Genomic DNA, 72,089 nt, shown 5'->3' on the forward strand with positions numbered 1-72,089 from the left:
TCTGGGCAATCTGACACTCCACGTCCGAGCTGCAAATACGTCTGATACGCAGCATCTCATCATAGGGGATGCTGCATATCAGATGCTGCGGATGGGGACTCGACGCATGGAGCACAGTATTGCCCGCTGCAGGCTTCCTATACAATCTTGTTGCTAGGGAGTTGTTATCAATGTATACCTCCACATCTAAAAAGCAGACAGCTTGTGTATCAATAGTTGATGTAAAATGCAAGTTAAGGCAGTTGATGATGAGCATTTCTACAAATTGGGAGGCACTCTGCTCTGTACCTTTCCAAATGGACGTTACTTCATTATACACCAGCATATTCCATCAAGATGGACTTAAAGCTACTCAACATTTTCTTGGGAAGAGAGAGGGCTGCTTCCAGGAACTTTCGAAAATGTTGTTAGATATGATCTCCATATGTCTAGATAATAATGTCTTCCTATTTGCCAAGCAACTATTTTTACAGACCAGGGGTGTGGCAATGGGGGCCTGCTTCTCTCCCAGTTACGCCTGTTTGCACATGGGGTACTGGGAGGAGCAGGTCCTCATGACGGAGCATGCCGCCACAATGAACACCAAAGTGAAACTCTGGTTAAGGTATATTGATGATTTGTTCCTTGTATGGGATGGTACTGAGATTGAAGTGAGCGAGTTTATAAAAGAACTGAATGTCAACAATCTCAATATTCAGTTCACTAGTAGCTTCAGCACTCAGTCCATTGTGTTCCTGGATGTGGAAATCTTTGTCCGGGACGGTAGCCTTCACACCAAGCTGTATCGAAAGCCCACAGCGGGCAACACACTGCTGCATGCTGGTAGTCATCATCCAGCACACCTGATACGGAGTATCCCCTATGGGGAGATGCTCCGTGTCAGGAGAATTTGCAGCAGTGAAGAGGAATGCCGGTTGGCACAATCCCACTGTAGGGCCCGATTCCTTCAAAGGGGTTACAAATCAGAAATTATAGATAGTGCTACACAGAGAGCCAACAAAATGGACAGGTCAGCACTCCTGGGCTCAGGAGTTGAACAACTGCAGTCTCCCGCTAATAGACCTTGTGAGGAGACCAGGTTGATTATTGGATTCAGTAATCAACATAAAAGCATCCATAAAATCATCAAGGATAACTGGTCCTTAATATCCAGTGACCCTGTCATTGGCCCTGTTATGCCCAAATACCCCAGCATTACCTATCGTAAGGCCCGGTCAATGCAAGACAGTTTGGTTTCGAGCAGCCCAGAGGTGCTCATGGGATCCTGGCTAGATGATATCAAGGGATTCTTGAAATGTTTTACTTGTAAAGCATGTAAACATGGCATCAGCCAGTCGGAGGTTAGCACACCACTTTCCCCGTTTCCTATTAAAATCAAGCAAAAACTAAACTGCAAATCTGAATTTGCAGTTTATGTTTTAGAATGCCCGTGTGGGCTTAGATATGTGGGTAGTACAAGGCCACAAGTCCACAAGCGAATCCTACAGCATCTGCGAGCTATCACTAATGCAGATCCGGTATATCCAGTAGCCAGGCATTTTGAGAAGACTCATGGGAAAGATGCTTCCTTGCTGAAATACTATGTGATAGATTGTGTTCCTCGCCAGAGGAGGGGAGGTGACAGAGAGTCCCTGTTGCGCAAGCTAGAGACCCGATATATCATATCACTTGATACCAAGTCACCGCAAGGGCTTAATATTGGGGAGGACTGCCACACCTATCTATAGTATTCTGCTCATCCTGCTGTATGCACATTGCACTTTCTTCTCAGCACTGTGATTGTTCTGCAATTTAGAATTTAGACTAGTGAATTGATATTTTAACATGCATTCTCGACCCCTCCTGACCTTTTGTTTTGTAATTGACTTCTTAAGATCTATTGATTTAACAAATTTGCACTTTTCTCTGGTAGCACTTTATTGCCATCAGTGTTTTGCACTAATTACGCGTATTTGCACATATCAAACTGTATCTTTTACCTCAGTGCCAGTGTACAGCCCACATGGGCATCATTTCTTCTGAACTTACTTGAATGCATGACAATAGGGTAAGTATGAGCTCAAAATCCGTTCCGCTTGCGGATTTTGCGAATTTTCGGTAAATTTGCGATCCGCGAACTCCCGCGAATTTACTGAGAATACGCAAATCCGCGAGCTGCGGATCCGGGGGCAAAAGTTGAAGCCTGGCCTGTTGTAACTATTTTACGATGGCGCCGGCAAGCTGCCAGCGCCATCCTAAAATAGTTACTAAGTTAGCTTCAACAGGAAGCTCTAATAGATAAAATAAAGCAGGTGCTCGATTTTATCTATTAGAGCTTCCTGTTGAAGCAAATTTAGTAACTATTTTAGGATGTCGCTGGCAGCTTGCCGGCGCCATCGTAAAATAGTTACAACAGGCCAGGCTGGTGTAATTTCCTTTCCCAAATCTACCGTGGAACATCAGCTGTGATGCTGGATAGAGGCCTTTGCATCCTTGACTTTCACGAGCACAATACCCGTGCTGTTCTTGTGACCAGGGGCTTCTTTCTCTTCATCTGCTGAACTGATCTTTCTCAGACCTTTTAAACACACAAGAGGCATGTGCACTCGCATGGAAGCCCCGCCCCAAATCCGCGGATCCGCAAATCCGCAAAATCCACCGATTTTGCGGATCCACGATCCGTAAATCCGCAAAATCCGCGGATCGTGGATCAGCAAAATCCGCCCATGCTTACAATAGGGACTATTAGTTATCCTCCTGCACTTTATCCACTGTTGCCTCTCTCAATATATGTATGGCACCGTGTCTTGATGGATTTTAATGGCAAATAATTATTTATAATTATTTATTAGGCTTTTAACTTTTTTTTATAAGTTTTTTTAGCCGTTGCCATGAATTCTTACACTGACATTTGTTCACTGAGGTTTTAAAGTTGGGTTTGTAATATGTATTTTACAGGTATTTCAAACACTTGCTACCGACTTGTATACTATATGTGCAATACCGGCATTTAAGCTGTAACTTAATTATGTGATACTGTGGAAACAATCATATTTTTTCGTTTTCCATGACATGTGATGGCACTCTTGCACTTTAAATGGGTGGTCAGCCCCCATGACGTTGTCATGTGATCAAGGCTATCTCTAGCCGAAACGCGTCATGGCGGACTGGTGCTGGGTTGAAAATTAAATAAAGAAAACTTGCACCTTCCTGGGTCTCGCTGGTTCCTGTTTGTTCGTGTGGCTGTACGTGCTGTGCTTGTGGGCTTTGGAACTTCACATACCTCATATATATATATATATATATATATATATATATATATATATATATATATATATATATATATATATATATATATATATATATATACATACACAAAAATGTGTGTGTATATATATGTATAGCCAACCGCTGGCAACTCAGTACTACATGCAGGTAGTTTCCCCACCCAGCACTTGATTCAGAGTATCCCCTATGGGGAGATGTTACGACTTAAACAAATTTGCTGCTGTGAGGATGATCTACTAATAGCTCAACAAGCCTGCACCACCAGATTTTTTAGAAAGGGGCTATTCAAATAAATGCATTAATCAGGCCATCAAGAAAAGCAATGTGCAAAGCATAAGTGAGAGTCTAATTAACAAAAGCACTAAGATTGAGGGAAGCCAGATACAAACATTCCCCACCTTTAGATTTATCCTAAGATACAGCAAACAGGATAATGCCATTAGAAAAATCATTAGAAAAAACTGTCCCTCTCCCTAGATGATTCCATTATAGGTCCTATCCTCCCAAAAAATGCTGCCATTCCATACACAAGAGCAACATCTATGAAGGACGTCTTAGTTCAGAATGACCCCTTCGAACAAACTAAAAGCACATGGTTGTCCCAAAGAAAGGGATTTCATCGCTGCAAAATAGGGAGTGGGTAGCGAACTACTTTCTCCTACTGGTTTGAAGACTCGGGGATTAAACCGTGAGCCTAAATCGTGAGCTCATTGCTGCAAAGTGATGTGTTTTGGGCGGTGTAGCATACCTGTGGAAGTAGTGATAGTTTGTGTTTATACAATATAGGGAGTGGGAAGCGAACTACTCACCCCTACCTGTCTCAAGACTCCTGGATGAAACCATGAACTCATTGCTGTAAAGTCCTGTGCTCTGTGTATTATTCCAATGTAAGTCATAGTAGAATGTTAGTATGTAATTCTACTAGAATGTGAGTATGTAATGTTAGAATGTAGGGCTGTCATGAGGGGAATCTTGCGGAGTTTGTACACGGTGCTGGAGAAGACGGTTGCCTTGCTGTATGCTCCTGTTGGTGGGTGTTTAAGGTGTCTTGTATTCCTGCAAAAAATCTACTTATCGGATCCTCTGCTGTCTGCCTCTTCACTACATTAATTTGGCGACGAGCAGGAGATGGTCAAAAGAAGGCAGCACTCACCAATATTTCAAAGTTGATTGCGTTGTGCTGAAGACCCGTCTTCTTCGTGTAGCTGTTTCTACTCATCACAGGGTCGTCGGCTCATTGAACTATGTCATCCAACCTCTGGTAGGATTTATATTTTTAGATTATGCGCTTCCTCTGCCTCTTCACTACACTCTGGTCGCTGTACAACACATGTGTAAGTAGTGTTAGTATGCGTTTATACTAACCAAAGCATCATGGTCCCAGGGAGCTCGACCTCCCAGGCGCAGCTCATACAATGTCCCGGGGTGTGCATCCGTGGGACATTTATGTTTGCTATTAGAGGGTGGGTGCTTGGCTTCCACCCTGTGATAGCAAATCCTTGTTTGAATAGTTGAAGCGGAGGAGGAAAACCTCGTATCGCTTTAATAGATCGAATCTGAATGGTAAAAATGAAGTAAAAAAAAAAGGCGGGGTCCCACCCATTATTTAAATGAGGCCCCTGGTGGGTAATGTTCCGTGGCCAATCCTATTATTTAATTGCGGGTTCTCCGTAGGACTGGGGATCTTAATGTCACAAGTACATTAGGCCCGGGAGGGCACAGAGGCGTTTTGAAGCCTAGGGGATCGCCACCTTCCCGGGTATTGTTTACTAATTGTTCGGGGGCTTCGAGGCCAACTGTAGTCCGGGGATCGCAACCCTCCGGGGCTTTACTTAAGTATGCAGGGTGGGCCTCGGCAATCCCTGAAGTTTTGGTGGTCCTAGGCAGTGTCTTTTTGGTTCTGTAATCACACGGGCAGTACTCATGGTGTTATAAAGTGATACACTCATTTAACCCTTGCAATTGTAGAATTACCCATGCTTCACTTGTGTAAAAGTCTGTTGGTATATATTTGGTAGGTTCACTGCAAAATTACAAATGTTTTCCCTCATAACCTCCTATAAACAGACGATTTTCACAATAAACTACAGACAAGTGTTGTCAGAAAAAGAAGACCCATACACTCACTTATTTATTGGTAAAAAAAATAACCTTTATTAAAACAGCACAAATAAATGGAAACACAATTTTATTCGAACAAACAACAGTATTACATGAAATAAGTGGGTGGGACTCCTCCGGAAGCAGCGTACAAAACCTGCAAGACAAAAATGAATCATAAGTATGTGTGCCATGTGGAAGAGGAAAAGAAAGGTAGTCCAAATGAAAGGAAGATAGTGAGAATGGGATGGAGAGGGAGTGGGTGGAAGGGAGAAGGGGAAGGAGAGTCAAAAGAACCGAGGGAGGAGGAGATAGAGCATCTGCCTACTGCACCCAGCCCTCAGTGTTTACATCCCGTCACCCGTTTGTCTAGGACACTGGGATCCGCGAGAGAGAGTGTGGTCCAGCAAGTCCTTTAAATGAAACATATGAATTAGGTCACAGATTACATTATTAGCTACAGGAACATCGCTTGCCTGCACCTGTGCACCTAGGCTGCTGCACCCCAGCCCCTTTCCTCGCACTGTTCTCAATTGTAGGTCCTTTGCACCGAGGCCTCACTACTCACCTGCCACCATTGGTGTGTCCAAGGACGTGTTGGTGCAAGCTCCGAATCCGGGGTACCTTTGTAGGGTGGGAGAGCAGGTCTTCGGTCAGGGATGGTGTTTTGATACCACAACGGAAGGCTTCAGAATGCCCAGGGCATCATGACTAGGTGAGCACCCGTTCTGCCCATTTTGGGTCAATTAATTCAGTGTCTGAAAAGGGAGAATTAATTTAATGGTGGAAACGTATGGAGATAAATGAAGGTTTATTTCAAGCTTAATAGAAAACACCAATTGAGTGCATCCTTCGTTTTTGAAGTACGATCTACCACTGTTAGTGGCAATCGTGGTTCAAAGAGGAGTTGGAGTGCACGAGAATACACAATGTTAAATAATAATATGTTATACCAACGTTCACATACAAAGGAACAGAGCGCATGCTAGAAGCATGATGTGCATGTGTAATGCAGTGGCGGAAGCGTGTGCGCATGTACTAGCAATGAGCTCACTACAGTGCGCTAAAAGAAAAACGCCACGTGACTGTAGGGCAGCACTGCCCGCTGGCTCAGGCCTACAGTACAGTCCAGTATGTCCATAAAATGAGACAGACATGTGACTGAATGAGGTCAGAGATCACATCATTACTCACCCCAACATCGCTTGTTCGCACCTGCGCAGCCAGGCTGATTCACCCTACCCCTCCCGCTCAACACATGTCTGTAGGGCAGCGTTGCCCCCTGGTTGAGGCCTACAGTACAGTCCAGCAGGTCCTTAAATGAGACAGATATGTGACTGAATGAGGTCAGAGATCACATCATTACGCATGGCAACATAGCTTGTTTGCACCTGCCCACTCAGGCTGATGCACCCCACCCCTTCCGCAGCACTGTGCTCAACACGTGTCCATAGGGCAACGCTGCCCGCTGGCTCAGGCCTACAGTACGGTCCAGCACGGACACGCATGTCAATGGTGTGCGGTATTATTGAAAGTGTTGCTATCGCGAAGCGTACACATGTGAATGTGCTTGGATGGAGGGAGGATCAGCAGTGAAGCTTCGTTATACATAGTGATAATGCTCATTACAGTCAAATAATGCATGTCAAACATGATTCTGAAAGTCTCACATATAACACACTACTATATTGGTAAAGCCTGACAACAGAGCATACAGCAATACAAATCTACACATTACTGTTTACTGTTTGTCACATGTGATCTAGGATGTGCACTCTGCCCGTGGCTGATGATACACCTTCGAGCCAACAATACCCAGGCTGAAAGGCAGCACAATACTGTGCACACACACACACACACACCAGAGGCATTGTGTAACACACATTTTATTTTTAAACATCTTTTTATTGATTTTAATAAACAGACAAACAGTCGGTAAATCAGCAATCGTTGAGATTTGGCATGACTATACACTTTTTTTCACAGGGGATACAGAACGGATACAATAAGCAATATTTGTGATGGATCAGATATTCAAGGTGACAGGGCTACATTGTCAAGGGGAGCAGTTGGTGCAACACAAATCTCTCCCCGATAGGCATTTCACTTCGCCCAGACTCGAGACCATTTTTGGGGGCACCCTCTAGTGACATAGACCATTTTCTCACGGAACATGCAGCAGTCAATGTTTCTCTTCCATGTTACAACTGTAGGGGGTACCAGTCCTCCCCATAATTGCGCTAAGTCTCTTTTGGCCACCGCAGGTCCTAGTGTGACCCATAGCTTCTCCGCCCCTCCCGGATCAGTGGGTTCCCAGACGTTTAGGAGACATTGTTGAGCCTCGGGACGGATAATTTTTTGCAAAACCTCACTCATGATCCCATGTATCCCCCTCCAATACCGTTGAATTTTCTCGCACTCAAAAGGAATGTGCATAAATGTGGCCACTTGCCCAAAGCCTCGCCTGCAGTGTGTGCCGTCGCCCCGCCCCATGTGAACCATCTACAGTCTCATGATGTATACCCGTTGAAGGATTTTCAGCTGTACCAAATGCAGTCGTGCAGAGATTGCGACTTCTCGGGGGAGGCCACTGCTTCCCTAAATTCCTCTTCATCCAACAGGACACCATCCGCCTCCCACGACTCCCACAGCTTGACCAGGGTATCCGGCATGTTGTTCACCAATTTTTTGTAGGTCAGTGAGATTGCCTTCTTTGGCAACAGACTATCCAATAGCTTATCCTCCAGGGGGGAAGAGTCAGGGAGGGGGAAGTCCCCAGTGATTTTGGTGGTTAACGTATGTCAGATTTGTAAGTATCGGAAAAATTCTGAGTCTGCTAGTTCGTATTGCTGTTTCAACTGGCTGAAAGTGAGAATTTTACCATTTACCCAGAGGTTGCCCACCCGGGAAATACCTATGAGGTCCCATTTATCAAATCCCTTGGAGCTATGTAGACTGCCAAGTGGCTCCAAGCCCGACAGGGGTGTTGCTAGGGTAAGTTTCTGACCCAGGCTCTTGTTGACTGTGTGCCACACTTGGACTGAATGGGAGGTGGGCCCAGTAAGGAGCAGTTTCCTAGGATTAGCATACAAGGCTCTATTGTACGTCCATGCATTTGTTTTTTGATGTAACCTTTGAGGTGCATGGCCATCACACATGGAAGGCTAATGTACAGACCATCAAGATGATCGTTGCATATTGTGTGTAGTATAAGATATGTGTATACAGCAAAAATCTTTTCAAAAAAGCTCTCTAAGCAAAAGAGGTGTCTCTCATCAAACGCTGTAGAGAGAATGACTAAAATGGGTGGGGTCGTCCAATTGTTAATATGGGAAATGTTATGAAGCAATCAAATGCTTTTTTTAAAGGTCACATGGAAATCGCGCACTTAGCGTGCAAGGAGGCCGCACCTTACGCGTTATGGAGAAAATATATTTATCATAATATAAGTTTATTACAGATAGAAATATATAAATGTTTAAAATATTTTAGATTATCGCTTGCTCTCATATACTGTTTAAAGTTATTTAGATATACTTTTGAGACAAAAAAAAAGAGGGAATGGTGTACCCGGCGTGACACCATATGCCTGTGACGTAACGCAGGGCCTGGCGGCGTGCACTCGTCGCATACGCAATGCACAGCGGGCGCGACCCCACACGTACATGACGTAACACTTGGCTTGGTACTGCGTACCCGTCAGATACCAAAGTAGCAGTTGGGATGGCTTCATGCGTATATAATGTTACACGGAACGCGGTGCCACAAACCCGTCGGGTACGAAATGCGCATCATTTACGAGTTTAGCAATATGGTGGATCGGATTTATGTGGTGATGGAGTTTGGTACGCAACCGGTATGGGAGTGCAGTTTTTTCAACAACAAAAAAAGAGATACATATTTATTGGGGACGATATAAAGCATTAAGAGGAGTATAATAGAGTTCCAAAATATTTAAAAATATAATAGAAACAATATAGGTTTTATAAACATTAAAATATGAAATTAACATTTAAAGAACCATTGAAATTCACTGAAAAAAACATAGGTTTTTACAGATGTTATAGTTAGGAATTAGCATTTAAAAAACTTGAGGAATTAAAAAAAATACATAGGTTTCAGGGACGTTATAATTAGTTGAACATTTGACTCATATAAAACCAGAGAAATTCACCTGTTATAGTTAGTTGAGCGAACAATAAATCGCGTGCCCGCAATGCACTGGTGATGACGTCACATATTCCATCACTCATGACATGGTCAGTGACATCACTGATGACAGCACTGATGACATCTCAAATGACATCACTGATAACATCATCCAATTCTATGCATTGCAATGTCTGTGAAACCCAGTTGAAGGCGTCAGCCAAAATACGTCGGTCATTTCATTGTCTTGTTTTGTGTCATGGAAATATATGGTGTTTACAAAATAAAATAGAAATTGATAAAATACCTCTTGGAGGCTGAGAATCTCTTTGGTTGGTGGTTAGGGAAGAGAACTCCTTGAAGAAATCTATACTACTATTATAAAGAGAGAACAGAAACCTTTTGGCAAGGTAAAATCAGGAACCACAGGGCCAATCCACACACCTAATACATTGTTGTAATCCTCAAGGTGTGTAGATGGACATAGGCTGCAAAAAATTTAGAAAAACGTAAAATAAAAAAATTAAACTTTAAAAACAAAGTAGTCCCCTAAAAGTAGCGCAGGCCGCGACGTAGAGCTAGCCGCTAGCAATGTCTGCAACGTGCGTGATGACGACAGGCGGGGAGGAGCGGTGACGAGCAGTGAGGAGTGGCGGTGAAGTCCGGAGCAAGGGGAAGTGCAGCAGCTCAGGTAAGGCAAAGGCAAGGCGAGGCGGGAGGCGGCCGGGAGGCGGGAGGCGGTCTGGGCAATGTCGGGGCAGGCGTGTTAGGCAAAGGCAAAGGCGAGGCGGGAGGCAGGCGGGAGGCAGGCGGGAGGCGGGAGGCGGGAGGCAGGCGGGCGGGAGGCGGGCTGGAGGCGGGAGGCGGTCTGGGAAGGTTACATGAAGAAACGGAAACGTTGGGTATTTTGAATTACCACAGCAATATTTCAGGCGGGAGGCGGTCTGGGAAGGTTACATGAAGAAACGGAAACGTTGGGTATTTTGAATTACCACAGCAATATTTCACTGAATATATTGCCTTTATTTATTTATTTATTTATTTATTTATTTATGCATTTTTATATAGCGCGGACTTTACCCGAAGGCGTCAGAGCGCTTCACATTCGGAACAGAAATGAAACATAATGAGAAACATTACAAAAGAGCAGATTACTAAAACATACGTTACTTACATAAGGTAATAGTGACAATTGTGAGCAAACAAAGTACATGAGGTAGTAAAAATTGTGAGCAACCAAAAATACATGAGGTAGTAAGGGTAATAATGACAATTGTGAGCAAACAAAATACTTGAGGTAGTAAAAATTGTGAGCAACCAAAAATACATGAGGTAGTAAAGGTAATAGTGACAATTGTGAGCAAACAAAATACTTGAGGTAGTAAAAAATGATGAACAACCAAAAATACATGAGATAGTCAAAAGTGCACAAGAGGAAAAGTGACAAGTGTGCAGTTATAAGAGAAAACAGAGTATAATTTGAGGTATAATACTGCAATAAGTGCTCGGCACAAGAACAGGCGTTACGTAGGCAAGGTGGCACTTGTGCAAGTATCAGAGGTAAAAACATGTGAGAGGTAGCAACCGTGTGTTACAAGGGCAAAGTGTTGTGTGCATGTTACAAAAGGGCACCGAACACAAGTACATGGAGAATACTGCAAAAAGGCAGACACTCCCATCACAGGAGAACACTGGGAAGGCACTCCCATGGTCATGGAAAGTAGTAAATATCAGTGGTGGGAAGCCTTCCTCCAAATAGCAAGAGGACGTGAATTACTATTGGAGGTGTCTCTGGAGGAGGAGAACTTTGAGGTCCCTTTTGAAGGCCTGGGAGGAGGTGGTGGTCCGGAGCTCAGGCGGAAACGAGTTCCAGATTCTCACTGCGTTGCCTGAAAAGGATTGGGCCATTGTTCTTTCCTTCTTGAAAGTGGGAGGTTCAAGCAGTAGATTCTCGGCATTGCGTGAAGGTCTAGAGCCTCCAGAGAGTTTCAGTTTATTCGCCAGGTAGCGGGGAGAGGAGGAGTGCAAGGCTTTGTGAGTGATACAAGCGGTCTTGTAGATAGCTCTAGCCTCGAAGGGAAGCCAGCAGAGGGTGGATAACATCGGTGTGATGTGATCGCTTCTTTTGGCCCCATAGATGAAACGAGCTGCTGAATGGAAGACAGACTTAAGTGGGGACAGGTGAGATTTGGGGAGGCCAGTAAGAAGAGAATTGCAGTAGTCTAGTCTGGAGAGGACCAGCGCTTGCACCAGGGTTATAAGGTCCTGCTCCGGGAAGAAGCAACGGATTCCCCAAAGAAGGCGCAGTTGGTAGCGAGCAGATTTTGCAATAGAATTGATGTGGGGAGTTAGATTGAGTTTTTTGTCTAGAATGACACCAAGAGATTTTGCGCTGTCGACAATGATGGGTTTGTTGTTTAGTAGATTCATCTGATCCATCCATGATTGAACCGGGGGAGGAGAGAGTGAGGAGGAGAAGAGGAGGAATTCAGTTTTGGAGGGATTCAGAATCAATTGATGAGATGACATCCAGTTTTGAATGGAGTCAAGAGTAGATCTTAGGATGGAGAGATCATGAGTGGAGGCAACCTTGAGGTAGAGTTGAGTGTCATCTGCATAGAGATGATAGTGAATCCCGGATTTGCTTAGGAGGTTTCCCAGTGGTTCTAAGTAGAGATTGAACAGTGTGGGTGCAAGTATAGAGCCTTGGGGAACACCTTGACCCACCGCCACAGGAGAAGAAAGACTGTTCGCTATTTTGATCATTTGAGATCTGTCAGAGAGGAAGGATGCAAACCATTTAAGCACAGTGCCCTCCATGCCCATTCTCTGTTGAAGAATATTGAGGAGGGTGTTGTGATTAACAGTGTCGAAGGCTGCGGAGAGGTCAAGGAGAATTAGCAGACAGGACCCCCCTGAGTCGAGTATCCTCAGCGCATCATCAACCACTTGCAGTAGGGCTGTTTCAGTGCTGCAGTTTTGGATGAAGCCGGACTGACAATTGTCAAGAAGATCATTGTCCTTGATATGACGAGAGAGTTGTTTGGCTACACATCTTTCCGTGATCTTTGCAAGAAAGGGAAGGTTAGTAATGGGGCGGAAGTTGTTGAGGTCATTCGCATCAGCAGTGGGCTTTTTCAGCAGAGGGGTGACCTGCCCAGTTTTGAAGGGGACAGGAAGGGAGCCTTGCCAGAGGGAGAGGTTGATCAGAGTGGTCCAATAGGAGAGGGAATGGGTATAGAAGTCAAAGGCAATGGCACTGGGGATAGGGTCAAGAGAATGGTTGGAGGGCTTTGTTTCGCGTATGCACTTGAGAAGGGCATCTTCAGATATGGGGTCAAAGCTCTGCCAAATGGCTAAGGATTTGCGCTCCTCTGGAGGTGTAGGATGAGCAACCTGATCCACAAGTGATTTCACCTTTCCATCGAAGAAAGTAGCGAAATCCGCTGCTCTCTTTGTAGAATCCTCCACCTTGGAAGTTGGGGGAGAGCAGCTCGGAGTCTTGATGAGATCGAATAGTTTTTTGGGTCTATTTTTGGCGGAATCAAGGAGGGTTTTGAAGTGCGTCGCTTTCTCAAGGAAGATGTGCTTGTGGTATTTGGATCTTGCTGTGCGAAGCAAGGCTAAATTGTCAGTGGAAGGCAATTGCCTCCATTGCTTCTCCAGGAATCTTAGCTGCTTCCTTTCCTCATAAAGGGATTTGTTGAACCAAGGTGCTGAGGGAGTGGGCCTTATCCTTTTGCTTTTGAGTGGAGCAACGTTTTTAATTTCAGCTGCAAGAACTGTGAGGCATTGGGAGGTGAGATCGTCAACAGCTATATTCGGGTCTAGCCTTGGAAGTGAAAGCAAAGCTGATTCACAGAGGGGACCGACATCAATGTTTTTGGCATCACGGAACCAGGAGATGGCCCTTTTTGGTTGGCCAAGAGTTATAGAGTGTGAAAGTTGTAGAGAGAATGGGATGAGGTGGTGGTCAGACCAATCTACATGAATAGGGGTAGTAGTAGAAAGCATGCCTGCTTTAGAAATAACAAGGTCCAGGATTGCGCCCTTAGAGTGGGTTGGTTCAGTGCAGTGTTGGATAAGATCATTTGCCGAGAGGAAGGTGGCCAGTGAGTTCGCAGAGGAGTCTTGCGGTGCACCCCAGTGGAGATTGAAGTCACTCACGATGGTCTGATTGTCACTTTGAGAGTATTGGTCGCTGATGAAGTCTTTGAGATCTTCTATAAACGAAGAGCTACTACTACGAGGCGGGCGGTAAATGATATGGAATCTGAGCGGTGAACGGTGCTGCAATTGATGCTCAAGAGAAAGGCATTCAAAGGTGAGGGAGGAGCTGCTAGGAGACGCCTTCTCATGTGTAAGCCTACGGTCTCATGTGTAAGACTACGTGTAGAAATAAATAGTATGTAAGTGCTTGGGGCAGCATTTCCGGATTGCGGCAGCGTTTCCCGGGGCAGAAGGGGGCTGGGGGCAACATTTCAGGCGTGGGTGCACTCCCGCCCCGAAATGCTGCCCCCAGCCCCCTTCTGGCACAGGCAACGCTGGGGCAGGCTGCTAGTATATGTATAAATATATATATATATTATATATTTTTACTTGTGTGCATGTTTGTCATTTCCATCATTACATGATTAAATGATTGTCTGTTTTGACTGAGGAAGACTGGGTGGCGGCCTCCAAGGTGCTGCAGCGAGGAGCGTGTGAGCAAGGCTGTACTCCTGCCCACATTCTCTGCTCTCAGCTGACACCTATCAGCAGCATAGCCAACTTTTCCTGGGTGCTGAATTACACCTGATAAATTTGGGTGAGGTGTTTCTGGACCCAAGATTACCTGCCTTGTTTTAGCATATAAGAAAACACCAACCCTCTTGGAATTGGGCTTAGTGGTACCTCACTGGAGATGCACTCTGCCTGACTCACAAGCCCCTTAAGTGGTCCTTTAGAGTTTGGCATAGCTGGAATACTATCATAAATCAACAGTGCTCACGCCTCGCCAAACGTGTGGTTGCAGAGCCACATTTAGATGGGAGCAAACTGCAGAGTTTTTGACATGGGGCCTCTGCTGACTTTGCTTTCGGAAACCTCTAACTTGATGACCGATCTGCCACAAGATCATCATTCATTAAATTTCCCTGCCCGGGATCTCCATGTAAGACATGACAGTACCCTACAGGGAAACCAGACAATGAGTCCAGCATGAAAAGTGTAAAGTCCCTGCATATCAGGAACATTGTTATTCTGGGAAATTGTTTCTTGAAAACAAAACACCTTTGCCAAGAAAACACAACAAACATAGCTCTGACTGTGGAAAGGTCAGTGGCTTCAGTATGGCAACCGCATTGGTGGCTCCAGTAAAGGCAGAGAGATCCCCACCTGCCTGGTAAGGATATCTAAACTTGGCAGGCAGCACTCCGTCAAAAACCCTCACGTTAAAGACTTCATTTATTTTCAGATGGTTAATAGCACGTGAAACCGCATATTTTGAATTGCTTCTCATGCCTCAGATATGCTATTCCAAGCCTTTTTCTGGGCATGCCACAAAACACGAAAATACATCTTCAGAAGTGAATCAAAATACCCAATGCATTTCGAGCTCTAATGGGCTCTTCTTAAGGGTTTCACTACGAATAAAAAAAGCGTATCCATAAATTACAATGTGCGATTAACCATCTGAAAATAAATTAAGTATTTACTACTCAATATTTTGGAGTACATGGATTAATTTCTTGACATCTGAATATTATGATTAAATGAACGAACATGCTGTGCGCCCATGCAAGGAATGCAAAGGCATTCCTAATTCTCAAGTTGTTTAAAGCAAACGTGAATCAGGGCGGATCATGTATTCGGGCTGCACGCGCAGCAGTGCTCAAAACAATTACAGTTTACGAAGAAAAAGACAAACAATGGTGTGCACAGTAACTCTATGATGGAAATTATGATGCTTCTCTAGGCCAGAGACTGGCACCCCCTTTGAGGTCACTTAAGGCCTCTTCAACCTAAGGCGTCGACCTTAGTTTGAATCGAGACCCCATTAAGGTGAGGTGGCCCCTGCACCGCTAGGGCTGCTGGAACCTGTTTTACATCCCTGTATTCCGTCAAGACTGTGAACATCTCATTCCTCTGCATCAAAAAATGACAATAAGACCATGAGACCTCAGTAAATACCTATTCTGAAATTGAAAATAATGAAATATTAGGGGCCCTACCAAGAACACGGTGCTGGCTATGTGCAGAGATAGATTCCTGCTTTTTGTTTGAGTTTGCACGTTGTAAAATACATGCATTTCTCTGAGTTAATGCATGAACTGCAGACAACAGAAGTCAGAAAAAGCAAGCAGTAAATATTTCTCTGTGTTCACAAGGTGGGCTACCTGCAGTCCATGCATTAACCGGACGAAATGTAAGAACGTTATACACTGCATATGTATAAAAACAGGTGCTGGGCTCAGTGCTGAGCCAGCACAGCTGTTCATAATGAAATTTCTAACCTAGGTATTTAAATGAGTAGAATTTTACCAATATCGAAGGAAGAGGGAATTCAACCAGATTCTCATATTCCTTCCCAAACACAACTTTATATTTAAACAAAAGAATAACAGCCTGGCGGAAAGTATAGTAAAGCCTAATGTATTTTTACACACATGATGTCAGCACAGTAGATCACGCCTCCCACAGTAGTGGTAAACCCTCACACAGAGTGTGGTTTCTTTATCATAGAGCTCTCCAATCTAGTAACAGGGAAACAAATTATGGGAAGTGGGTGTCTTTGCCTTATGTTAGCCCTCCATTTATTGAGGGGGAAAGGTATGTTTCCTGCTTGCCAAAATAATGTGCTTGTGTTGTTGTATAGTCCAGAGAGAATTGCCTAAGAAGACAAAACTCTCTGTTGAACTGAGTGTAGTTCTGACAGACCTAACTAGAGATTCGAAATCTATGAGGGGGGCTTCAATAACTTGATTCATGACTCCCCACCACATGATTTAAGGTTTGAGATTCACTGTGTTTGACCTTTCATGAATAAGGGGCCAATAACGATTCCGAAGGAAACGGCTTCTACCCTCGGTCGGAGCGTTCCTACAGCATCGCCATCTCCTGTTTGGATTCATTTTCGATCGACCCATTTCGATGGAGTCGGTTGGAAATGAATCCAAACAGGATTTCCACATGGCTTACGATAGGCTCGGAGAGCCCGTCTGCCATTCAGAAAGCCTCCTGTAATTCCAAGGGCAGATCTTTCCGCTGAGGGATTACAATGTCTGATTCCGTAAGCCTTTCTGTGCTGGCCTTTCTGACTCAGAAAGGCTGTGGGAAGTCGACATTGAGGGTCCCCAGCAGTGCCCCCACGAGTGCAAGGCCACCGGATGGCGGCCGAGGAGCACCTATGGTGCCCCCCTCATTGATCCCTGCACCCCGTGGCAGGCACGGGGTGCAGGGATGAACTGCACCTTAGCTCTTTACTTTGAGAGCATGAATTCTGGTCAGAATGCATGCTCCCATTGGAAAGTGTAGGAGTGCCACCAAGCAGTGTTCGGACGAATCTGCTGGTTTGGGACCACCGACAGGAGGTTTGTTGGTTCCAGTTCCAGATTGATGTCAGACAGACTCAGGTCTGTCTGGCAACGAAATTGGCCCCTTAGGAAACATGTTTCTGCACCCATTATGATCTGGTGCACAATGTTTGGTTTTTGCCTAATTCCGGTTCTTCCTTAATTATAAATGTAACAACCTTTCCATGTCAACCCTTTATTAAATAAAACATTTTGAAAGTCCAAATCTACAATTACTCAAATGCTTGTCAGGTGATTATTTTTAGTAGGTAGCGCATGGAATTGGGATACCCAAAAAGATCTAGCAAAGGTGATATGCAATGTAGTTTAAGCTTCAGGTCTTATGGTTTTGTATCATTGTGGCAGTCGCTGTGTGACATAAGACACTTTTTAAGACACATAATTAACAGATTGAATTGCCGATTTGACCTGAAGCTATAGATCTAAATGGACAGTAGGATGTGATTTAGATAATATTGTCATGTCTCAGCTGCCGACAGAAGCACTGCAGTGACACAAACAGATACTAATGTTTGACTAATGCCTCTTTATTGGGTACTCCTGCAGTGAAAGCGTTTTATGTGGTGACCTAACCGGTTCTCCGTGACAGACTGTAACTTATAAGTATAACTGACAACTTTGTCACGGAAGCCTTTTAATAAATGTGTTCTCAATTTCGATTTGCTAGAGTTTTGATGTTCAAGGATTTTATCTATTATTGTATGTAAATGATAATCACGAAAGCTGAAACAACAAAAAGATGAATCAATACATAAACGTCAAATTTTTTTATTTTTAACTGTAAGCGAAGTAAGTAGATGCAATTCTGCACCTCTGTGTGAAGCTGTGAGGAAGGAGCGGGACAAGACCTCTACAACCGGAATCTCCAGTTGCAGCTTTTCCATGATGAGGCCTTCTACAAACGCAATCTTACCCACTCCTGCAATCAAGGTCCTACTCTTGGAGTAGGAGTCTTTATATTTTACAGTGGGATCACGTCAACCGGAACATGGCTGGTGCCCTACAAATATTCAATCAAGATGCAGAGTAACTTCTGACAATGCGCTTTATAAATACAATGTACCATGAACACTTTGTACCAGCCTATCATTCTCCTAAAATGGCGCTGGCACTCCTGATGTACAACATCAGCCTCATTCTCAGGTTTGTCGGTGCCCTGGAAAGCAAGTCAGCAGTAGAAGGCAGTATCTTTCAGCTCATCATAGTCCAGGTGGTGTGCAATGCCACAGACAGAAAAATGTACATAAAATTCAAATACGCAGTGGAAGCTCCGTCGCAGCGTTACATTCTGCAATTCCTGATGTCATGTATATCTGACGAATTATGTGTGTACAGTACAAGTCTTTTATCACAAAAGCAAATCTGTAAACAATATAGGATAATTCACATCCATGTAGCAAGTGTATTGGGTTAAATGTGTGTTTTCTGATACAAAATATAAGGAAACCATAGATAAGGTATTACTGTGCACCACCACCATATTAGTGGCCCTGCTCCGCCCACCAGGCAATCGTTACGATTGCCACTGGCGGAAAAGTGGTGGACGAACTTTGCGCCCGCCGCGATACCCACCGCCATCCTGATATGGCAGTGGATAAATCTCATTGTGATGGTGGAACGATTGCCAGAGCTGGCCCGGCGGTGGCGATCATTCTGTCAACATTTATTTGGCAAGCATAGTCAAGAAAAGGAAAATAATGAAGCTTCATGCACCATATTCAGTGGTAGTAATCTTTTGCTATTTTGTCATGTAAACACATAGCTATATTGCCTTGGTGAAGGATACCCATCTTTACTATTAGTTTAGCACCTGCATGCATCTGTCGGCAACTCAAAGGTGACCAGTTAACCTTACGACTGCACTACGTGTGGTGCCAATTCCAGTATCATGTGATCCGTCTGAACAAGAAAGAACATTGTCTGTTGCAATCAGCACATTATACAGTCAATGTAGCAAGTGTGGCAAATATCGATTTTCTTTCCACTAACAGCTTGGAAAATCGCAATTATCCTCCATGAAAGTTTATTCTAGATACACACTATTTAGTTACAAAACTCCAGCCAAAATGCTTTGCTCAATGAGGAATAGTTAGACGCAATGACCAGAGGAGTGTATCTCTACACGGTCAGTGGAGAAGACCAATAAAAGAGGCAGAACATTTGCAGATTCAACCATCTCGTTCTCCAGAAAACATTACAAAGCAGTACGTTTGAGGGTAAATCTAGAAACATTAATGGTGACACCCTGTGAATAAATATGTTCATGAGAAGACTAAGGAAAAAAAACTATTTTTAAAGCATCATCTTACTTCAGCAAGAGTGTGTAAGCATGGTTATTGGTGTTGATTTCATGGTCTGTTTTTGTTTTGACTCCTATTCACCCAATACACATAACAATTGTGAAGCAAATGGACGGATCCTTACATTATCACAATGTCAAAGTCTATACAGAGAACAGCAGCCAGTGAAGGGCAATACGTCGTTTAAACAAATATTAAAAAGACACACAGAGCTGACTTTATTTAAAGTAAGATGAACAAAAGATTGAAGGCAGGCCGTGCCAATTGTCATTTGTACATATTTGTCATTTTATAATTGTATATTCAATGGTTTCCAGTTTATGTGTACATCAGTAGGCCTGTGTTATATGTAGTGCCAAGCCAGTGGTAAAGGCTAGAGGCATTTTCTGTTCAATGGTGTTTTGTGGCGTTTAGAGCTCTGAGTGAATTTTCCCGATTCATGCCCTTATATAGGTACTATTCACATTGCCCTTATATGGGCATAGAAATCAATCCCTTATTTAGACATAGCCCTTGTAGACCAAATGCAGACATGGCTACTTCCAACTGTACCAAACGTCACAACGATTTCTTGGAAAATCGGCTTCAGCAGTTAGGGAACTTCCCCTTGCTTGAATATTGAACTTGTCCAAGAACTCATGTACTTTGCAAAGAACAGCTATTCCCTAGGGGTTCTTTCCTGACTTTGATATGCCCGACTTTACGTCAATCTATGGCATTCCTAAACACCTTCAAGGTATAAATATACCTTCACTTCCTATAGCAAATTACAGTGGTTCGGAGCAGTTCGACTATATACTTACCCGATGCAGCTCGCTACAGCAAGTACCGAAGGAAGCCGACTCTCCAGCTGACGCCCTGATCAAGAGGCTGTCCTTCTCTCGCCGATAATCTAGCTCTGGTGTTTCCAAGCTCCCCTTGCGGGGTGTTGAGAAATCGAGTCCTGAGACAGAGATACCAGACCTCCTTCATTCTAAACCAAGGTATGGAGCTGATTAGAACCAAGAGAAACCTTTGGTAGATTCTTGGCAAAAACAACTAAACCTAAGCTACACAATACTTACTTCTTTCCGCGTACTAGACTTAGGTTAGGTACATTGGGGTAGGGTTATTTAGAAGCACCAGTTGAGTATTTTTAGTCAATGTTATTTATGTATGTATTTGTATATGGCTTAGAAACCATACAATGCTTTTACAGTATTATTTTATAATCCTATTCTCGCTGTACGCATTATACTTTGCAGTCTGCTTAACGATTGTAGCAGTTCACTTCTCTTGCATGAGAAAGAAAACTGTTCAATAAACCTTTTTATTGAAAACGCCCATCCCTCTATTTCTATACATGCTCTGTTGAAACGAAACATACACGATTGACTGAGTGAAATACTATTCATTGTTTCTGTGACTCTAGAGATATATTTCTTATTCTTCGGAAACAAAGTTAATGGGGCCGATTCACAGAACGCACTTAAGACAAAATCCTAAACTTACTACTTTTGGTATTCACAGAGTTTAGGATTTTGTCTTAAGTCTGTCTTAAGACAAACTTAAGACAGACTTAAGACAGACATAAGTTAAGAGTTTGTCTTAAGTCTGTAGGATATATTATTCCAATGCGCAGAGCCTATTGGGAATATAGGAACTACACTACACTGGGTACAGTTAGGAGTGATCTGTTATAAATGAGAAATTATGACAAAGCAAGTAGGCCTTACTATTAGTCTGTAGGCAGGTATTTTGTTACATAGAATCCCACAGATTACCATAATAGGCAGGGGTTTTGGTGTTGGTGACCCACCCAAACAAACTTTGGGGACAGATGATTTGCTCTGTGGTAATTGATAATTATTATTAAGTTCAATATAAGGGATTTTATATTGTTTTGTAAAAAGTTTGGAATGCTATTATTTTATACCTGATTGCTGGCTTTTGAGAAAGCTATGACTAACACAGTAGGTCTGAGTCCCTTATGATGGCAAGCCAATGATGAAGGTTACAGTACTGATTTTTCATATTAAAAAGTTATAGCAGTAGGCATAACATATGGATTTTGAAAAGCATATGTAAAAGTCAATCAGATTTTAAGTGTAGATTGTTATTACTCTGTATTGAAGCCTACAGATAGGTATTTTGTCACATTGTGGTAGTATAGGGTTTTGCGGGTGACTAGAGTATGCACCTAAGCAAGGCAGAACCCACCACTCTAGTCAGGGTAAGGGACCCAAGAGAACACATGTTCACCCCATTGGTAGCTTGGCTTAAGCACTCAGACTTAACCCAGAGTCAATGTGTTGTAACTTCCCCTTTTAATTGAATGTTCTCTTTGAAGAATGTTACCATGTCATCATTGGAATGCTCTGATCTCAGAAGATCAGTGTCAGCTGTAGCGTCTGTCTGCTGTCACTGACTGTCTGGTGGGTGTATAAATAAAAACTACAAGAAGTTACATGATGATCACTTCGTTTTATTACTGGTGACGAGAATGGGATGCTTACATTGCTATTACACATTTCCTTTACCCAGTGGGAAGTATGTTCTATGCTTTCTACGATGGTGATTGCCTCTTTGAGGTTGGGGTTCTTAGACAACAGTTTCTCTTGGACCTTGGGATAATTTGTGAATCGCACCAGTTCATCTTGAATGAGAGAATCGGATAACTGTTCAAATTCACGTCTGTGCCAGGGACTTTAAAGCAGCCACATAGTTGCCCACTCTTTCACCCTTAGCATGAGTGCGCATGAAGAATTTGTGCCTCTCCATCACAACATTGAGTCAAGGCCCAAAGTGTGTTTGTAATTGTAGCACAGTCATTTCATATACATCATTTGGTTCACCTGCTTCTCTGCCTATTGGTATGGGATCAAGGCTATCATAAATGTTCCTCCCTTCAATCCAAAGATTGTGGAGTAACACAGCTTGTTTCCTGGCAGCAGAGAATCTTTTACCACTGATGACTATAAGATAGGAGTCGAAAAGAGGTTTCCATTTTTTCCAAGGTTGAATTGGTTCATCCCGTTCACATAAGAACGGAGGTGGCAGGTCCATAACACTAGATGTTGACATCCTGAAAGGAAAAGTAATGTAACAAACAAACAAAACAGGCTAATATAATAACTAAAAACAATATTTTAAAATAACAAGCGAAAATAATAAGCTAAACTAATGCTTCAGATGCTTCTTTGTTAAGTCTTTTTTTTTAATGAGTTGAAGAATAACTAGGTAGTCACTGTTGGAAAGGAATGAAAAGAAACTAAAATAATTAACTTATCTGTGTAGGAAGTCCTTTCGTTTCACAGCGTGAACAGCAGCTGTCTTCGTTGTCCAAATAATAGAGTCGCTTGAAGCTGGCAGTGTTTTTCTGAAGTTCACATCGCACTGAGGCTGTCTGTGCGCACACTGGAAGGAATGCTGAAGACAATGCGCAGCGTCACACAAAGAAATAGAGATTCCAAATTGCCAGTCTAGTCTTCCTTTGACGTGGGCGCGTCACAAGGTACACGCGTATAGTCTTGAGCTCAGATTCGTCACAATGCAGTTCTGTGACATGCAGAGATTATATGCAGCAGGAACATGTCAAAGTGAGTTGTTCATTTTTAAAAATTCAGCTTGAGCGCTTAACGGTTGGCAAATACGCTGCTACAAATCCAGTAAGAGTTTAAAAATTACAATGTCAGCACAATGTCTTCAAACTCTTAACTGCGCTGCATTTACTTCAATAAAGTTCACACTAATATCAGCGCTCGGAAAAACAAAAGGGGGAAACAGACCAACCTTACAAGCGCAATTCAAACTATAGCTTGAGAGGGTGACACTACCAGAAGTTACATGATGATCCCTTTGTTTTATTACAATGTGTAAAGCATTTGTGCAACACACTCAAACCAGTGCCACAATAAATACACCACAAATGAGACTCCTCAAAATATTATATAAAAGTTTGTTCTGTATTGCATATATAACATCAGAACATAAAATGCAGCATATGATGGCTAACATATGAGTCACCAAACACTGGTACCACCATATAACAACATCAACACCAAGGACACAGCACCCTGCACTCATATTAGTGACACTGCAGTAGTGGTCATACAAGTGTGGGTCCCAGAGCACCTGAGACCCTTTTAGAGACAATATGGTAATTCAGGCCACTGGCCATGACAAACAAGGCCTCTGTCGAGGACTCCTTCTTGTCCAGCTAGTGAAGGCCAAAAATGTCCCCAAGGTATGTGTCATACGAGGCGTGCACCCAAACCTCCCACATCGGCGGGTAAACCTCAGTAGGTCCCCTGCATGTGAATGAATCCAAAGGCAGCAGTTAACACCAGGGCGGCCGCCTCTGCAAACCTAGACACACGCATAAAGGAACCGCTGATCGGCTGTTAATCTTCTCCGGGTCACCACCCTCTTAATGGCAGACAACTCAAGACTCAGGTCTCGGTCATCACCGCCCCTCGACTCTGGCCCTGCCTCACAAGCGGTTCAGGAGCAAAACACTTCAGCAGCCTTTTCTTTTCACTCTGCCCAGCTTCCCTGCAGCAAGGAGTCCACATTTTAAGGTGTGCATCCAAAGTCAGTAATCAGACCGTGGCTCACAATACACAATTCGAATCACGATGGGAACAAGCTGCGAATTCCCTCACGCTAGTCAGAAAGCTCTCCACACGCGCTTTCAGTCCAAAGAAGGTAGCGCCCATCACGTGCTGAAAGAACAGGTGAAGAGTGGCTGGACTCAAGAGTCCCACTGGCAGTGGTGGGCAATGCTAGGGCTTCCTCCAGAAAGAAACTCCCATGAGGACAGTTGGAAGGGGGAGGCGAGCCCAAGAGACCCTGGGGAGCACTGGGGGTGCACAAAAGAGCAGGAAAGCAGGCAGGCAGGCAGGCCAGCACAGCAAAGCAGTCAGTCCCAATGGCAGTTTCTCCTGGTAGCACAGCAGTTTCTTCTGACAATAAGCAGAATGTAGAGTCAGCAGCGTCTGGTTAAAAGTCCAAAGCAGTGTCTAAAAACATGTGGACAGAGCCCCTGCACTTATGTCTTTGATGTGGAGGTAACTTCAAAAGAAGTTTAGAAGTGCATAACACCCCCATTCAGTCCCAGCACTGCTACAGACATCAGTAGGGGGTAAACAAGCCCTTTGTGTGAGGGGTACACAAACAGAGTATTGAGAAAAAAATTATAGAAGAAAAATACGGGAGGAAAAAAATCTTAAAAAATAAAAACAATTTAATTTAAAAAAAATAGAAAACACGTCATTGTTTTAATGTAATTATAAATAATTTACAAACAACAAAAATATTAACATTTTAAAATATTTTATTATAATAAATCAAACACATAATTATCTAAATAACAACATAAAATAAATTATTAAATATTAAAATAAATACATATACGTTTCTCACGACATTAAAAAAACATTTTTATACCAGATAAATATAAAAATAAGTACTACCACCTAACGCAACGCAGAAATGAAAACATTCTTAACATCACACAAAAAGAAGATTTACTACTCTAACTACAATAAATATAAAAATGATTAAAATATGACATTGGAAAATATTACAATTTACTATTTGCAGTACAAATAACACAACAATAAATATTATAATTAACAAAAAGCAAATTAATATTTCCACTCCAGTCAGTGCAACAGTAGGGAAAGTGTTGATTTACCACAGGGCAAAATTTACTATTTCCACTCCAATCAGTGCAAAAGTAGGGACAGTGCGTGGATTGCGGAGAGGGGAAATTTAATATTCCCACTCCAGTCAGTGCAACTGTAGGGAAAGTGTTGGATTGCGTATGGGAAAAATTTAATATTCCCAATCCAGTCAGTGAAACTGTAGGGAAAGAGTTGGATTATGGAGGGCTAACATTTACTATTTGCGCTCCAGTCAGTGCAATAGCAGGAAAAGTGTTGGATTGAGGAGGGCTAAAATTTACTATCTCCACTTCAGTTAGTCGCGCGGCGCCGCTATGCTTGTGACGGAACCACTCCGTCACGAGCCACAGGCGCGCTGTGTTCATGACGGGGTGGTTCCGTCACGGCCCGCCCGCTCATTAATTCAGCTGCGCAGGTGTGGAATTGATACAGCATGGGCGAAGCAGCTGCGGCGTGACGAAACCATTCAGTCATGAGCACAGCGCGCCCGTGGCTCATGACGGAGTGGTTCCGACATTAGCACGGAACGGGTTAATGACTTCTATATTTTTTAAATCGATATTAGTTACCTTCAAATCAATATTCTTGACAACGATATTCTTGAACACAATATTTCAATTCCACAATATTTTTCACTCGATATTATGGTAGTTTTAATTTTGTTCCTCGATATTCTGTCTCTTTACTATGTGAGGATTGTGCCCAGCCTATATAAATGTAAGTGCGCCCCACCTCCCTCTCTCCCAGTTCAGGAAGACCATTCAGCATGCAGTTGAATGCAGATGCAACCCTGTTACACCCAACCCCTCCGGTGTGATGGCTGTCTGGAAAGTATGCACAAGCCGAGCTGTCACTCTACCCTAGCTGTCAATTGGAGTCACTCTACAAAGCACAGAGTCATAAGTACATAGAATACCCATTTTCTAACAGGGGCATTTCTAAAATAGTAATAATAAATCCACTTTCACCAAGAAGCAGGATTTATCACCACTATTCCAAACATACCAAACATGGCATACTCCTTCCAGATCAGAAATCATCACTGAAAACATATCAGGGAATTCCCAATGCACAAATATGAGAGGAGCAGGCCTCGCAGAAGTGAGAACCCAAATAGGCTGTTTGTCACTACCAGGACACACTATAACGGCACACGTCCTACCTTTTACCTACATAGCACCCTGCCTTTAGGGCTCCCTGGGCTTGCTAAGGTGCTATTGCCGGTAGACCCAAGGCAGCGGTGCGAGATGGGGCAATGCGTCAAGAGGGATCCACAGGTTGCGGTAATAGCAGCGGGGTCAGTTGACAATCTGGAGTCGATAGCGCTGTCATGGGTAGCCAAGACTGTGGTGTGGGATGGGCTGTGCGTTGTGTAACCTGTGAGCGGTGCTTCCAAAACACAGTGCAGGCAGAGGTGTTGCTGTTAGCTTGTAGCCGCCTTGTCGATGAGACCAGTGCCACGAGTGGTGTCCACAGATCACGGTGCATGCAGCGGCGTCGGTGATGGCATTGCAGCATCGTCAGGGATACCAAGGCGGTGTTGTGAAGCTAGGCACTGCGCAATGTGGTTTCCATAGGTCACAGTGCAAACAGCGGTTCTTGGCAGCATAGAACGTCATCGTTGGTGAGACTAGGGTTGCAGTGCAAAATGCGGCGGCGCCTTTATCGATGTCTTCAGGTCACGGAGTCACAGAATGCAGTAAGAACAGTCCATTCCTTTCCCTGCCCAAGACAGAAGCAGCAACTGCTGGGCAACTCAGCAAAGCGCACAGCAAAGTGGTAGTCTCTCCTCACAGCTCTTACAGCTCTTGTTCCTGGCAGGTCCCTTAGTTCAATCAGTAATCTAAAGTTCTGGGAAAATGTGTTATAAATGCAGGGGCCCTATCGCCGGAACTTTAGATTACTGATTGAACTAAAGGACCTGCCAGGAACAAGCTGGAAAAGCTTATATACAATCCTATCACACCAACTTTAGGTATTTTACAGGAAAATGTCACATATTTCAATTCACAGAATTAATACAAATTGAGTTGTATATATGATTCATTTAATCTTTAAGGCTTTCTCCAAGTCCAGCCAACACGTGCTTCGTCGAATGAGCAGGAACCCACGACTTCATCAGGGCTGGGAAAGAAAATACAATACAAACAATATTGTAATTTCGAGATACATTGTCTCATGATCATAATTTGTACATGTTATTAATATTTGAGTATTCTAGATTACATGTCAGGCAAGTGAGATTGTTTGAGTTGTGGGATATATAGCATTTCCGGTACATATATATTGTTTATCTCTTATCATTAAATGAGGAAAACTTGCTAGGAAAAAGAGGTGGGAGAGAGTAGATATTTCCCATAGAAAAGGGTGAAGATTGTCTCATTCAAAGAGACATTAGTATGCCCCACAGTCTGTGAAGTTATTCACTTCATAGGTTGTGCATATTCCAATCTCTTACCGGCGGTGTGCTGAGTATGTTTTACCGCTTACGTGCCTTATTAAGTGAATTGTGTAAGTGCCCGTGCCGAGTCTAGTTCTTCGCAAGTGTTGATGTGTATTTTTCAACTGTTGAGGTGCCTACAATAGATGTAGAGGCTGAGTATTTGTACCCAGGCTTACCTGATATTCGTTAATTGTACACTTTTATGCCTGTAAATTATCCAAAGTATAACGTATTGTTGAGTTTCATATTAAGTTTCATAGTCAACATTTTAGTACAGGAATAATAATGAAATTAAGTAAACCAGCTCAGAGACATACCTTCTGGCTGGTTATACTTCCGACCCAGCCTCACGTGGCATGGGTTAATAATCTCCTTAGACCCCAATCTTTTTATCCTATATTTCGAGCTGTATAAAGACATATAAAAAGTATATATTGTGTATTATCCAGGTGGAATGCTATTACTTTTAAAGAACAGCTAATATATCCCTCTGTTAGGTACAAATCATTTGCGAGGTGACGAGCTTACCTTCTAATTAATGGTAAATCTATAATCTCCGTTGTGATCAAGATATTTTTGAAGTTCCGATTCAATCCTTGGAAGGATCGATGTTCATCTTAATTATTTGTTAAGAAATCATTCTCACCCCAGCTGTCGATTATGTAAAAGAGAGAGGAAATCATATATACGGAAATTAGTTAATGTTCCGTAATTCAGTTGATCTCTAATTTATCGGATGATTATTTGTTCCGGTCCAATATCTTACCTTCCAACAGGGAATTGGTTTTGCGACGCAGAGAAGCGTCATGGATATTAACTATGCGAGCGGTAGAATATGGGATGAACTCAGACCAGGAACTGCATTATTATCTAGGTGACTGAGACACAGTCTTATATCATACGGCTCATCTAGATATGAATTCATGTACTAAGCTTAAACTTGCAATGGAATGAATTAACAACTGCAATACAAGCGAATGTGCCCTCAAGCTTATTTATAATAACAACTTGATAAGCAATGTGTTTTACAATTTAAATTATACAGTATAATGCTTGCCTCACAGTACTCCATACAATTGTAATTAGATGAATGATAGGTAACATGACAAAAAATGTCATTGCGGTAATCTGATTAATGATATATTAATAAGACATGACTGTCAATGCGGTATACTACAAATGTCTGTCTATTCTATTAATCTACATGTACTTGGCCCCATGGTTTGGATGTCGGACATCACTAGGTGACGAGCACATATTAAATAAATATGGATACACCTTAAATGGTACAAAACGCAATTCGTGAACGGCACGTAACACTTCGCCCCACACTGGATTATATTCGAATCACGAGCACCAACTTTGAATAACTTTTAATATTACAGTGTATTTATATAACAGACACCGTTTCAATATGGCTAACAGAAACGACTCGAATGGTAATACAAAGTTTCTAGTACTCGTACGCAGGAAGGGGAACCCGAGGGTTATATACTTCCGGGTTATAGACGCGGGCTTTCCAAAATACGGAAGAAGCTACTCGATACGGAGCCAAAATACTGCCTCAGGACTTCTAAATAGGAAGGTAAGATATTGGACCGAACAAATAATCATCCGATAAGTTAGAGATCAACTGAATTACGGAACATTAACTAATTTCCGTATATATGATTTCCTCTCTCTTTTTCATAATCGACAGCTGGGGTGAGAATGATTTCTTAACAAATAATTAAGATGAACATCAATCCTTCCAAGGATTGAATTGGAACTTCAAAAATATCTTGATCACGACGGAGATTATAGACTTACCATTAATTAGAAGGTAAGCTCGTCACCTCGCAAATGATTTGTACCTAACAGAGGGATATATTAGCTGTTCTTTAAACGTAATAGCATTCCACCTGGATAATACACAATATATACTTTTTATGTGTCTTTATACAGCTCGAAATATAGGATAAAAAGATTGAGGTCTAAGGAGATTATTAACCCATGCCACGTGAGGCTGGGTCAGAAGTATAATCAGCCAGAAGGTATGTCTCTGAGCTGGTTTACTTAATTTCATTATTATTCCTGTACTAAAATGTTGACTATGATACTTAATATGAAACTCAACAATACGTTATACTTTGGATAATTTACAGGCATAAAAGTGTACAATTAACGAATATCAGGTAAGCCTGGGTACAAATACTCAGCCTCTACATCTATTGTAGGCACCTCACCAGTTGAAAAATACACATCAACACTTGCGAAGAACTAGACTCGGCACGGGCACTTACACAATTCACTTAATAAGGCATGTAAGCGGTAAAACATACTCAGCACACCGCCGGTGAGAGATTGGAATATGCACAACCTATGAAGTGAATAACTTCACAGACTGTGGGGCATACTAATGTCTCTTTGAATGAGACAATCTTCACCCTTTTCTATGGGAAATATCTACTCTCCCCCACCTCTTTTTCCTAGCAAGTTTTCCTCACTTAATGATAAGAGATAAACAATATATATGTACGGGAAATGCTATATATCCCACAACTCAAACAATCTCACTTGCCTGACATGTAATCTAGAATCCTCAAATATTAATAACATGTACAAATTATGATCATGAGACAATGTATCTCGAAATTCCAATATTGTTTGTATTGTATTTTCTTTCCCAGCCCTGATAAAGTCGTGGGTTCCTGCCCATTCGACGAAACACGTGTTGGCTGGATTTTGGAGAAAGCCTTAAAGATTAAATGAATCATATATACAACTCAATTTATATTAATTCTGTGAATTGAAATATTGTGACATTTTCCTGTAAAATACCTAAAGTTGGTGTGATAGGATTGTATTATACTTGAATCTACGGATTATTGGTGGGTAAGGATGACAACCCATACCTAGGCACCCAACAACCAAAAAGTATAGTGAATCTGGGATTGTCTGCCTATATAGTGTTAAGCGCCAAAACCACCTAGAACTGTCATCTTTCTATTCCTTATAAGCTGGAAAAGCTGTGAGGAGAGACTACCATTTTGCAGGGTTGGCCAGCAGTTGCTGTTTCTGAGTTGGACAGGGTAAGGACTGGACTGTTCTTTCTGCATTCTATGGCTCCGTGACCTGAAGGCATCGATGAAGGCGCCGCCGCACTTCGCACTGCAACCCTAGTCTCACCAACGACTCCGTGATATGCTGCCACGAGCCACTGCTTGGACTGTGACCTGCGGAAACCACATTGCGCACTGCCTAGCTTCACACTGCCTGCACCGTGGCCTGTGGACACCGCTCGTGGGCCTGGTCTCACCGACAATGCGGCTTCAAGCTCACAGTGACACCTCTGCCTGCACTGTGGTTTGGGGGCACGGCTCGTAGGTTACACAATGCACAGCCAGTCCCATACCGCAGCCTTGGCTACCCATGCCAGCGCTATCAACTCCAGATCGTCAACTGACCCCGCTGCTATCACCGTAACCTGTAGGTCCCACAAAAAGCATTGCCCCATCTCGGACCGCTGCCTTGGGTCTACCGACAACAGCACTGCAGCAATGATGAGGACGCTGCTTTTACCATGACCTGTCAGCACCGCAACAAGCACCACCCGCACTTTGCACAGTAGCCCCAGTCTCCCTGGTACAGCTGGACAACCATCACTGAGCCGCTGCCTGCAGACATTGCATTCCCCACTGCTCTGTTTTTCACCCCAACCCTGATGACTGCCGATGCCGACATCAAATTCACGGAGTTTGACCTGCAACGCATGTGACTTCAAGGCCCGAGACTCCTGCACCGTCTTCCGGAACTGACGTCTGCCGAAGCTCACCATAAGGTCCGACGCCCTGCATATCCAGAGGTACGGTTTTCGGGTCTCCCCGACACTGTAGCTTGCCCGCGATGCTGCAACTGGCCAGAACTGTTGGATTTGTTTGTTGACGATGCCATGATAGAACCGGATGGAGCTATCGACTTCAAGGAACTGTATATAAAGTCTATTTTTCATTTATTCGTATTTTGATCACTGTATGATGGATTTTTATCATTTTGATCTTATTTAACACAGATAAAAAATGGCTATTTTTCTAAAACTGATGTGGTGTAATTTTGTAGTGTTTTCACTATATAACTGGTGGCTATGTGCAAGTGCTTTACACACTGCTTCTGAGATAAGCCTGACTGCTCATGCCAAGCCACCAATGGGGTAAGCAGGGGTTATTTTAGACATGTAATCCCCTCATCCTAACTAGGGTGGTGGAATCTGACTGGCTTAGGTACATATCGCAGCCAACCAGAAAACTCATTTCTAATTCCATGTCTCTGTGGCAGTAAACTGCACATGCAGGCTCTGCAGTGGCAGGCCTTGAGATAGGTTTGAAAGGCAACTTCTGTGGGTGGCGAAAGCAGTGCTGCTTGCCTACTAGTAGCATTTAATTTAGAAGCCCTGGCTATATGGGATACCATGGTAGAAGGGACTTCAGTCAGTCAGTCAGAAATACTTTATTCGGTTCATAACAAAAACCACAAAAGTATACAAAAATACCAAGAAAAGAGGGACCGAGGTACCAAATTACAATATGGTAAACAAACAGCAAGACATATGTTAAAAAGATTTAAAAAACTTTACAAGATAGAAACCAAGTTCATAAGTGAATTTAAAAAACATACACAGATAATCCGATTATAAATTCATTATTAACAGACTTCTAAAAATAGACCTTGGAAAGATGTTATCTCAGACTAGCTAGTTTTTTCCTTAGTCTCATGTCTATGGTTAAAAATGTAGCAACATTAACGATTTCCCATGTATTGGACAGCAATTGAAGATATAATAGGGCCAGTTTCACTTTTCTAAACCCTTTATCCTTTAGTAGGGGTACAATGAATTTTTTCTGGATATCCGTAAAATAACCACAAATGAACATAAAGTGAGCAGTGTCCATTATTGAAAATCCATCACAGGTGCACAATTCTAATTCTGATATCTTAGTCCAACATGGGCGCCCAGAGAGAAGGAGGTGAAATTTATTCAACCTAAACTTGGTTAGTAAATATCTGTGATTGGCATTATTAACAACCTTCAGATATGGTTCTAAATCATGGTCTGTTGTTACAACTAACTGATGAGCTCTCACAGTTGGCTTAGTCAGCTCATGGCCTTCTCTATCCATCTCTTTATGTAGCCTATATGCGGTCTTGACCCATTTCATGTCTCCCTTAACCAGATTAGAAGGCTCATCAAATAGTTCTGGGCGGCCTAAAGAGACTGCAAGTTTTTTGACGTATTTTAGCCATGGGATGGATTCCCAATGTTCTAAAGTAAGACAGTCCCTCAGGATCTCATGGTTCACCTCCAATTCCGGATTCATCCAAACCGCAATCCACTTTAATAGGGGTGCGATGGCAATCCGGTCTTCTAGGTATTCCACCCCACATTCTTGATGAACTATGACACCTGAGGTCGATTGTGGTACTGATAAAATGGACTTCAAAAACTTATCCTCTGCCACCTGCAACAACTTAGCATTTTTAAAACCACATAGATCTGCGCCATACATGGCTATGGAAACACATTTGGCGGTATAGACCTTTAACACTGCCTGTAGCGGTTTTACCCCCAGTTTACGGGAAAAACCCGAGAACTGCAAAAATGGACCGGACAAAAGCATTTCTTTTCTCAGACAGTTGTGGGAGCTAGGTAGAACTTTCATCAAAAACCACCCCCAGATATGGGAATCTAGTTACCCTCGATAACTTATTCCCATTACAGTGGAGTGTCATCAGCTTCCTGCGCCTACCCTTTGTACCCACGGCCATGACATGAGATTTAGTGTAATTAACGCTACGATTCAAGGAGGACATGAACTCATAAAAGGAATTTAAAAGACTTTGTAGCCCTACTGACGTGCGCGCTAAAAGAGCAGCATCATCTGCATATAATAATGCGGGGAGGGGAAACTTGCCTGCCCTCGGGATGTCCTTACAAGCTGCTCCTAGCACACTGGCCAGCTCATTGATATATAAGGTGAATAATAGGGGGGCTAAAATACAGCCTTGCCTGACCCCGTTGGTTATACCTATCTTGCCCGTACAATTCCCCTTACGATCATATTTCACTGTAGCTGTGATGTCCCTATGGAGATCGGCTAAAAAGTATACTATGTTTACATCCATGTCCATCTTTAAGAGCAAACCCCATAGCTTGGACCTGTTCACTAGGTCAAAGGCCGAGGACAGGTCCATAAATGCTTTATATAAGCAACCTTGCTTCGATATGCTATACTTTCCAATCAGCAATTGGAGGTTGAGGCTCTGATCTATCGTACTGCGCCCCTTTCTAAACTCATACTGTAATGCTGACAAAGAATTCGTTTCCTCAAGCCAATCAGTTAATTTGCACAGAACCACTATGCCTAGGACCTTCACTGCAGAATCTATAAGGGAAATTGGGCGGTAATTACCCGGGTCTCCTCTATTCCCCTTTTTAAAAATAGGTACAATGACCGATTGCGACCAGGTCATTGGGATACCGAATTTACAAATTCTATTGAATACATTAGATAAAACTTTAGACCATATTGCTATGTTGGATTTAAAAAGATCGGCTGGTACGCCATCAGGGCCGGGGGCCTTATTGCTTTTCATTTTACTGATGGCTTCAGCCACCTCGCCCTCATTCACCACTAAAGTATATGGATGACTAGTCAACGAGGTTGAACCATCAACCCCTATAGTCACCTGTTCATAAACTGACTTAAAATGGGTGAGCCACTTGTCTTCCTGGATGCCACAGTCTAGAACATTGTTACTTGAGTCAACAAAGTACGGTTGGTTGACCACTGCCCAGAATTTGGCACTGTTTTTTATCACGTCTATGGAAGTCAATTCTGCCCAGGCATCTTCCCTGATCTCCCGTCTCCTCTGTTCTACTGCTGCTTTATATGCTTTCCTTAAGAGGGCGACACGTTGTCTGTCAACTGGCTTGCTTTTTAAAGCCTCTTTCAGTTTACGATTGGCTACTGAACAGTTATGATCAAACCAGCCGATTGTCCCTGAGTCTTTAACTTTGCCAGAACACATTAAATCAGACATAACCTGGTGACAGACTTTTTGATATGCTTCCACTACCTCTATGTCCCCAGCTTCCTCATCCATACATATCCGCAACTCCTGCCCTCTAATATTGGAGACTTGGTTACTTAAGAAATCCTCAGGTACAATGTTACACCATTTAATCCTTCGTGCCTGGTCTGTTGCCCGGATATCTTGTTTATCAACCCTGTTCAGTGAGCTCTCAGATGTACTAAGGATGCCTCTAGCACATAGAAAGACAGGGTTATGATCACTAAAGTGAGACCAAACAGGAGAATAGGCTACTATGTTAGTCCCCAGGGTTAAACTTATAAAAATAAAGTCTATAGTGGACCCACTACCATTTCCCTTAAAAGTGGGTATATCCACCTCATCCCCCGTGGGTAACATCAAACCATTTTCAGCCAGGGTATTTTCTAATAGGATCCCCTGATCCGTATGCTCAAAATGAATATCACCTTGTTCAATAGGGGCAAATAGATCATTGGACATACATTTATCTGGACATCAATGAATATTAAAGTCCCCCAGTAATATTAAAAAGCATTGAGACTCCGTCAGCTCCTTATATTCTGCTAAGAAGGAATTTAACGCTGTCAGGTTGCTGGTTGAGGTGGCTCTATCAAAAGAGTTATAAAAATGTACAATTAGAACATTATATGCCCCTTTACAGGCGATTTGGACTGCCAAATAGTAGGGTGAACCTGATGCAATCACCGTGTGTGTTCCAAGAATGTTAGCGGCCACTAGGGTACCAACCCGCCCCTGGCTCTTCCTCTAGTGGTAGTAACTGCTGGGAGAGAATAGGTGATATAGCCATCCAGGGTAAGTATGTTCTTTGTGTCCCAAGTCTCCTGTAGGCCAATGATGTCTGCAGTACCTACAAATTCCCTCCAGATAGGATCATCAACTTTGTTCCTTAGCCCAGCAATATTCCAGGTTACCACCTTTATATCTCAGTTGCCTCTAGTGGCTTCCTTGCCTGCTAATTGACTATTTGCAGTAATTACTAGATCCCTGCCCTTGCCAAGCTCCTGGGCGACCGGAGCTGATACCCTGGTATCCACACTCGGGACCCCATTCTCCAGGGCCACTTTTGCAGGTGAAACGAGTGTAATCCTGTTTCCTTTATCATTTCCCGGCACTGTGCTCACCTGTTGTCCATCCACCCAACCTAAGTCGGACAGGCATTCATACTGGTTCGTCATTGGGATGTTGCAGAGGTAATCTAGTGCATGAGGAGCTTGAGTATGGTTATTTAGGTGACCAACAATCATACCATTACCCCTAAAACTATCTGCATGATGTCTATTGCCATAGTTATGCCTTCCTCCTCTTCTCTGAACTAGATTCCACCCCTCCTCCCCGCCCCCACCCCAACTATAGGGATTCATGTCCCTGGGCACCTCTTGCCTCCTCACTCCTCTGTGATAATTGGGGTCTTTTAGCCAACTCCATCTATTGTCCCGTCGCTCAGTAGGCATGTAAAAATAGGACAAAGGCTTAGCCGTCACTAGGGTACCATTGTTACGAGATTCCCTTGGTATATGTATTCCACAATACGGTAATCTTCAAAAGTCACTACTATACAGCCCCCCTGTATTCTTTTCCTATTATGTCCCACCCAGGGCGTTCTCTCAACCATTAGAATATTGCCACAGAGATTTGAAGGTAGGGGATAATTATTAGCTAACCAGTGGCATACCTTATTTTTAAGCGCCTGGAAAGTTTCTGAATTTGAAGGGGTTAGTTTCGTAACCCCTGTCAAAATGATCACATGGGGGCAGGCATCCGGTGGTAGATGGATGTTACGCCGAGTCATAATTTTATCAGGGGGTTGGGGTAAAGGTGACAGGGCCTTTTGGATTACCTTGGTCAGTGGGCTTATTTAATGTAGGGGTTTGAGTACTCTCTTTGTTACTCACAGGGTTGGGGCGATTCAACACCTGGTTCTTGGGTGTGTTGTTTTTAACCACTACTGAGCTTTTACCCGCAGACCGGGGTTTGTTAGCTAGAGCGGTAGCATTAGTTGCCCTGTTGGCATAAAGGCTATCCTGAAACCTTATATCCTTGTGTATATCATGAAGCAGTTTTTCAATACCATGAAGCCTGGCTTATAAGGGAGCAAGTAGGGTTTTAACAATTTTTGTTATAGTACAGCCTATGGGCTCCTCCTCCCCATCTGTAACTTCTATTCTGTCGACTCCCGACCTATCAATTATAATGCTGTCTTCAAGGATATCGGCCAGAGTGTTATCCAACATGGTATCGTCAAGGATATTCAAGGGTAATCTTGCGGTCTCAGATTGAACTAATTCCGTCCCGGATTTCTGCCCAACAGATTCCCTACCGGGTTCCCTCAACTCTGCTATTCTACCCCTCTCATTAGCATCATTACTAGTGTTCCCGGCTATTATAGCACTAACTTTCTTAGCTCCAGGGAGGTTAGTGTTTGGATGCTTACGTTAGGGAATGGCCCCCTCCCGCTTCCCCCTCTTCTGGTCGTGTGGGGTCGCTACCTGAGAGTCTGCCTGAAGATCTACCAAGTTAGACTCCGAACTAGTCTCAGTAAGATTGGGAGCCTGTGCCTGAGGGTTAGGTGGTGGAGAGTCTCGTAAGCCAGGCTGGACGCAGTTAACATTATGAACATCAACAAGAGTCTGCACAGGGTTAGGTATTCGTAACGAAGTATCAGGGGTGCGTGCAGAACCAATGAGACCCAAAGACGATCTTTTGGCTAATGCGAGTTCCTGGGAAACCCTTCTTTCCATAAGGACAATACCTTGATCAATCAAAGAATTGGTACGAAAAATAAAATCATCTAATGTTCCTGTCAGCTTTTTACCACCCGCCGCCGCCATACTTCTAGTTTCGCGGCATTCCATCGCCCTCACCGAGAACAAAGAGAGGGAATAGGGAAAACCGCGAACACTAGACTCTCATAGAGTGTACAAATGAGTGACAGCTGATCAGATAAAAGTGCCCCAACCACTACAATAAGAACAAAGGCAGACGGGGTAGGCTTACAATACAAATGAGTGCACCCGAATCTCGGGTGCCCAGTCCAGTCTCTTCTGGCCTCTGATGGCCGCAGACGGCCCCGCCCTTGTCCCGGGCTTCTCCCGGGGCGCTCCCGCGCAGCGGTATAATCTGCCTGATATAAAGGGAGGGAAAGTGGTTAGGGGTGGGGCGGGCAGGCAGGGAGAGCGGACCAGGTGGTGATAGAAGGTCGTGCAGGGACTCCTGGGAAACGGAGTCCCTGTGTTAACGCTCGCAGCCCTGTCGCCGTTACAACCCTCACCTTCCCCAAGCACAGCGCTTCAGCGCTAGTCCAGGAGCAAATGATGACAGAGTCCTCAGATGGCGAAGCGGGACCCGGGAAGCGGGTCCGGCAAGCAGTGGGCAAATCCTTGGCCAGGAATACTCCGATTCAGCTACACCTCCTCACAAATCACCAACAGCAACAAGGAGAGTCCCACAGGCTCACGAAAAGAGGCAGGTTTAAATCCTTCGTGGTCAGGGGGCGGGGCGGGCAGGCAGGGAGAGCGGACCAGGTGGTGATAGAAGGTCGTGCAGGGACTCCTGGGAAACGGAGTCCCTGTGTTATCGCTCGCAGCCCTGTCGCCGTTACAACCCTCACCTTCCCCAAGCACAGCGCTTCAGCGCTAGTCCAGGAGCAAATGATGACAGAGTCCTCAGATGGCAAAGCGGGACCCGCGAAGCGGGTCCGGCAAGCAGTGGGCAAATCCTTGGCCAGGAATACTCCGATTCAGCTACACCTCCTCACAAATCACCAACAGCAACAAGGAGAGTCTCACAGGCTCACGAAAAGAGGCAGGTTTAAATCCTTCGTGGTCAGGGGGCGGGGCGGGCAGGCAGGGAGAGCGGACCAGGTGGTGATAGAAGGTCGTGCAGGGACTCCTGGGAAACGGAGTCCCTGTGTTACCGCTTGCAGCCCTGTCACTGTTACAACCCTCACCTTCCCCAAGCACAGCTCTTCAGCGCTAGTCCAGGAGCAAATAATGACAGAGTCCTCAGATGGCGAAGCGGGACCCGCGAAACGGGTCCGGCAAGCAGTGGGCAAATCCTTGGCCAGGAATACTCCGATTCAGCTACACCTCCTCACAAATCACCAACAGCAACAAGGAGAGTCCTAGAAGGGACTTACAGGTAAATTAAATATGCCAAAGAGGTGTAAGCTAATCATACAATGTTCAAAGGAGAGAGCACATGTACTTTAGCACTGAATAGCAGTGGTAAACTGCCATGAGTCCTAAAACCAACAATAACAGGTCATACAAAATACAGAAGGAAGGCAAAAAGTCTGGGAACAACCCTGCAAAAAGGGATTGGTCCAATACATAGAATCTCAAAGATTACTGTAGTAGGCAATATTTTTGGTGCTGGTTTCCCACTCTGACAATCCATGGGTAAAGGAGATTCGCGCTGTCATATTTCCTTGTTAGGCCCTTTAAACCTGGTTTAGCTGAATTGTGTTTGGTCTCAGAATTATGAAGCATTAATTTTAATTCCTGGCTTGCCGTAGGGACGCGCAAACGTGCGGCACCACGCGCTTTTTCTCTCTTTTTCTCTCTGTCATCCCCTAACCTACTATCCTCCCATGTGAAAGTCATGGGAGCACTCTGAATGCGATGACTAGGCTGCATTCTTTAAAAGTGTAACTGTTTTCCCCTGATAAATTACTTTCCCGTCAAGCATTTCCCATGCAGTGAAAAGACTGTTGCGATGGTGTAAAGGTAATCACCACAGCAACACTTTCTGACTAACACTGGGTTGAAAAGAAAAGGCTTCTCTTCTGCAAATAATAATGGGAAGTGTTGCAATCCGAAAACAGCAACAGGGAGGGGAGGCATGAGAGGCCCGGTGCGCGAGCGCCTGAGTACACTCCAACAAACACACAGGCAGTGTAAGCAAATGGAAATAATGAACAGCAAACAAAAACAGCAGGAGGATTTTCTACTGATTCATGTTTGGTCTGCCTTTTATGAAAACATATGGAGGCGTCGCATTTCCGACACATAAACACAGCAAAGTATGAAATATAGTGTTGGGCAAAAGAAATGCCAACTCCTTGCAAAGGTTGCACACGGTCTGGTCACGGAGCTTGTCACCACCATACTTAATCGACTATGTATCCGGAAAACACCCTCCGACTAGGGGGTATTGCTGAATAACAAGGAGGTAGAAAGATTATAAAGTGGAGGAAAGGCACAAAAATAATTCAAGAGACTGTCATGGATATGAGCATTAGCGGCTTGGCTATCAATCTTACACCAAGAGCAGTGGCACCCGGGTCCAGAAATGAGGGCCCAACTGAACCCGGATTATTGTTCTGTTTTACTACCTCATGGCAATTGGGAGGGGGGAGTATTTTTTTCTTGCTTGCACTCAGGCCCACGTCACTCTTGATACGTAACTGAAGAGAGCTAATTGTGGAGAGGGGAAGAGGTGGAGACAACCCCTTTCGTCCCAGAAGCTCTCCCTGGCTTGCCGCAGCACTTTCCAGGTGTACCTTGGGTAAAACAAACTTCGACCTATGTTTTGCTAGCAGTGGCGGCTCCTCCTTTAAGGCGAAGGAGTGTCACCCCACTGCTTCAGCTGCAAGCTGAATGCAAAGAATAACGTAATAATAACTTTAGTTATTATCATTTTGTTTTTTGTATTCAGCTTGCAGCTGAAGACAGGTGGGCGGGGCAGGTCTCCCTGTGTGTCACAGGGGTAGGAGTGGGGCCCACCTAAAGTGCTTATGACGCTTTGGCCTGCTGTCTCAGGCCGACCAAAGCACTATGCGCACTTTGCATGTGAACATGCACAGCCTGCCAGCCCCTATCTGAGCGTCGAACCATGGCGCTCAGACAAATCACAATGCTGCAAATGCAGTGTTGTGATTGGCCAGTGGATTCTGGGAGTCTGTGTGCTTCCTTCTGTGCAGAGAGGAGGATGGAGAAAGAAGAGGCGGTCTGTGGTAAAATGGTAAGTCCTTCCACCCTGCCCCATCACCCCTGGTTGGCAGCAGCATCTACTGCTCTTCCATCCTTCTGAGATCGGCAAAAAAGGTGTCATTAAAATGGCTACTAGTGACATCAGGGGCTGTCTCACATAGAGAGAGCACTGCAAGTATTAATTTAAGAAAGGTGCACTTAACACCAGAAGCATTAACGCAAAACACAGACTCTGCCTAGTTTTGAGGTGACTGTTGATTTAAATAGTTGAATAGCTGGAGCAGTGCTATCGTACCTCTTTAGACAGTGGTAAACAGTTGCTTCTCAAAGGAATATTAAAAGCATGTGCCACTTTTGTTTGGAAACATAGCAGCGTTGGTTGACATGTCTAAAGTAAGCAATACAACATAACTAAATAACATTCACAAAATAAATATAGCAACACATTTATAACATACAGAGTAAAACAAAACAGTGAAAAGAGAACACAACACAACAACCGCAATACAACAATAGAACATTGCAATAATGCAGCACAAAACCCAGCAGTACTTAAAACAACATGATGCATCGTCAACACAAAAAACTGCCACACAACAAATATGCACAAAAGTACCACATCCAAAATCTTGCTTTCATAAAATGGTGATTGATGATGTTTGCACAAACCACAGATTTTATCACCAATCACATGAAATAGCGCCAATCAAACATATTTGTGATCAGGCCACTATGCACGTGCTTTCCAATGTATTTTAGACATGTTGTAGAGCAATGCAGCTGCTATGCAGCATGCAAAACGTTAGGAAAAAGAGCTATGACATGGCCAGTGCTGGCTTACATCATAGTGCTTTTTAGGTCTCGCCTATGATGAACTCGCTGAAAGCGCGATCTCGCAAGCGAGAACTATAGTCGTCGTCTCAGCAGTCTGAGACCGACGAAGGGAGACAAGACCTGGCCGCACGCAGCGTTTCCCATAGGATAACGTTGTGGGCGTGGCCAGGTCTTGTCTCCACAGCATGCCAATGCAGACCGGATCGCGTCGCGCGCCTCTCTGGAATGCAGGGGGAGTCTGCAGAGGGGCTCGCGGCGCTGTTCATGAGGCTCACGAGATAAACAGACTGGCTTACATCAGTTCTCGTAGTCACGAGCACGCACGCACACTGACACTTTCATCGTGTTATCTGAGAGAACGGTACACATTCAGAGTCTGCTTGCTGCCAGCCAGTAAATGTGTTATTTAAGGCAGCACATCCCTCCTTCGGATTTACAGCAACAAGAACCAAGAGGTGCTGGCCATGTGTTAGGGGATGTTTAGAAATTGCAAAAGCATTTGAGGAAAAGTCTGATTTTCGGGGTGTAGGTTTAATGTGACAATTAACGTGAGGACGTTTGTGTTCTTTTAATTTTTGTTCTCCTAGCTATAGGGAAATCGGATTTATCTTGCTCGCTGAATGCAATTTGAGAATAAAACCGCAATCGTTTCATAAAGCCATTGTCTGGAAAGCGCCACTAAGTTGGAGCTACTTATTGTAACATTGAATGACGTAATTCTGCCTATTTTTAATGGTATAAAGCCTTTGCTGCCGTGCTATTGCTCTTCCACCTCAAATAACATTGATTGAGCTGTTTATGCTGGATACTCAGGGGCGTGGCTTCCTTTGGTGCAGCGAGTTCAGTGGCACCAGGGCACACTGACCCCAGATTGTTGCAGTTTTTTTATGATCTGAACAGCGGCCAGGGCCCCATTTTGTTTCCTTGCACGGGGGCCAATGACACACTGGTTAGGCTACTCTGGTTAATCATGGCTTTCCTATTTTTTGTTGTTGCATGGTCTACTACCAGAAAGTCGAGTCCTAAATATATTTTCATGGTACTTGGATGTGGATTTAGAATTATGAATGCATATTTACCTTTGAATACTTACCTTCATGATGTTTTTGTTGTCCATATTTTTCTAAGCTATATCGTCAATATAGTTAGATCATGAAGGTGCTGAGATGTGGAGTTAAGAACAGTAAATGTATACTTTCCTATATATGCTAACTTCACGATATCTTTTGTGTTCAATAGTTTTGCTTCAAAATATGTATTATTTATTCTGATTTATAACCACGCGGCCAGTTCTACACAGTGTGGTTTGGTCATTGTAGAACGTTGGCCTTGTATGTTGTTGGCCAATGTAAAAGGTTGGCCTTATATGTTGTCAGCGGCATTACCAGTGGCTATCCACTGGTTTGCATCTGTGACCAGCATCTTGTCGCTTGCTGACAGTCACATTTAAGCTTAGTGGCTGGCATTTAAGGGCTTCCTTCTGCTTTGTGGCCTGTAAATTATTGATGCTTTGATTGACACTTCACGTGGCATGTGATATAATTGTAGTTGTTCAGTCATATTGAGCAATAAGCATCTCCATTAGATTACAGGACACAGTATATGAGAGCTAGTTCAGGTTGCATTAGAATAGTCCCCGAACAGCAGGAGAAAAGTGAGACAATGCTAGTATGAAAGCAGAAAAATATATGGTTTTCGAAGAGGTGGTCATGAAGCATGTGCTGCTGGTGTTGAGCAATATGGCTGTGACAACATTGCCGGTCTCCCCAACAATAAAGGTGAATCTGAAGTACAATTTAAAAAAAAAGGTCTATCAATTTCTCATTTTTTACATAACCAATATACACTAGGGTTACAGCAAACTATTCAGCACTGTTCGCCAAAAAATATATCGCTCCAGCAAGAAGCAGGTATTATAATTATCTCGGACACTGTTACAGCAGCTTCTGTCATTTAACACTAACAATTCCGGCAACACAGTAAATTAGATCACCATACCGAAAAAGACAAATAATTAAGGAGAACAATCATGGTGGTTTCAAGTAGGGCAGGGAAAGAAGGGCATCAATATATGACTTCCAGTCAATCAAATCCTCTCTGTTTATCATCCCTTCTCGCCTTCTCCATTTACACAGCTTCTGCCTCTGTCCTTTCCCCTGCTTCATCTCACCATTTCTCATCCAAAGGTGGCTTTAATAGGTCTCACATTTACAAATTTGAGCTATTGGCATTGTAAATGACAATGCCTTTATTTATATGTTTTGAAAACCAGCAACTCATAAATAAACGACATTGTCATTTACAATGCCAATAGCTCTAACTCTCGCAAATGCGAGACCTATTGCATTGCAAATGCTTGTTTTATATGGCAGGTGGGTATGGGTAACACGCACAGCGGGATGGAGTTTGAAAGGGAGCACACAACACAAACAACAAGAGGTGATGGAGGGACCGGGCAACAGGACGGTAAAGAAAGGTGACATGATGAAGCCAATCCTGAATGCGCCATAGCTCTTTTTCTCTTATGGTGTGTAGGGGGAAACCCAGACAATGGGAGAGCAGGGAGTTGGTGGGAAGAAGCAACACAGATAAGGGGAGTGGGGGATGGGAGAGGACGAAGCAAATTGGACAGCAGTGGCGTGGGTACAAGGGAAAGAAGCAATGTGAACAACAGAGGTGGGAGGGGAAGAAGCAACACGGACAAGGGGGTTCGGATAGAAAGAACCAACATGAACAATGGGGTGGGAGGGGAAAAAACAACTTGGATAATGGGAGGGTTGTAGGAACAGTTAAGCAATACAGGAAAAGCACTACGGGGAAGAAGAAAGGAGCAACACAGAGGAAGAACAAAGAAAAAAGTACCTCATCAAAGAGCGAGCAGCGGAAGGACACTATTCAAGATGAAGCCATCATTCATTGGTCCAAGCTACAAACTAAAGAAGAGAAAGTGAAGTCAGCACGCGCTGCCCAATTAGGAGGATAATGAAACTAAAGCATGATAAGCAATGTGTGCGCTCCAAGACCGTGGCTGCAATATCTCTTGCCAGTTTGGAATGTTATTTGAAAGACTCTAGTGCAGCCCCCACCCCCATTATGTAACCCTCTCCAGTACCTAAATCAAAGTACCCTACTTTACTTTTAACTGCATTTAGTGATATTTCTCATCTCTTAGATGTTTCTTAACATTTTATGAAAGTCCTTTTCATTTTCCAACTAATTTCAGGTACCAGTTATCCGGCAGACAATGGGGCTATCTGCAAAGAGGTGCAGCTTCATTTTCAACTTCTCTGCAATGTTGTTACCTAAGACACCTAAAGTGAAAAATCATTGCACTGATTCATTTTGCATCTTAATAATCACCCCGACCCCACAGTGAGCGATATGCATTAGCACTCTTTGATTCATGGTACTTATCCACATGGACATCATTCACCAAAATGCCAGGGGTATTGAAGGAGGAACATCACATGCCATTTGACCTTTATGTTCACTCACACACTTATGCTTACAAATACACACACAATAATCACGGTAAACAGACATAATATCGATTCCAAAATATCGATTGGACAAAATATCGAGTAAAAAATATAGACTGGACAAAATATAGACTAGACAAAATATAGACAACAAAAATATCGAGTAATATCGACTAGAATAGCCAAAATATCGAATCAAAAATATAGACTAGACATAATATAGACTAGATAAAATATAGACAACAAAAATATCGAAAATAAGGTAAGTTATTAATATTTAATAATATTTGTGTAATATAAATCTGTAGCGGGTTGTGGGTTTATAGGGGAATAGGGTGGGAAGTAATTTAATTATAAACAATTAATTATGTAAATTTAATCTAATTGTTAATTAAATAATAATTAGTAATTAATTAAAATATAATTGGTAATTAATTAAAAATGAATAATTGATAAATAATTAATTTTTTGTAATTTATTTTCTGTAGCGGGTTGTGTGTTTACAGGGGAATAGGGCGGGAAGTAATTTAATTATAATTAATTAATTATGTAAATTTAATCTAATTGTTAATTAAATAATAATTGGTAATTACTTAAAATATAATTGGTAATTAATTAAAAATAAATAATTGATAAATAATTAAATTTTAGTAATTTATCTTCTGTAGCGGGTTGTGTGTTTATAGGGGAATAGGGTGGGAAGTAATTTAATTTTAATTAAATAATTATGTAAATTAATTATATTTTTAAATTAATTATTAATTGGTAAATAATTAAAATATAATTAGTAATTAATTTAAAATAATTAATTGGGAATGGTAATTTTCACCCCTACGCTATCCAACGCTTTCCCTACTGTTGCACCGACTGGAGTTGGAATAGTAATTTTTACCCCTACGCTATCCAACGCTTTCCCTACTGTTGCACCCACTGGAGTGAGAATAGTAATTTTTACCCCTACGCTATCCAACGCTTTCCCTACTGTAGCACCCACTGGAGTGGGAATAGTAATTTTTACCCCTACGCTATCCAATGCTTTCCCTACTGTAGCACCCACTGGAGTGGGAATAGTAATTTTTACCCCTACGCTATCCAACGCTTTCCCTACCATTGCACCCACTGGAGTGGGAATAGTAATTTTTACCTCTACGCTATCCAACGCTTTCCCTACTGTAGCACCCACTGGAGTGGGAATAGTAATTTTTACCCCTACACTATCCAACGCTTTCCCTACTGTTGCACCCACTGGAGTGGGAATAGTAATTTTTACCCCTATGCTATCTAACGCTTTCCATACTGTAGCACCCACTGGAGTGGAAATAGTAATTTTGACCCCTACGCTATCCAACGCTTTCCCTACTGTAGCACCCACTGGAGTGGGAATAGTAATTTTTACCCCTACGCTATCCAGCGCTTTCCCTACTGTTGCATTCTTTGGAGTGGGAATAGTAATTTTTACCCCTACACTATCCAACGCTTTCCCTACTGTTGCACCCACTGGAGTGGAAATAGTAATTTTTACCCCTACGCTATCCAACGCTTTCCCTACTGTTGCACCCACTGGAGTGGGAATAGTAAATTTTACCCCTACGCTATCCAACGCTTTCCCTACTCTTGTACCCACTGAAGTGGGAATAGTAATTTTTACCCCTACGCTATCCAACGATCTCTTTAATGTAGCACCCACTGGAGTGGTTACATTAAATTTAAACCTTTTGCTATGCTACGGTAAATATATTCTATATATTTTATTAATAACATGTATTTAAATATATATATGTATTATTATTATTAATTTTTAAAGTTACATTAATTATGTAATAATGTTACATTTATTTAATAATTTTAACAATGTTTATATTAAATATATTTAATATTATAATAGTTTTAACTTATTTTAAAGACATAAAAAAATCGATATTTTGACAGTCTATATTTTTAACACTCGATATTTTAAACTCGATATTTTTGTACTTACCTTAATGAAGATAGAAAGTCGATATTATGTCCCTCAATATTTTTTCATCGATATTATGGGAACTCAATATTTTGGTGGTAGATATTATTTCAGTGATCCAATAATCACACATAAAGACATTCTTTCTCAAATAAACACACTCTCGCCCACAAGCATGCACACAACATAAATTGGAAAGCGTTTTTGATGTACCTCAGCTGCAAGGAAGGGTCATATTCCAGCTAATGCACTCCATTTTCATTTACACTAATAGTAATAGTAGTCACTTTTAGAGTAACAAGTAAATTGACAGAAAACAAGGAAAGTGGAGCCCCAATCACTGTTCAAAAGGAAGAGCTGCCCCAGTGTTCCTGGCACTGATTTTCCACTTCTAAGTTCAGGGATTCAAAGGCAGTGCCAGGGGTCACAAGGATCAAGCCAGAGATCGCAGCTGCGACCCCTGGCGACCCCCTAAGTAACATCCATGCTTGTCCAGTTTATATATACGTTTACCATTCTGACAGTATCAGGCTTTCTTACACCACCTCTCTGAGAATCATTGGCAACTGATTAGTTGAAATCTAAGTAAACCACGCTCATCACTATTTCTTACACAAGTCAGTCAATTAATAGATCGCATTTCTATGATATTATCGAAATATATTAAAACAACGTTCCAAAGATTGTCTTTAAATACCCCATCAATTTGTACGTGATATATTTTTCCACCGTCTTCCACCCATCTCACTACTGCATTATTTGTATCAAGCTCCGCCTTTATTCAACCTTTGCAAATCAAGACACAATTTGCTCATATACACGATTCTTCTTTACAGCTTGAGACCCCGATGCTGCTGTCTGTACATCCAAAGCCTTCAAGGTTTTATAAGGCTGCATCAGACCTGGGATCATTGCAGTATCCACCTTTCGGTTGCTAGTTCCTGCCTGGCAAATTCAAATGAGGCTAACTTTCATGACAAGTTATAACTTAGATTTGATTTATGGATATAAAAAGGAAGGTTTAGGCTTGGTAAAAGATGTATTTTGCCATGTGAACTCGGCAGTTATACAACAGCACTGCAGGCTAAGGTGGCAGGCCTGTGACTTGCTCTGAAGTAATACATAAGTGGCTCAATGAGTGCTGCAGACCCGCTAGTAGCATTTAAATTACAGACCCTAGATACAGATAAGGCCATGTTCTAGGGACTTGTAAGTAAATTAAATTGGCCCATCAAGTGTAAGCCAATTGTACCATGTTTTAGGGGGAAACACCCTTTACAGTGACTGTGTTTCCACGCGGTGTCATCGCAATGCGACTTTCACATCGCAGGTGGCTTCACAACGCATGCATTCATAACGCATGCTACAACAGCGCAGTGACATATACATCGCTAGCGATGACAACGCAATGCAATGACATGATATGGCAGATGACGTTATTTGGTGGGTAACTCGTATTGGCTCGTGTCATCTCTCTGAACTCTGTACTCCTGACGCACCTGAATTTCTGTCTATTGAAAAGAAGGGCTCTCTTAACTCTATGTTGTAAAATTCAGAAATCTTTGGGCTTATTTAGCCCCTGGCTTCGCACGTGCATCACTTTTAATATGGTAAAAAGCGGTGCACCTGCGGTGCAAGGGGCTTCTAAATAAGCCCCCTAGTCTATCTTCATCAACAATATTTTCAAAGGTTGGGCCATATCTGATGTTGCAATGCGCCGGTCTATGAATGCAACTTCATGAAGGTCAACGTACTGAAATATAAATATGGCCTAGCCGCGAGAGCTGTCTGTCCTGACAGTATTTGTAAACGACTTTTTCTCAAAAATGCATTTATAAAAAACAACCCTCCCAAACACCAACCTCGGACAATGTGAGATTCAAATACGAATACATTTAAATGATGGTGCTCTCAAAGTGAATATTTCGAGACCTATGTTTCATGCAATAATCTTAAAACATGTCTGTAGTAAAGGAAGATCAGGAGTCCACTTGATAGGTTAAGATCCTTTATTCAGGTTCCTTCCAGGTTAGACAGATAGATTACTTTATAATGTAGATAGATAGGAAACCCCACCAGGAGCTCGCTGTTGGTAGCTCAGCCTCAGGTGACCAACTGCCACAACCAGGCAATAGAGAGGTACAACCAGCTAGAGAGATACTCTGGCATTCTATGATGTCATAGGTATTGTAGTATTGTCTAGCCAGAGAGGAACAGTGAAGATAGTGTTTACTACATATCCTCTCTCTTTATAGAGAAATAACAGAACAAAGGAAAACTCAGTAACAATACCTCATAAGTCTCAAACAGCAAGGAAGTACACATTTTAGAACAACCAAAAGTAGTAGTGTACAATAAAAGATGACTTTAACATGAGGTATTATTATTTGAGAAAAACACAAAGATTCAATATTATGACATCAGACTATGACATAATATACCACATCCCCTCTCCTTAACAAAAGAGTGAGGTTTTGAAACAAACCAAGACTACCCTCAACACAACCCTTGATGAAGAAATGTCAACACTTAATGTATGACAAGAATGTAACTCGAATCTTACCTAAATGAAGCCCTGGCCAGTAGCTACAAGAAGGTAGACTCAGATAAAACATAGTGTAAACACAATCTTTATCAATAACAGGAGACTTTGAACCTGAGAAGGGTACTCTGCAGGACAGCATGGTTACACTGCAGGACAGCATGGGCATTGACTACCCAAAAAAAACAAAGTGCCACGGAGGGACGTCACCGTGGCACCATGGAAACAGCACAGGGAGTAGAGGTAGGAGCGTGCGCTGAGAACACGCGCTGAGAACACTTTTGAAGAGGGCAGCTCGCGCGTGATTGATAAACTAAACTGCCAAACAGCTGTACAGAAACGAGGCTCTCTGTGACTAAGGCAAACTGCGCAAACGTACAACAAGGCCACAACAATCCAGTTACCTCACATGACGCTGCAATACACCAACTGGGAAAAGTCTCTTCTTGTCTTGTAAGTGGTTCCTCTCAAAGCACTCGCCCAGACAGTTCCTCTGTGAAAGATTATAAAAGTTCTCTGCAGATGTCACTGAATTTGCTAATAAACTGCCTCATATACGCACTTGCATAGTGCAGCTGTGAAGAAAGTGCCAAGTTGCAAGTTGAAAACGTACTTCCTTCGTCTTTAGATGTAACTTGCCAAAGTATAATTTGCCAGTTTCTGCCAACTTCTGACGCCTCCCAAACTGGATGAAGGCCAATTGAAATAAAAAAAAAACACACACACCGCAGGCCTCAGGGAAGAGTGTTGCTGGAGAAACTTTACCAGGCAGGAGCAGCGTGAAAGCAGGCAAATTAATAACACAGGCGGTTGCAGACTGTAGAGACACTAGCCCAGAGTGCAGGCTGTCCAGGTGGAATAGACACTGGTGGGGTTGGCTGGGGCATTACCTTTGGGTTTCAATTTGAGTTTGAGAGTCTACAAAGTCTTTAGTTCCTTATCCTTGAGTTCCTTAGTTGTCCTTTCTCCTTAGTGCACGCAGAGGTTCATCCTTCTTAAGAAACGTCGCCAAACTGTAGTAAAGGAAGATCAGGAGTCCACTTGATAGGTTAAGATCCTTTATTCAGGTTCCTTCCAGGTTAGACAGATAGATTACTTTATAATGTAGATAGATAGGAAACCCCACCAGGAGCTCGCTGTTGGTAGCTCAGCCTCAGGTGACCAACTGCCACAACCAGGCAATAGAGAGGTACAACCAGCTAGAGAGATACTCTGGCATTCTATGATGTCATAGGTATTGTAGTATTGTCTAGCCAGAGAGGAACAGTGAAGATAGTGTTTACTACAATGTCTAACTCAAATAAATACTCAGGATCGGTGGTGTGCTGTAATTGATGGGAGCTGTAATTCGACATTATAGGCTCTGCAAATGTGACCATGCTACACCTAGTCTTTGTAACAAATATCACGATATTTTCAGAAGGAACCTGACGATTAACAGGTGAAACGTGCACAGAGAGCAGGCGGTCTAAAATTCATGGGCCTCATTTATGAAAGCCTTGCGCCATCGGTGCGTCACTTTTTCCCATGTTAAAAGTGACGCACCGGCGGCGCAAGGCCTTCATAAATAAGGCCCCATGTTTCCTGGAAGCACGGTCCCTCGCTGCGCAAAAGGTTTTGTACATAAAGCTCGGCGGCCGGCCCACAGCTCTATAAAAAGTGTGCGCCGTAACAATCGACATTATGAGAAGTCTGTACCACAAGAAGAACTTTTTTATAACCTTCCCTGCCCAATAAAAACTTCTTGGAATTCCCCATCCTAAACACCCCATAAGGTACTGGAAGAGGCCTTACCCCCGCCCTCCGCGGTGGTGATGCTCCCCTGAGGAAATGAACCCCCTCCCCAATCACCACTGGGGGTGCTGGTGCTGCCGGGGACCCCTCCCCGTCTCATCCACTCATAGGGGTTCCGCCTCTGGGAGTTAGGGAAGAGCTGGGGCCCGGCGCTGCCCAGGGCCGGCTGCAGCATCCCCTAGCCCCAGGGGCTGCACAGGGTTAAAGTCCGCTGAGCTGAAGCCCATCTGTGCCGGGTTGGCGGGTGCTGCCTGGGCTAGCCCAGGGGGTCCGTATCCATTCCATTCATCCCTCGTGGGCGCATAGGGGTCGCCCCAAGACGCGGGCCCCTGCCCGTGGTGTTGCTAACTGCCGATGCCCGTCAGGTGGTGGTGGCAGCTGGTGAAGTCGAGGTATTGTGGGGGTGCCGGCACATACCCTTGCGGGCTCAGGCTCAGGCCAGGGTGCCTGGTGCCAGGGTGAGGGTACATGGCAGACCCCTTATCCAGAAGATACCCCACATACATTTTCCAGGAGGGGTGCTGTGGGCATGCTGCGCCCCGAGGCTGCCTCCAGGTGCCCTGCTGAAGCGCTCTGTGCGCCCTGCGAGTCCTGCCGCTGTTGTATGTTGTCAGAAGCTTGTTTTATATGGCGCACTCGAACTGGTGAACACCATAAAGAGAGTTAATGGTTAGCCCGTGGCTCATACTGCAGTTTCCTCTCTGGTGCCGGCGGTAATTTAGCACGGTACAGCTGGACATTCAAAAGAGAACTCCGGTTTACCGATCATCTTTCGGTTGCTTATTACAATACTTGTGTTGGGTGTTTAACTGCTGTTAATAAGGTGCAACCGATGCCCAGACATTCTTTAAAAGCGTAAAAGTCGCAACATAATGAAGTAATTCCATCATAAATTGTGCTGCATTACGCCACATGGGTTGGCTTTTCTTTCTGTATAATTTGGCCAAACCTAAGTGAAGAATTAGCATCATGGGGACGGCGGCAGAGGGGGGGAGGCAGTGGGGGCCAAGGGTTAGAGGCGGGATCACGCATTGGGCCAACAAACATGCTAAAACTGTGGTAGGACAGAAAGAATGCGTTGTCATGACGTGCGATGTAATCGTCTGCGATGCCTGGTTACTCACCGGTAATACTCATTACTCCGAGTACTGGTCTCCCCGTCCCATTCCTGACAAGTGAGCAGCTAGTCTGCTCTACTGAAACTCTACCTAGCTGAGCTGTTTGCACTTCCCCCTATGATGATGTCACCGTCACGTGACTATAAAGGGGGAAGTACATCCTCTAAACATCCTGAGAATACCAAAGAAACCCAGAACGAAAAACAGACAATCACCCAAAGAAAACCCAAACCAGGGAGGGAGGGAAGGGCTCAGGAATGGGACGGGGAGACCAGGACTCGGAGTAATGAGTATTACCAGTGAGTAACCGGGCATTACCTCCTCGTCCTGTCTCCCCGTCCCATTCCTGACAAGTGAGCCCATACCCAAGCACACGGTGATTGTGAGAAAAAAACAGACCAGAAAGTATGAGAAAAAACAGGTTCATTTTAATCAATAGAAAACAGCACAGACTACAAATCATGTACAGAAGACAGGACACAAGCCCCAAAAGCAGCAGAGGCCGCCACCCCCAACTGAAGACGGTAATGTGCAACAAAAGTATGGGGAGAAGCCCAGGTGGCAGCATTGCAAATGTCTTTCAACGAGGCCCCCTTAAACATGGCCCAGGAGGACGACACGCTCCTAGTCGACCTACCCTGAACGGAAGAAGGCAGAGGACAGTGGGCAGAATCGTAAGCAGAAACCACAGCGCCCATGACCCAACGAGACAAGGTGGACAAAGAAGGGCGAAGCCCCAGCCCCGAGAGGCCATAGGTGACAAAAAGGGAATCAACTCTACGGAAACCAGCCGTACGCTCCAAGTAGATGCGGAGAGCCTTCAGCATATCCAACGAATGGAGGAGCACCTCCTCGGGAGAGGCAGGAGCCGGAAAAAACACCAGGAGAACAATATCCTCCTGACAGTGAAAGGAAGACACCACCGTAGGAAGAAAGAACTGACTCGGACGGAGAATGACCTTATCATCGCAAAAGCGTAGAGGGGGTGTAATGGCAGGGTTTTTGGCTTTATTTAGCAGTGATAATAGATCATTATTCTTGCTCGCATCTAGTATAGGTATTCTTAGCCTGTGTTGGCCCTTTTAAGCCCTTTTTCCAGACCTAGAAGAGGATAGCTGCTTAATATGCCTTTATTCTTGACTTTAACCTGTCTATTGCCTATTGGCTTTGACATATTAGACATATTGGTATGGTTTATGTAGGTATTCTGACAGAGCTAAGGAGCATTTCACCCCTTTCAGGCCTAAAGCTAGAGAGACTCCATCTTGATGGAAGCAGGGAGGCTTTTCAGGGCAAAGGCGAAGTTTATAGTTAAGGCTGTTTTCCACTTGGAGAGAACCGGTCTGGGCCAGCCCTTATCGGTAGGCTGTATTATTCTCTGTGTAGAAGACACAACAAAAGGCCGGCCGGCTGGTGTGTGTCCTTGATGCGAGGTGATGCAGAGACCTGGTAAGCGGAGGGCTGATGGATGGAACTTTCCATGAGGAAACAGCATTCTATATTTGTGAAGTGCAGAGGCGGAGTCAGTCAGTCAAGCAGAGGGGAGTCGAGGAGTCAGTCGAGGAGAGAGTCCAGCAGAGAGGAGAGCAGTGGAGTGGAGTTGGCAGAGAGAGAGAGAGAGGGTTCAATCTGGAGAAGAGCTGAGTTGAATAGTGAGCTGGAACTGAAGGAAGCAGTCAGAAGCAGTTGTTTATCAGGAGGAAGTGTGAATAGCTGGAGTCTGAAGTAATGCCTTTTAGAAGAGATAGAGGAGAGCTCGTGGATTAACCTATGGGAGCAGATGGAATTGGACATTGGCGCAGAGATAGAACGACTAAGATAGTAGAATGAACGGTGATCAGAGCGGCAGGAACCATTAAAGAGTGAAGACGCAAAGTGGAGAGACAGTCAGAGCGGGGGAGAGGAGTCCAGAGACAGAGCGATCAGCGCAGAGGTGTACCCAAGAGTGCAGGAGAGGAGAGAGAGCATGAGATGAGCCAAGGCACAGACGAGAGAGGAACCCAGATGACAGCTAGAACAAGACTTCACACTAATCAGGTGATATTGTTTTCATCACATTAGCTACACTTAATCTTTTCCCTTTCAGCGGAGTGTTCCTGTTATGTGTAATCCTTCTCTTTCAAGCGGTGTGTTCTACCTATAGCCTTTGTTAGATTTGCATAAATGTTTATATTACTGTAATAAATGTCCCCAGTTTATAACTAACTGGCGTGTAGTCCCTATTCTTGTTCACTAAAGGTAAATGGCACTTCTAGGTAATTGCTAGGCGCATGAATGGATGAGTAATCCCAATCAGGTGAGTGGTGATCACATAAATAGGGAGTGAGTGGACCTTTGATGCCAAGAGCAGGTAATACACAATAATCTGAAACCATATCCAAAGTCATCATTGTAGTTTCATCCTGAGTAGACAGCTGAGATAATATCCCAATATATATATATATGTATAGGTGTTCATAGGAATGTGGTCGTCGTTTGACATGCGGCGTTAATGAGAACGGCAGGAGGGATACTGCCGTGTAAAGCCACCGGATTGTGGTATAAGACTAAGTGAGAGCGTCAGGAGGGACACTGACGTGTAAAAGGGAGCATTGGGTTCTGCAGGCCCGTGTGTAGACGCACCAGATTGTGTGTCAGATCTGCCCTAGGGTAGAACGGTCTGGGTCGGGGTGACCGCGAGGCCAACTGATGTGAATAAGTGTAGTGTAGGGTATGGATATCCCTAGTAATCAGTGAGTATTCTTAGTATCCTTATAGATTTAGTGGTGTTTTTGATAATATGAGCTTGTATATTGCGAGTTCCCTATCCTCAGGTAGGTACCAGGTGCCTGGATAGGTGGTCCTGAGGACGGAAGGTGAGTACGTTTTGGCTGGGTCATAGGGGCCCCTGGGGGCTGATCCCATCTAAACAGAAAATCCAGCCATTACAGGGGGGGAAGCCATCAGCGCCCCAATCTCACCAACTCTCCGCCCGGAAGTAATGGCCACCAGGAAAATAACCTTAGCAGAAAGGAATTTCAGGGCCACGGAGTCCAAAGGCTCGAAAGGAGGACCCGTCAAAGCCCGGAGAACCAAGGGAAGATCCCAAGGAGGAACAGGAGAACGAGAGACAGGACGCTGAAGCAAGAAACTCAGCAGAAGGCGAGCCACCAACGGGGAGACAGAGGAAACAGAACAACCCTGGAAAGCGAGAATGGCAGCCCACTGGGCCCGTAGGGAAGAAACCGCAAGCCCCAAGACGAAACCATCCTGCAAGAAGTCCAAAACCTTCACGGCCTCACAGGAGGCAGAAGAGAGACCCCTCACAAGACACCAGGAGGAGAAATTCTTCCAGTGACGGTCATACGACTTTAAAGTGGAAGGACGCCGAGAAAGCTGGAGACAACGGGCAACCTCAACCGAGCAACCCAGACCTAGTAAACTCAACCTCTCAAGTGCCAAACCCCCAGCCGGAGGCGACGCAGGAAGGCAACCCCCAGAAGAGGAGCCCGCAGCGGGGAGGGAGACAGGGGAAACCTCCAATGAGGGCAAACAGAAAAGGTCAGCAGAAGGGGGAACCAAGACTGCCGAGACAATTCCGGAACCACAAGGAGAACCTCCGCCCGTTCCCAACGAACCTCCCGGAGGACCCTCGGAATTAAGGAAAACGGAGGGAAGGCAAACAGCAGACCCCTCAACCACGAAATCGAGAAAGCATCGGTAGCCCACGCCAACGGAGAGGGAACTATGCTGCAAAACCGAGGAAGAAGGGCGGATTCCTCCGAGGCAAACAGATCCAGCCAAGGAAGGCGGAACCGGAGGACAATCAGGTCGAACAGATCCGGGGACAGACAAAGGGACACCGAGGAGGGGAACACCCTGCTCAAAGAATCCGCAGGCCCATTCTAGTTCCCCGGAAGATAGACCGCCATCAGAGACAAGAGATTCGACTCGGCCCAAAGGCCGATCTCCTGGGACAGGAGAAACAGAGCACGACACATGCCCCCCTGGTGATTCACATAAGAACGAACCACCTGATTGTCCGTCTGCACAGAAACCGCCCGACCCCGAAGGAGAGGAGCGAACCAAAGAAGAGCCAACAAAACCGCACTCAATTCCTTCCAGTTCGATGACTGGAGGGACTCGAAACTGGACCACCGACCCTGAGCCTTGGAGGAACCCAGAACAGCACCCCACTGGCATCTGAACAGAACAGCACTGGCATCCATGGAAAACACGACTACAGACTGAGGAGGAAGGAGATCTAACCCCCGGGAAAGAGAGAGAGGGGACAACCACCACTGGAGATCCGCCCGAATCCCCGGAGTGACAGGGATCAGAGTCTCATAGTCCAAGGAGGCAGGATCCCAGTGCAACAGGACATGATGCAAAAGGGGGTACAGATGGAGTCTGGACCAAGGAAGGAGATGCAGAGTGGAAGCCATCTCCCCCTGACTCCGCAACCAGAGATGAGCAGACACGCAGGATTGGGACAGAAGCCAGGAAAGGTAACGAAACAAAGTCAACTGGCGCTCCTGCAAGAGAAAAACCATGTCCAAGTCCATGCGGAAGAGAGCCCCCAGGAACTTCAGTGACTGGGAGGGCACCAGGGAGGACTTCCTGTGGTTGATAAGGAACCCAAAGGAACCGAGCAGAAGACACACCTGGTCCACATCCGACAGAGCCTGTGAAAAAGAAGGAGAGACAATCAACCAGTCATCCAGATATGGAAAAACCAGAAGACCCCTGGAATGAAGAATAACCACCAGAGGGGCCAAGAGCTTGGTGAGCACCCTGGGCGCCGAGGAAAGGCAGAAAGGGAGCACCCGGAACTGATAGTGAAGGCCTCCCACAGCAAACCGGAGAAAACGCTGGTCTTCCGGATGTACAGGAACGTGCAGATATGCATCCATGAGATCCAGGGACGCCAGGAAGCCCCCCGGCAGGACCAGAGGCAAGATGGACTGGAGAGTCACACATCTTGAACGGACGGTGGACAACGAAGCAATTGACCCGCTTCAGATCCAGAACAGGACGAAGATCCGAAGTGTCCTTTCTTCGAGACAAGAAAGAGCATAGAATAGCAACCCCTGCCCCTCTCCAGAGGGGGGACCTCCACAACAGCCCTCTTCTCCAACAGGAGCCGCACACCTGTTAACAAAGCATCCCTGCGCAGAGGAAGAAGCAGGGGAGTTTGCACAAAACCCGGAGGAGGAGGAGAGAAAAACTCTATCCTTCAACCTTCCGAAACAGTCTGAACTGCCCAGGCATCTGGTACCGATAACCACTGGGCGCGGAAGGACTGGAGGCGACCACCAACTGGCAAGGGCAGACAGTCATTGAGAAGAGGATGAAGCGGGGGTGGCAACACTGGCAGCGGCGCGGGGCTTGGCACTTCCAGGGGCCCCCCGGCCACGACCCCTGCCACGAAAGGGCTGAGAAGCGCCACGAGCAGGAGGCCCAAAAGCGCGACGGTAACCAAATCCACAACCCAGAGAAGGAGGGCGGACCGGAGCCACCAGCTTGCGGTTCTCAGCAGACTGCTTGACAATACCCTCCAGCTGAGGACCGAACACCTTGGAACCAGCAAAGGGCAACTTAAGGAAGACCGACTTCTGTGAAGAGTCCGCCTTCCAGGAAAGCATCCAAATATGATGACGGGCAGCGATGGAAGCACCAGAAGCAGCCGCCGCCGCCCCCAAATTGTCAAAGGAAATATCCGACAGGTATCGAACTTGTTGCTCCATCAAAGACAAAAGAGGCGTGGCAACATCGCCGTCCTGCAGCAGAACCGACAGGGACTGGAAATCCTTAAGGAGCGACTGAACCATATAGTTTGAATAGGCAGTCGCACGGATGGAAAAATTGGAAGCAGCATAAGAAAGCTGGAATTTGGAATTTGGAAGTGGATTTATAGAGCGCATAGCTACCCTTGGGCATCCCAGCGCTAAGAGGACCTAGTTTATCCCAAAAGGGGTCAGTGCAGGAAGGTATTTAGGGAAAGAGCCAGGTTTTTAATTTTTTTCGGAAGGATAGTAGATTCTGATCACTCCTCATGGCTAGTGGGAGGGAGTTCCAGTGTTTTGGCGCGTTGTAGGTGAACCTACGGCCGCCAGATCTTGCCTTTTTTATTCTAGGGATGGAGGCCAGGGCAAGAGAATCAGATCTTAGGTGTTTGTTAGATTTGTGTGGTTTCATCAGGGATCTGAGTATTGGGGGGCCCTTATCATGCAGGATTTTGTGCGCTATACAGAGCGTCTTGAATGTGATGCGCTCCTTCACTGGGAGCCAGTGTAAGCTTTTGAGGGCCGGTTTCGCCGAGCTCCGTGCCTTGGTGCCCGTGAGGACTCTAGCTGCGGCGTTTTGGGCTACCTGAAGTTTTTGAATGACTGATGCAGGGGCTCCCAGGTACAGGATGTTACCGTAATCTAGTCTTGAGTTGACCAGTCCCTGCATCAGTAACTTCCTGGAATGGAAAGGGATCGGGTGGAGGATCTTGCGGGCCATACGGATTAGGCCAAAGCAGGCCCCTGATGTTTTCCTGGCCTGGGTTTTGAAGTTTAGGTCCTGGTCAAGCCATATGCCTAGACTTTTAACTTCGGTTTTGGGAGTAGGGTAGGTGCCCATGCAGGGTGGCCAAGAAAGGTTTGCGGGTAATTTGTTTTTATTGCCCAGAAGGAGGATCTCGGATTTATCGCCGTTGAGCTTAAGTCTAGAGTCCGACATCCATTGTGAGATCCCTTCGAGACAACTGGCGAGGTTTCCTAAGCTAGTGTCTGAGTGGTTCACAGCTCTTTCAACACGCTTATCCACAGCGTCCGCAGGAAGGGCGTCCTCAGAAACTACCAAACCCTGAGAAGAGAGGTCAGCCATCAGATTATCAACCTTCACAGCCTGAGGGAACACAGCAGCAAAACCCTCCAGAGAGTAACGCCGAGACAGGAAACGAGGAAAAGCAGACTTGTCCACTTCCTGCCATTCGTGAGACAACACCTTGCGTATAGCACCGTGCAAAGGCAAAAAGTCCAGAGCAGGCTGGACATATTGCGTGAGGAAGTCATCCTCCAAAACATCAGCGGCAGGAGGAGAGAACCCCAAATTGGACCTAACATGTGCGAACAGTTCAGTGAACTCAGCACCCTGAACAAAACGACAACGCACACCCTCATCATCCTCAGGACCCGAGTCATCCTCAGGGTCAGCCTGTAGATCCACAGAAACACGAGGCCTCTTCGGAGGAGGCCCAGCCGAATCCCTAGCCAGGAAAGCAACAGCCACAGCCTCACTGACAAGGAGGCGCAGGGCATCCAGAGGGGCCGCAGAAGATGAAGCCTCAGCATCCATCATAGAAACAGGAGACCAAAAACCACACCAACAGGCAAAAACAAGGACAAAAAAACTACCAAGAAGGACCCCATATATACAGGTCAAGGACCCGAACACCTGTGGCAGGAAAATCAACTGGCCGGTACAAAAGGCCCAGCCAGCAGCCAACACGCCCCCTAATTGCACAAATCATCTGAGAGGCACAACACAAACACCACCAAAAACCCCTGCCCGCTAATGCAGGGCAAAAAAGGACCGGAGACCACCCAGGAACGGCCGCTGGAGCAGGCCAACCAGAGCCCGGTGAGTGGCGGCGAGTGGGAAGAGCAAAAACGGCCGCTAACGCGAGCCGCGTGTAGAATGAAGCCCAAACAGAGACGGCTGCTAACGCGAGCCGCGTGCAAGTCAGAGCCCCCAAAAAGGAGACAGCGTGGAGCACGCTGCCGCACCTAGAAAGGAAAAATCAGCAGAGAACTCACCAGATACACAGGCAGCCCCCGAACAGCACAGCCAGGAAACGCGGTCGTAGATCGCCGAAAAAAAAGAGCAGGATGTTTAGTGGATGCACTTCCCCCTTTATAGTCACGTGATGGTGACATCATCATAGGGGGAAGTGCAAACAGCTCAGCTAGGTAGGGGTTTCTGTAGAGCAGACTAGCTGCTCACTTGTCAGGAAAGGAACGGGGAGACAGGACGAGGAGGTAATGTTAGGTTCTTACCAATAGGAATTAACGCATTGGCGTTGCTAGGACGTGCGAGGTAAAAGATGACGATGTGTTGGTGTTTGCGATGTAATCAAAGCGTGGTTAAAGCACGCGATGAAATGGTGTTCGATGTATCGACATACATCCGTTTTAGGAAGAAAGCACAAGCACTTTAGCACTGGTTAGCAGATGTAAAGTGCCCAGAGTCCTGATGCCAACAAAAAACTAAATTCACAAAACAGGATGGGTGAACACAAAAGGTTTGGCAAAAGAATGCACCAAGGATTACAGGTATAACAAGTATTATGCAATATCAGTCTACAAGGTGAACCTTGAAAAATCAGAGATTATGAGTGTGGGTTTAGATGCAGAGATTAGGAAACGGATTTGGTGTACCTTCCCTCTTAAGGCAAGGGATAGGATAAAGCATTTGTGTGTAAACATCACTTCAACAATTCAAGGCCTATAGAGGGCTAATTACCTAATTATTTTTAGGGTAATAAAAAGAGACCTCCAGAGATGGCAGCTTGTATTCATACCTTAGTAAGGAATAATTCCAGCAGTAAAAATAAACGTACTTCTCAAATTGCCATTGCTGTTCCAAGCCCTCATTGTATCATTGTCTTATCAAGAACTAACAGCTATTCATTCGGCATGCAAGATTTTATTTTAAGGGAAAAATCCCAGATTTTGCTAAAAATTTAAAAAAAAATATGTTTATTGGCATTTAGAATCAACATAAACACAGATGGTAAGTCACAATCAATTTTCCACATTTCCGAGCACCACCCCCTTCCCACCCTTCATCCACGGCAACAGCGTCACGAGCAGAAATTCAGTAATAATAATCCGCCATCCACCCAACACAATATTACCACGTGTCACCATCCTCCAAGGGGGCTTCACAGGTCCCAGAGCCACGGCCCCCCGGCTAGCAATAAGAGGCAGCGTCCCAGTCAGTGGGATTCTTAACGTGTCAATCCGAGCCCAGGCCCCCATCAAAACTGTGACACTTCCTCCACTTCCCCCATACTCTGCGGAACTTTCGGAGACAACCCCTGGCTTTGTAGGTCACCCTCTCAGCTGCCATATACAAATCCATCCCCCTCCTCTAGTCTTCCACTTGGGGGAGTGATGGTGCTCCCCACTCTCGTGCCAGATCCCTTTTCGCCACCACTAAGGCCAGCAACGCAAAGACCAAATGTGGACTGCTCAGATCCACTTCAGTAGTTATCCCAAGTAGTACAAATTTAGGGTCCAGTACCAGTGTCACCTCCAGTATCTTACTCAGTTCTCCCAATATGTGCGTCCAGTAAGTGTGAATGATGGGGCAGTCCCACAGAGTATGAAAGAAGGTTCCCTTCGGGTGCCCGCATCTCAGACAACATGGATCACTAGCTCTACCCATGCGATGCATCCTGACTCTGTCATAGTAGACCCTGTGCAATATCTTTACTTAGGCTGTGGGGTTTTAGGTTTAAACTTATAATAACTGATAAAACCCTACTGAAAGATAAATAGCCCTCACCGGTGAAAACGTATAAACACTGAAAAAACACCTGCACAACCACAGTCTAAATGCCAGCCTGGATTGAATCGCGACTTCTCTATGGTGCATCAGGGCCGCCTCCCAGTCTATTGTGTCCATTTCGCCCAAGTCCTGTTCCCAGACTGCTCTCAGCCTCCCAAGTCTGTCCAGTGTATTATTATTCAGGGTTTTATACATCAGGGACACCAGTTTATTGGGTACGTATTCTTGTAACAAACAAGGCATATTCTGGCAATGGGGAGGTGAGCGCCGCCTCGGACTTCCAGGCGTGGCACAACTGTGCATATTTGAGGAACTGCGTTGGGCTCAGTCCATACTCCTCCTTCAAGGTCCCATACATTTTAAGCTCTCTTCGTGCCATCAGTTCCCCCAACGATGAGATCCCAATAGCATCCCTCCCGCCGAAGCCGGGGAGTTTGTGTAACTCCCTCAGCATCGTGCAGGTCCATATCGGTGTCTGCTTGGTCGGTTTAAGGGTCCACCCCATCATCTTCGTCGCCCTGTGCCATACTTCTATAGTTATTTGTGTGGTCGGGAGCAGCCGTTGCCTTCCAACTCCCTCATACAAATAATATAGGCTAGTGCGGCATGCCATAATGGCCCTTTCCAGCCTATACGTCGGGTGGTCCGCAGATGCGTGGAACCATTCATTTATCGGTACGAGGTGTTCGGCCCAATAATATGCCTCTACGTCTGGCAGGGAGATCCCTCCATTATATTGATTTCTTTGAAGCTTAGCTAAGGCTATCCTTAGCTGTTTCCCTAACCACAGTAAGGCATGTAGCTCTGCATTTATCTCTCTTGGGGCCCGATGTAGGTAATTCTAATTTACCACTTCTTAAATACCGAATCATACCGATTCGGTATTTAAGAAGTGGTAAATTAGAGGGGGGGAAATGTAGGTAAATCAGAATCGGTAAATACCGAATCGGTAAGATTCGGTATTTACCGATTCTGTAAATACCGAATCGATATCCCCCATTGATTCCTATGGGCCTTGAAGCCCATAGGAATCAATGTGGAATACCGAATCGGTATTTACCAATTCGGTAAATTCCGATTTTTGCAAGGGTGCAGGGGGTGTCACTTTGACACCCTCTGGCACCCCAATTCCGGACCTGTGTGTCACATTGCACAGGTGTGCATGCACAGATGTGCATGCACACCTGTATTCGGTATTTTACCACCCAATTGGATTGGGTGGTAAAATACCGAATCTGACTGGCCTTTGGGACTCAGAAAAGTCCCACCTACATATGGAAGTTACCGAATCAGTATTTTACCGATTCAGTAATTTTAGTGAATCGGTACAATAGGCCACCTACATCAGGAATGACCATTTACCGGTCGGTAACGGCCGAATTCGGCCATTAACGGTCGGTAAATGGCCACCTACATCTGGCCCTAAATGTCTGTCTAGAGAGGGGTAAGTATTCATTCTGTAGGGCAAGCAGAAAATGGGGCAGCGTGATCATCTTAAACATTGCCGCCCGACCTAAGATGGTAAGGGGGAGGGACTTCCATCGAAGGGCGTCCCCTGTAAAGTTCCTAACCACTCTCTGGAAATTTTTTGATAGGAAATATGTTTTTCGGTAGTCAGGTAGATCCCCAAATATGTAAACCCTGACTGGGTGACCTGGAGGGCACCCGGTAGCAGGGGCCACTCCATCTCCATGCGTGGGCTGTATAAGACCTATTTGTGCCAGTTAATCATGTAACCCTAGAAGGAACCGTATCTATCCAGGAGTTTGAACTACGCAGGGACCGTGGTGGCCAGTTGCTTCACATAAAGGAGAATATTGTCCGCTTAAAACGAAATCTTTTCCTACTGCAGGTCAGCCTCCATTATACAAAAACCTCGCACCTCTTCCGCCTGGCGGCTCTCACAGGCCACTATTCCAACAGTAAGGGCGAATAACAGCCGGGACAGGGGGCATCCCTGCCGGGTTCCCCTCCTAACAGGAAAGTCATCGGACAGCATTCCGTTCACTTTAACCCTGGCTCTGGGGTCCGTGTATAAAAGTCTTACCCACTTCCTAGAATTGGGGCCGACCCCGAATTTGACCAGCGTCGCTGCCAGAAAGGACCAGTGAACAGCGTCAAACGCCTTTTCAGCGTCAAGCCAGAGGAACATATGGGGGTCCTCCCTTTGCTGCACCTCCATAAGTCAGTTATGGGTCCGCTGCAGGTTTTGCCTAGTCACCCTGTCCGGCAGGAATCCCGCCTGATCCTGATGTACCAGATCCCAAATCACCCGGCGCAGGCTGAGAGCCAGAACCGTAGCTAGAAGCTTCGCCTCCACATTGAGGAGGGAGATTGGTCTGTACGACTGGCAAGCGTCAGGGGGCCTGCCCTGTTTGTATATAGGCACGATTGTGGCCATTCTCAGGTCAGATGGGAGAATACCCTGTTGGGTTGCGTCTCTAAACAGCACCAGAAGGTGGGGTGTCAAGAGATCAGTACCTTTTTTAAAAACCATTTGGCCCCGGTGCCTTCCCTGGCCAGAGCCTAGCTATTGCTTCCCTTATTTCTGCAGCCTCAAGGGTCTCATTGTCTTCATCTGTCAAGACTGGGGTGTGGATAGGGGTCAAGTAGGCCGTGATTTCGTCCAGGCTGCCCAGTTCCTTGGCTGTATAGAATTCCCGGAAATATGAGGCAAACGTTTGTGCGATCTGTGAGTCCCCCTTATGTAACTGTACCTGTCCGTCAACCACTCCTTCTATCCACCGGACATCCCTTTCCCTATGGCTCAACCACGCCAGGAGCTTTCCAGACGTATCCCCAACATCGTACAGCATGTGCAGGGTTGCAAGTGCCTGTGCTTTTGCTTCATTTGTTACCAAATACCTGTACTGGAGTTAAGTGCCCAGCAGGCGCCGAAGTACCTGTGAATCCCTGCCTTCTAGGTATTGCCGTTTGAGGTCTAAAATTTGGGCTTCCAGGGTATGCAACTCCTCTCTGGCTTTCTGCTTCCCCCAAGAGATCCTACTTTGTGCCCTATCTCTGAGCACTGTCTTGTACGCTTCCCACACTGTAATCCCTGACTGCACTGAGCCCACATTTTCCACGAAATAAACCTTTGTGTCTGCCATGAGGCCCTGCATTATCTCCCATGTCATCAATCACCAGCCCCCACCTCGAGGTCTGGGCCTCCCTCCCAGCTTGATCAGCAATGGTGAGTGGTCCGAAATACCCCGTGCCAGATATTCGGCTTCGTCATCAGCCCTTAGTGCATTCCAGGGGAGGAAGATATAGTCCAGTCGGGAGTGTACCATATGCGCTTCTGAGTGATAAGAGTAGCTTCTCGCGTCCGAGTGCAGCCTTCTCCACACGTCTAGCAAACCTAGGGTACCTATAGTCCTGGCCTATGGCGTTGTTGGGGAGCCGTCATCTCGAGACCCTGACCGGTCCAGGGGGGTGGACATAATGTCATTAAAGTCGCCGGCTATCATGTGTAGCATATCCGGTGTATCTAGTAGATCCTCAGCCAACCTGGACAATGTTCTAGCCTGGAGTTTCGGTGGCTAGTAGTTATAATGGGGTTTACACGTAGCCCTCAGAACCTGGGTCCTAAAGTGATACAAGAGTAGTGGTTCTGTCGGGAGTAAAGCAATTTCTTTGTGCTTCTATATCAATATTCAGTCTCTTCATACATTGTAGGAGAACATTCTATGAAGAAATTGTAAAGACACAACACCTTTCTTAGGTATTCAAGAATTATTTCTTATTGTGCAAGTATTGATAGAATATATGTAGCGGCTGTCCAAAAACAAAACAATAAAGAATCATACATTCAGTGAAAAGGTTTCAGTGACTAGAAGTGGTACGTGACATGTGATTTATATAGGGATCAAAACACATGACATAGACAATACTGAAGAACATAGATTATCGTCAGTCCATATGCGTTACATTGGTCACAACAAAATGTATTCTTTTGTTTTACGTGTTGTAACTCTTCACGGACGGATTGATAGAAATAACGTCGACGTTTCGATCCTAAGGTATGGTGCACGCTTAATTGCATCCAGGGCGGGTCTTCATAAGGACAGAAAAGGGGTGGACAGCCTGGAGGAGATTGATATAGCGTTCACTTGGCGCTATCAAGGTAAAAGGTGTCAGCCGACAGACAGAGTTTCGGTGGAGCATAGACTGAGACTAATGTGACCCGCTGTCGCCCCCATGTTCCCATCACCCCTACATAGGTCCCCTGGGGGTCCGTCCAAGTCACATTAAAGGAAGGAGATTTTTTTATCAGGATAGCTACCCCCATGATCCCGTTGTGCACATCTCATGAGCTAATACTTTGTAAGCTCCCCTTGCCAAGAAAACCACATTTCGTTCCCTTAAGGTGAGTCTCCTGGAGGCAGACTATGTTGGGGTTTAACCGTTTAATGTGCGCTGTTACCAGTCCCCTTTTAATTTTGTCACCCAGTCCATTATGTTCCAAGTGAGAACCTTGCAGGGGCCCATTACCCATCCCCCCTCACAGGCTCCATGTGTAGTTACGTCAGCCATGTCATGGTAGTGGTCAAGTGTGCCTCGCGGTTGGGCCTGACGGTGTGTGTGCCTACCAGAGTGGAACTGCATATTGTATGCCAATCAAACAGAGAACAGAACACAAACCAGAACTCCCTTAACCAGAAAACCACATTGGTCCCCCCCTCCCCTCCCACCCCACCCTACCCTCACCTTTGACCCCCCCCCCCGGCAACATGACGGGAAGCGGAGTCCAGGGCAGGCAGCGGTTTGTCACCCTCCCTCGCACATCTCACACCACAAGTTCCAACTCCTGTGGGTGTCCCAAAACCATCGGGGCAAAGCCAAGATAACAGTGGTCAAAAGATTCAGCACCAAAAGAGAAAGAGAGGAAAATGGAAAAAGAAGAATAGAAATCAGCAGGATAGAAAAAGAGGTAGAGTGATAGAGATTAGGGAATGCATGTCCAGCCGGCCCACTCCAGCTGAACAGTGTAAATCATGTCCAACCCTGCAGACCCCTGTTCATGAGTTAGAGTCTGGAGGGTCAGACTGGGATGCTCCAGCACCAGGCAAAGTTGGTACATCGAGGGGTTCAACACCACCACTTCTCCAGGGGAGGACTGGCCGCTTTCCACATCAGCACCTCTGTTCACTCCTGTATCAGTCCGATGCCGCTTGGAGGAGCGGGACGTGCGCGCACCCGCCGTAAGTCCAGAGTCGGGTGCTCCACTGATGCGGCATCTCCACCTTCCCGAACCTCTCTGGACATAAGGGGTAGCTTCCAGTGTACGCCCCTTACCCAACTGATGAGGTCGAAGTGAGCTGTGCGAGCACAGAGGCTGGGTGCCAGGTCATCCCGAGGCACCGGCCCGCTCACTTGCATCTCGGTCTCCCCAAGAGGGGGCATCCTCAAGCCATTGCCAGGCCTCCTCTGGCATCTGGAAGAAGTGAGACTTGCCTAGGAAGAGGAGCTTCAGTTTCGCCGGAAAGAGCAACATGTATTGGTTTTTGCGTTCTCTCAGTTTAGCTGTCACAGAGCCGAAAGCGCATCTCTGCTTTTGCACCACTCTACTATAATCCAGGAAAATCATTATACGAGTGTTTTTATTATAAAAAACAAAGGAGTGACTGTGATACCAAAAAATAATAAATGTGATAATTAGAAGGTTTGCTTGAGCCAAAACCCGCTGTGCGCTGCACGCGTGATCAATGCTCACACGCGTGTAGTACACACAGCGGGGTAGTCTCGAAGTCCCTGATTATCCCCGAAGGACTATCCTCAGCTGGAGAAGAGTCTAGGGGCTTGTTGGTCACCCGGCTGTGGGTGGAGGGAGAGAACCCTACTTCTTTGAAGGACCCTCACTCACCACTAGTTGGTGACTAAGCATGGGCGGAAAATCTGCTCCGCTCGCGGATTTTGCGGATTTTCGGTAAATTCGCAATCCGCGAGATTCGCGAATTTCCCGCAAAATCCGCAAATTCGCACGCAACTGATTTTTTTTTTCTTGGTGATACAATTTTGCGGCGCGCTGCGTTTACTTCCCGTCATTCATCGTTTGCCGAGTTATTTTTCTTGATATTTTGCGAGTGCTGCTCCATTTTGGATCTTGCTGCGGGATCCCGCGGGAATTTGGCAAGTGCGATTACGTAATCGCGGCTTGCCAACTTTTACAGCGAGAGTTTGTCAACGCGAGTACGCCGTGATCACGTATCGCGGGCTTCGCAATTGCGAGATTTGAGATGCGGCGAGCAGCAACAATCTCGCACACGAGAAAATATAAAATTTGCAATTCTGCACAAGAAATCCACCAGCAAGCAGCATAAACCTTCTGGAAATGATGATTTTTATCTGAATAACTCCTTAGGTTGACATTTGCCTGCACTTTTTTTGCGAGGAGTCCATTTTGGGGAGGGGGGGTGAGAGGAAGGAAGTGCCCCACAGTCTTCAACTTCCTGTTCCTGTCCAGCAGGCTCCTCCCAGTGCTTTGTCCATCTCCTGGTCACTTTTCATTTGGATCTGGAGCTGGAAGGATTACTTTTTGTGGATGCTGCTGGATATTTGGATTTGAGGCCTTTTTGACTTTCTTTGGATCACTTTTGGATTAGAAATTTCACAAGTGAGTTTGTTTGGAGCATTACAGTTGCTGCAACTACAATTTTGGAATTTTCGATTTTTGGGCTGTTTTGGGGCCTTTTGCCCAGGGGTACTCAGTGGTGGGTGCACTGAGTCTTTCTGTGGGGTGTTTTGAATTTAAACATCATGGAGGGGCTGGATGGCTTGGGATTGTGCTGATTTTTCTGTGATTTTCATTTTTTTGGCCTGTTGTGGCCTTTTCACCCGGGGTAGTGAGTGGTGCATGTGCCTAGTCTTTCTGTGGGTTGTCTTGAATTTAAACATCATGGAGGGGCTGGATCATGGCATGGGATTGTGCTGATTTTTCTGTGATTTTCGTTTTTTGGGCCTGTTGTGGATGGACAGGCCATGTGGTTGGGGGCCATTTTGAGTGCTGCTACAGGCCCTGGCCATGTGCTATGATGAAGGGGGCCATTTTGAATGTAGGCAGTGTTCTCAGGCCTGCCCCCATTTTGCCTAGCTTTCATCCATTATGCCCAGGGCCCAGGGGTAGTGAGTGGTGCATGTGCCTAGTCTTTCTGTGGGTTGTCTTGAATTTAAACATCATGGAGGGGCTGGATCATGGCATGGGATTGTGCTGATTTTTCCGTGATTTTCGTTTTTTGGGCCTGTTGTGGATGGACAGGCCATGTGGTTGGGGGCCATTTTGAGTGCTGCTACAGGCCCTGTCCATGTGCTGTGATGGAGGGGGCCATTTTGAATGCAGGCAGTGTTCTCAGGCCTGCACCCATTTTGCCTAGCTTTCATCCATTATGCCCACGGCCCAGGGGTAGTGAGTGGTGCATGTGCCTAGTCTTTCTGTGGGTTGTCTTGAATTTAAACATCATGGAGGGGCTGGATCATGGCATGGGATTGTGCTGATTTTTCTGTGATTTTCGTTTTTTGGGCCTGTTGTGGATGGACAGGCCATGTGGTTGGGGGCCATTTTGAGTGCTGCTACAGGCCCTGGCCATGTGCTGTGATGGAGGGGGCCATTTTGAATGCAGGCAGTGTTCTCAGGCCTGCACCCATTTTGCCTAGCTTTTATCCATTATGCCCAGGGCCCAGGGGTAGTGAGTGGTGCATGTGCCTAGTCTTTCTGTGGGTTGTCTTGAATTTAAACATCATGGAGGGGCTGGATCATGGCATGGGATTGTGCTGATTTTTCTGTGATTTTCGTTTTTTGGGCCTGTTGTGGATGGACAGGCCATGTGGTTGGGGGCCATTTTGAGTGCTGCTACAGGCCCTGGCCATGTGCTGTGATGAGGGGGCCATTTTGAATGCAGGCAGTGTTCTCAGGCCTGTACCCATTTTGCCTAGCTTTCATCCATTATGCCCAGGGCTCAGGGGTAGTGAGTGGTGCATGTGCCTAGTCTTTCTGTGGGTTGTCTTGAATTTAAACATCATGGAGGGGCTGGATCATGGCATGGGATTGTGCTGATTTGTCTGTGATTTTCGTTTTTTGGGGCCTGTTGTGGATGGACAGGCCATGTGGTTGGGGGCCATTTTGAGTGCTGCTACAGGCCCTGGCCATGTGCTGTGATGGAGGGGGGCATTTTGAATGCAGGCAGTGTTCTCAGGCCTGCACCCATTTTGCCTAGCTTTCATCCATTATGCCCAGGGCCCAGGGGTAGTGAGTGGTGCATGTGCCTAGTCTTTCTGTGGGTTGTCTTGAATTTAAACATCATGGAGGGGCTGGATCATGGCATGGGATTGTGCTGATTTTTCTGTGATTTTCGTTTTTTGGGCCTGTTGTTGTGGCCTTTTCACCAGGGGTAGTGACTAGTGAGTGTTGCATGTACCTAGTCTTTCTGTGGGTTGTCTTGAATTTAAGCATCATGGAGGGCATGGGATTGTGCTGATTTTTCTGTTTTTTTTCGATTTTTTTGTGGTGTATAACTGAACTGATGTTCCTCTGTCTTCCATTGCTTTTAGGTGCACAAGACTCAAGAGAACCACCAGTGCCAGGAAGAAGTCCTGCAGCGGTGTGTGTGTGCAGCATAACGTCACGCGACGTCACGTCTGGCCTCAGACAACTCTACAATTGGTGCAACTGCGGCCTGCTGTCTGACCTGCTCTGAAGAAGATGGCCCCAAAAAAGGTCTCCGTAGATCCTCTAGCAAGAAAGTTGCTAGTAAGGATCAGAAGAAGCAAGTTACCAAGGAGGCTGGTGTGCCGGCCGCCGCATTTTTTGGGAGCAAAAAAAAAAGTACGCCTGCAGCAGCAGCAGGATCTGCTGGGGACCAAGCTGGGAGCAGCACCCCCGCTCCATTGGGTTCAGTGCCTCCACCACCACGCCAACTTAAGTCAAAGCCCTTGAGTGCTTCAGAGGCAGTCAGTGTACTTCTCCAATCACCATCGACCAGTGATGTTGGCTCATCGCAAGACAGTAGCAACAATGTCCCTGAATCAACACAGGTTGTTGTAACTCATCTGACAAGTGTTGAACAACCACAGCCGCAACAACAACACCATGTGCAAGTACAAGCCCAAGTACATGTGGAAGGAGAGGCAGCGCAAGGAGATGCGCAAGCAGAGGTGCATGGAGGGTCACAAGTGCCCACAATAGTTGTTCCTCCCGAAGTAGGGGGACATCAGGAAATCGACAATCAAGCCGAGGTATCATTGGAAGCCACTCCTCCTGATGATCATTCATTGTCTTCCACGTCCCTAGCAAGGAAAAGATCAAGGTTGGTGTCTACATCTTCTTCAAGCCCACCTCCTTCTGATGATACGGATCCCAATTGGGAACCAGGACCACTGCCGTCTGAGAGTGAGGCACACCATGATCTGACAAAGGTACCTAAGCGTAAAAGGAAGGTCGTCAAAAAACTCATAGCTATGGAGTGTGATGAGGCTCAACAAGAAGTGACGGATACTGCTGCTGATGAAGCCTCTCACGATGACGGCGAGCCAGTCATCATAAAGGTCACTGCAGCCCCAGCGGGCATGCTGCAAAGAGACATTTTGACACTATCCCGAGAAGCTGTTGAGCGTGATGAATATGTAGACGAGGAGGCAATGGAAATACAACAATCATTGGATTTGGAGTTAACTAGTACACCAACACCTACCGCTTCCATATTTCTTCCTCGCAAGAAGGGACATCCACCCACCTCGACCTCAATTAATGGTGGTGAAAGTGCAAAACGTACTGAAGTTCGGCAATCCACATCCTCCACTTCATCTGGCATTAGCAGCAGGACCACCACCACCAGTATGGCCGCCTCCTCCGGCCCCCAAAGACATTTCAAGTCTCCAGTTTGGGACTTCTTTAGTGTTTGCCCAAAAAAGGAAAACGTAGCCATTTGTAGCATTTGTAAGCTTTGAGTTAGTCGTGGTAAGTTTGGTACCAACTATGGTACCGGAGGCCAGAGAGGTCATCTTGAGAGACAGCACACTGTCAAATGGCATGCGCACCTAAAGGAGATCAAGGAAGCCCGAATTGCACGTAATGAAAACGTTGATTTTTCATCTGATGATGACGAGGAGGAAGAAGACGATTCAAACACTTCACTTACACCCAGTACCCCTGTCAGCAGCACACCCCATGTGAGCCACACTAAGAGTGTGGGAGAGAGTGAGACACCAATGCGAAAAAGTTCATCAGCGAACGTAACTGGGTCGAAGAAATCATCATCATCCCGTAAATCCTTGGTCCAGGGCAACATTAA

At 45.1% G+C, this 72,089-nt stretch overlaps 1 long non-coding RNA gene and 1 pseudogene across 1 annotated transcript; both read right to left on the reverse strand.

Annotated features, from left to right (window-relative positions):
• Positions 1-5,949: 5,949 nt before the first annotated feature.
• On the reverse strand, positions 5,950-49,868 carry LOC147730988 (uncharacterized). Its single transcript, XR_015308616.1, has 3 exons — positions 49,756-49,868; positions 44,236-44,306; positions 5,950-6,125 (listed from the first exon to the last, which is right to left on the reverse strand). It is a non-coding gene; the product is annotated as an uncharacterized LOC147730988 (long non-coding RNA).
• Positions 49,869-51,110: 1,242 nt separating this feature from the next.
• Positions 51,111-51,651, reverse strand: LOC147730989 (homeobox protein CDX-1 pseudogene; annotated as a pseudogene).
• Positions 51,652-72,089: the final 20,438 nt, after the last annotated feature.

Source organism: Lissotriton vulgaris, chromosome 2_1, assembly GCF_964263255.1.
Source record: "Lissotriton vulgaris chromosome 2_1, aLisVul1.2, whole genome shotgun sequence".
Classification (NCBI taxonomy): Eukaryota; Metazoa; Chordata; class Amphibia; order Caudata; family Salamandridae; genus Lissotriton; species Lissotriton vulgaris.